This window comes from Cherax quadricarinatus, chromosome 45 (assembly GCF_038502225.1).
Source record: "Cherax quadricarinatus isolate ZL_2023a chromosome 45, ASM3850222v1, whole genome shotgun sequence".
Taxonomy (NCBI): Eukaryota; Metazoa; Arthropoda; class Malacostraca; order Decapoda; family Parastacidae; genus Cherax; species Cherax quadricarinatus.
Window position 1 is genome coordinate 21,331,185 of NC_091336.1, and position 51,514 is coordinate 21,382,698.

Genomic DNA, 51,514 nt, shown 5'->3' on the forward strand with positions numbered 1-51,514 from the left:
TATGTATTATAGATTATATTAGATTAAATTAGATTTTTTATCTTTACAAATTACATGATTATACAGAGGAATATAACTGTTGGGTGTACATGCAAAAAGACGCTCTGTATGATGAGCATTTCGAGCAAACTTAAAGTTTAACATAAAAATAGTAAGACAATAATACATAGTTCGTATGGTCATTAGATGAGTTAGAGTGAGTAGAGGAGAATTTAATATTATATCAGGTGATGCTACATGGTTCTGATAAGTCTAGTAGAGACTTTTTACACTATTGAATTAGTTAATAAAGATTACAGTATTACAATGTAACAATTTAAAGCAAATTGCAGTGTGGTGTATTGCAGTTTAGTACTATTTAAAACAATGAAATTTGGTATTGCAATGGAACAGTTTACATTATGATGTACTGTATTACAATCTACTACTATTTGAAACAGTGAAAAGAACAGACATCCTAATTTCAAAGTAGTAAGTGGTTGAGCATTCATCAGCACAATATGAGTAGCTTTTGTGAAACTGGTTGTGGTTAGGTATGGTTTGTCTGGTTAATTTTGGGTGATGAGGTGATTTCTTATTTGGGCCTTAAACTGAGTTGCAGACAGGGGTCCTTTAGTTTGTTCTGGCAATGAATTCCAGATCTTCGGGTCTTTTACGTTCAAGTAACCGAATTCACAAACACAATGAGTAACTGCCTATTGCTACCAACAATATCTAAACCTACAAGAATCACCGAGACAAGCATCTCCTTAATAGACCACATCTGGACAAACACCATATCCCCTTTGAAATCAGGCATAATCACAGACAACACTACAGACCACTACCCAACCTTTCTCATAACTAATCTGGGCAAACTGGACATTACTAAAAACCTTGACTACATAACGAGACAAACAATTGAACCCGCGGTCATAGAGTCTCAAAACTCCAGCCCGACTCTATGACCGCGGGTTCAATCCCGGCCGGGGGTATGGTTTATTTGCAATCGTGTCATTACGATTTCTTGAGTCATAACGAGACAGCAGTTAACAACTTTATAGCAGCTATGAATAACATCGATTGGCAAAATGAGCTCGAAACATATACAGACATGAATGAATGTATAAATAATTTTCTAAAAAAAAAAGCCCAAAACCTCTATAACAAACATTGCCCCCCAAAAAACTAAACAGATCACAGCAAAGAGACTTAATAATCCCTGGCTAACACCAAGCATCCTCAAATCCATTAACACAAAGCACAAATATGAAAAACAGTATAGAATGGGTCAAATAACTAGAGAACAGTCTAAACGTCACTCGTCAGTACTTACCAGCCTGATAAGAAGATCTAAAAAATTGTAAGTTCCGGACACACATACAACAAATCACCAAGAAAATCTCCAAGACTACAGGCATACTATCAAAGATAAGGTACTACGTTCCATCAGCTCTCCTGGCACTGTACCATACACTCATGTACCCTTATCTTACATATGGAATTTGTGCATAGGGATCAACAACATCCAATCACCTAAAACCTCTCATAACCCAACAAAAGGCAGCAATAAGAATGATAACGAATTCCCACTCCCGCCAGCATACTCCACCAATTTTCAAAAGTCTGAATCTGCTCACCATTAAGAACATCCATACTTATTCATGTGCCTACTACATACACAGAAGTTACAGAACAATACTCGCAAATATAAACCCTCCACTCAAACTTCTTCTCACCAACTTAAACAGGACACATGACCACAACACAAGACACAGCTCTCTTTTTGATATATCTCGTGTCCATATCACACTGTGTAAAAACTCTATGCACATAAAGGGCCCTAAAATGTAGAATTCATTACCAGAAGATATTAAAGTAACCCAGTCTGAAAATCAGTTTAAGACTCTTCTCAGAAGCCACTTAATCACCCTAGACTAAACGCTAAATACTCAGTACACATATACTCACCTATGTACTCCCACATCATAACTTCAAAAATTACTTTGAACCTTTTATCCATTGTTGACTGGAATATAAATGAACCATTGTTTTCACAAAAAGCATTTTAGACTATATGAATATATCCTTTGTCTTATACAAATTTAATTTACTTATAATTAATAATCTATTGTTCAACTATGAAATAATTACTGTTCTACTGTACAACTATGATATAATCCTTAGTGTTAAGTAGGCTGTAAGCCAATAATGTTAAGTTGGCCCATAATGCCTAGGCATAATAGAGGCTCTCTTTGCATGCAACCCACTATTGTAAAAATAAAATCTCAATGTAGTGTTTGCAAAGACATAAAATAAATAAATAAATAAATAGCATTTTTGCATAGAGAGAGATGAACATGGAGGATATCAAAGAGTGATCTGTGTCTCGTATTATGGTTGTGTGTTCTGTTATAGTTATCAAGGAGGAGTTTGAGAGGAGGGTTTACATTAGAGTATAGTGTTCTGTGTATGTAGCAGGCACAATAATAAGTGTGGATGTTTGTATATTTAGTAAGTTAAGACTCTTGAAAAGTGGTGGAGTGTGTTGTCTGTTGCAGGAGTTAGTAATCAATCTCACTGCAGGTTTTTGCTGGATTATTAAAGGCTTAAGGTGATATGCTGTGGCTGAGCCCCATGCACAAATACCATAGGTGAGGTAAGGGTAAATGAGAGAGTGGTACAAAGCTAGAAGAGCTGATTGGGGTACATAGTACCGTATCTTTGAAAGGATGCTTACTGTTTTGGAGACTTTCTTGGAAATTTGCTGTAAGTGTGCCTGTAATTTGAGACTGCAGTCAAGGTGGAGACCTAGGAATTTGCCCTCTGCCTGTCTCGAGATAGGTGAATTATTTATCAATATATTTAGCTGTACATTTGAAGTTCTGTTTCCGAAAAGCTTGAAGTAGGTTTCGTCAATATTGAGAGTAAGTTTGTTGGTAATCATCCAAGTAGATATTTTTTAGCAGTTCACCATTTACCGTGTCTGTTGGTATGGTTGGGTTTGGGTGAGAAAAGACATAAGTTATGTCATCGGCAAATAAAATGGGTTTAAGGAGCTTAGGTGCGTTTGGTAGGTCATTGATGTAAATGAGAAAGAGAAGTGGGCCAAGAACGCTCCCCTGTGGGACGCCAACAAGAACAGGTTGTGTAGTGGAACAGGTTCCGTTTGTGTATACATACTGGGTTCTACTGTTAAGATATGTAATTATGTGTACTTGTACTTAAATGAACGTACTTATTGTTTCTCTTTCCACCTTGTTGGTATTTTATGTCATTGCAAGGGCTCCAGTGGAAATAAGTCACGTTGACTTATCTTAGGTAAGTTACACTATTGTAGCCAGTAAGCCTACATGCCTAGTTCCCATAGCTTCCCCCAGAGGGCAAACCTGGTGGGCATGCCACTTGAAGCGGCATCACCCTGCCACTCTCTCACTTCGCGCCCAGGCATCCTTAGGGTCAACACATGACCTACTCTCTCCCTCGCTGGCATAGCCCCTTGGGGCCATGGGCACAAACACTGCCTCTGTACCCAGATTTCGCAAGTAAAGTAAGAAGCCTCTGAATCCTTATCATTACTCCCTTCTACCAAGAATGACACAATAACCGTTCGTAAACATTGGTGGAAGCGGTGGTCGCAGCAGGTGTTTGCCGGAGAGAGGGAAAGGAGGAATAAAGTCGTCTTCACTTCATCGTCCCATACAAGAAGCATCAATCTCTCAACGAGTTAACCTGATGCTGTGTCTGCAAGTCTCAGCATCCAGATACATGTACAAGCAGGATCCAGACCGAAATTTGCCGAATTTCTTCGAGATATATAAGTGGCATCATCTGACACTTCACAGCGTCCCTCGCTGTTTCTCAAGTCACTGTTCAGCGTCACTTGTAATAATAATATCTTTATTTACTACAAGTACATGGTATACAGGCCTAGGTGACATCAATGACATACTACTATATTATAGAAAGCCCCTTGTTATGCTGAGCATTTCGGGCAAATTAGGTCAGTGTCCCAGGATGCGACCCACACCAGTCGACTAACACCCAGGTACCCATTTTACAGATGGGGAACATAGGCAACAGGTGGAAAGAAACACGCCCAGTGTTTCTACTCTGGCTGGGAATCGAACCCAGACCCTCACCGTGTGAAGCGAGAGCTTTAACCACCAGGCCACCAGAGCCCTATGTATGTTGATGCTGTTGTTTTTCAGCTCAGCATGGCTATTTCAGCAAGTCAGAGGTGAGTTTGTGGTGATTTCTGCATCCAGTGTGAGTGTTTCTCCCCGTGTTTGTGGGTGGGAGAGGAGGAAGTGGCCGATCCTTGCCTCACCCACACTCGCCCTACTGTACCTGGAGTTTACCTGGAGAGAGTTCCGGGGGTCAACGCCCCCGCGGCCCGGTCTGTGACCAGGCCTCATGGTGGATCAGTGCCTGATTAACCAGGCTGTTACTGCTGGCTGCACGCAATCCAACGTACGGACCACAGCCCGGCTGGTCAGGTACACCACCACACCATACACCACTCACCGCTACTCACTCCCTCTGCTGTTTCTGTGAATTCATTGTGAATTCTTTGCCAGAACTGTGTATCCGAGCGCCCGAGGTCACTTGAAGCCACGTGGATCACGAAGCCATGTGTGGACGAAGCCACGTGGGGTGTGGACGATGCCACGTGGATCTACAAGCTAAGTGGGTTAAGCCAGAGCCCAAGCTACATGCTGTTGTCTTCTGTCAGCATCATTCCACTGATGTCACGATGCTGCCCAACTCCACTGGCGTCATCCATGATGCTGCCTAACTTCACAATGTCACCTCGCGATGTCACCCTATGACATCCCTCACGATGTCACTCCAGGACGTCCCCTCGAGACATCTGCTGATGTCACCTCATGATGTCATCCCATGACATCACATGATGTCACAACAAGACAGATGTCACAACAAGAAGATTGAAAGAAGATATATATCATGTGTTAATTCCTCTCAGTCAGTGTTCTTACATGTTCGTGTATAGCTTAGTGTTGAGTTTTGCACAGAAAATCGTCATTTGCTTGTTAAGCCATGTTGTACTACATGTGCAGGAGGTGTGTGCAAATTTTCCGTGTGTCCTGATGTGAGGTCAGTGCCCAGATCAGTGTAGCACCTCATGTTACTTGTCACCTGGTGTGACCCGTTCATTGACAGCTGACATTAGTCAGTTCAGGCATCAGTTACGAGCGTCTGAACCCCTTGTACAGAAAGCTCTAATTGTTCACCGCTCATTATGCCCTGCAGAATTGTAGCCACTATGATTCCTATCGAAATTTGTTTCGCTTCACCTCCTGACCTTCAGAGCAGTTATATGTAGAGAATCAGTCTGGGGACGCTTAGACAAACCTCTGCTATAACTCCAACTGTCGAGAGAATAGCTTCAGTGAGCAGCCTGCACAAAGATGATGTCACTGACTGCTAGCCAGCTCACTGCAGTATGTTGTATGCAGTTACGACTTCAAGATGATTCGCCGAGTCGTCCTTGCCATGACTCACTCCACCCTCGCTGGCAGCGACAGCACCAGTGACAGTACAGTCGAGAAATGTCCTCCTGAGTCGCTTGCCAGAAGAAGTCCTGCCCAGTTGCCAGTACTGACGACACCTCACTTGAGAGTACAAGCAGGTTGTGCCCCAGGTTGAGTGAGCCCTGCAGCGACTACTACGACGACTGCTTCACCACTCCAGAGACCATACTCTGTTACATCACAGCTCAGTCGCATTGATGTCTCCCGTGCTGCAGTATCTGTCCAGACACAGGAAGGTGTGCAGTGATGCTCATCAAGGCTCACTGCATTAGACCACTATGTTTAGCACACCACTTTTTTTTCCCCGTGTCCATATGTATATACAGTAAATATGTTTTTATTCTGTGTTCTGTGCCCTGTTCCTGCGAGAGAGACTGAATTTTTTTACCGCCAGTCATGGTCGAGGACGACCATGTGGTAGGTGGCTGAGCAAAATGCAACCAGTAAGCCTACATGCCTAGTTCCCATAGCTTCCCCCAGAGGGCAAGCCTGGTGGGCATGCCACTTGAAACGGCATCACCCTGCCACTCTCTCACTTTGTGCCCAAGCATCCTAGGGTCAACACAAGGCCTACTCCCTCTCTCCCTCGCTGGCATGGCCCCTTGGGGCCATGAGCACAAACACACTGCCTGTGTACCCAGATTTTGCAAATAAGTAAGAAGCCTTCAAAGCCTTATCATTACTCAGCACTACCAAGAACGATGGAATTAACCTTCATAAACATTATGTATAATAATTGTACCTATATGTCCTTGTGCCTAAATGATCTTTACTTAGTTTACATACTTTATTTGGAATATTTTGGGTTTTCCTAAATTCAGCATGTGTAAATTTGAATAATACAATAATTGTGTAATAAAATATGATGCTGATTTGACCCTTCAAGAAATTTTCAGTGAAGGGGGGTGTGGAAGAGCCGGAGACTGACACCGGGGAGGGGACGCCATATTGAATTTAATGTGTGAACACTAGACTGAGGTGTGCAATGTGATCAGGCATTCTCGGAGGCCCCAACTTTGCTTTTTCAACCTGATTTTGTAATAGAAACCTGTGTTAATGTCCCTTTCTGAAGAATTGGGACAGGAAATTTGCAGGACCTCAAGAATTGTGTGTGAATGGCAGAACACTCACGGGAAAGTTCACCATTAATCTTTGCATTTAGATCACTAGCTTACCAATGTCGGGTCTAGGTGTTCGGCAGGTGTTGTGGGGCGATTCATCTACAGTAATTAAATGGTAAGTGTTAATACCAATTATATTTTGTAGCCAGCAAGCCTATTCCTATACAGTCCACACAACTTTAATTACTAAAGTAGCGAAGTAGCTGGTTTTAATATTATAATTATTAATCTAATATCAGGTCTAGCTTTTTGTGAGAGTGGTGAAGAAATTGGCAGTCGAGGGAGTGACAGTTCAGTGACCTACTGTGACTAAGTCCCACTTACCTCACCCAAATTACTTGCAGGTAATAATTCAGGTAATATCCTGTAAATCTCACGCAGGTAATTTATTCAATGAATAATGATAATATTCACACTTTACTTACTACTTACTTACTATTACTTCCTCTCCATTCCTATTCCCTGGTAGGTTTGTGCGCTACAAGTGTTCGCTGTGGCTCGCTGCACAACGTTCAGACTCCCTTGTATGTAAACATCTCGCGCGGGAGAGTGACGCCTTTGCGAACTTCTTGATGGGATTTTCTGCCTCAAACATCTGCAATTAATGCCTGTAATATGTCAACGTACCAAGTAAGGTCACTAGAGGAGGCAGACCAGATAATTCGGGAGCATGAGAGGAAGACCAAGACCACATACGCCCTCCTGAGGTCTACCAAGAATTTCGGCTGCATTGATGTTCCAGGTATATAAGAAAATATAAAGTATATTACCTCCTCAAGGGAGGTGCCTTTATGACTGTGAGGGACCTTTGATCCCTTGGACTAGATTTAATCGCCGTTTCCTTTCGTCTAACCTGAATGCCTCCCATTCCCGAGCCCTACAGGCTTAGCGCATCCCTTTGGATAAAATTAAAGCAAAATTATAAGACCAAAGGAACATTGCAGCAGGTCTTTTGGCCCGTACATGGCAGTTCCTTCTTAAATCCAACCCATCTCACTCGAATATTAGTCCAGCCTATTATTAAAGCTTCCCAGTGATTAGCTTCAGTCTTATTAATACATATTTGACAGATTTCACCAATTTCAAATCCTTCTCACTCATGTATTTGTCTAATCTAGTTTTTAAAGCTACCTAATAGTTTAGCCTCAATGACTTTACTTGGCAAGATTGTTCCACTCATCACCAACTCTTATTTCCTAACCAGTACTTTCCATCATCCTTTATAAATCTAAATATGTCCAGTTTCAATCCATTATTTCCTTTATAAATCTAAACTTGTCCAATTTCAATCTGTAATTTCGAGATCTTTCTTACTTGGATATCCCTGACACCCTAGTTATATCTCCCTTATTTATGCCTGTCTTTCTCTTGTGTACTTTGATCTTGTCACCCCTCAAGAGTTAGATTTCTGTAAACATTGTACTGTATCTTTTAAATTATTTACTACAGTGTACTGAAATTTTAAAGATTTTAATCAGATTTTCAGTCCAGAGGATTAGTAGCCCAGGATTGCTTAAGAAAGCCAGTCATTGTGGCTTATTTCCATTGAGGTCCTTTGATCCAGTTTGCCAGTATGGGAGCCACAACAGTTTACTAATACCCAGGTACCTACTTACTGCTAGGTGAACAGGGGCAACAGGTGTTGCAATTGAACCCTTCTCCTTCAGATGTGAGCCTAATCCACACATTGGGAAAGTGAGTAGTAAACCAAACTATACCACGAGCGGGATTTGAACCCGCGGTCAGAGAGTCTCAAAACTCCAGACCATCGCATTAGCCACTAGTAATCGGGTGTAACCACAAATATGGTAGGGTAGCTTCATTTCCTTGACTTGAGAGCCTTTTACTAGTTTTGTAATAGTACTAAATAAGATGTGTAGTACAAGTCAGCCATCACTAATCCAACATATAAACGTTCATTATTTCTTGTTCACTTATAAAACTAAGTTTAACTAGACCTTTTAGCAGTTCACCTGTCAACTGAATTAACCTATTAATATAGACGCTAACCGAAATTAATGCTGGATTAGTGATTGCTGAATAAGTGATGGCCAGCCTCTACTAGGCTATGTCTTGGTCATGGGACATTTCTCAATTGATGAACTGGGAAAAGGTCCCATGATTGAAACATCTCAATAAATATCCTAGTAGCTATTACATGTCTTATCAGCATCATTGTTGGTACTCAACAGCATCTTTCACGAAGTCCTTTACCAAGTTGAAATGTTATGACATATTTATTTCCATTTATTTTTCCTTTCACTAATGCATTTTAATTATTGCAGCATGTGCTAATGACGAAAATGAGGTCCGATTTGAAACTGTGGGTGTCCCATATTGCGGTGTGCCTTTTTTTGTGGCAGGACTTAAAATTCTTCAGTGCCAGTCATATAGAGGAAGAGGAGGCAGAAAGAAAAAGGAGATAAAAATTGAGGTAAGACAATGAAATGATTGGACAAAGTCATTAAGAAACACCAGGGGCAGCTCCAGAAGTTTTATATAGGAGGGACTTAGGGGTGGCATTCTTGTTGGAAGGACGGGTTAGGAACTTTTCTTGAAGTAGTGTTATTATTATCATTATTTAGGTGGCTTTGGGGGCTGGCAGATCATAAATTCTATTTTTAATAATACCATAGGGTTCTGTACTTTTTTTTCATATACAGTAGACCCTCGATTATCGGCCGTAATTCGTTCCAGAAGGTCGGCCTAAAACCGAAATGGCCTAAAACGGAAATAATATTTCCCATAAGAATTAATGTAGATACAATTAATCTGTTCCAGACACCCAATAATATTAACAAAAAATACATTTTTTAAAGATTAATTATAGTTTTACATTCACAAAACAATGAGAACTAAATAAAATAAATAAATGAACATTTAAATCACTATGACATACCTTTATTGAAGATTCTTGTTGGCTTATGGAATACAGGGAGGAGGAGAGAGGGAGGGCTGATTATTGTTTGGAAGGGAAATCCCCCTCCATAAGGACTTGAGGTATCAAAGCCCTCTCTGGAGTTACTTCCCTCCCTGCCTGCTATGCTCCTTGCATGCCTGCTACACTACCTGCCTTCCTCCTACACTCCCTTCTACACTTTGCCTCCCTACTACACTCCCTGCTACACTCCCTCCCTCCATGCTACCCTCCCTACATGCCTGCTACACTCCATGCCTTCCTCCTACACTCCATGCCTTCCTCCTGCACTCCATGCCTTCCTCCTACACTCCCTGTTACACCCTGCCTGCCTGCTACACTGTCTGTCTCCCTGCTACACTCCCTCCATGCTATGCTCCCTGCCTGCCTGCTACACTCCCTGCCTCCCTTCCACACTCCCTGCCTCCCTTCCACACTCCCTGTTTCCCTGCTAAACTCCCTTTTGCAACATTAGCTTCCTTGATGTTTGGATGAATGAGCAGAAGTGTCCTCACTCGCCCAGAGACACAGCCAGACTGACTCACGAATGCGCGAGTGGCTGGCAGGCAGGTGGGCTGACACGTCCCATATGGCTGATAAGCGAAATAATGGCTGATAACCGGAAGCCAAAAAAACGGCTGATAACCGAGTTGGCCGACAAGCGGAACGGCCGATAACCACGGGTCCACTTTATTGGCATAATACTGTCTTTTTAAAGATTGGCCTCAGGTTATTATCAGTGAAGCTCCAGATGTTGCCTACTTTATTTTGCTCATTCAGCTGACTGGCTCAGGAGCAGGTGTGATTGGCGAGGCTGGTGTGGGAGATGCTGGAGGAGATGAGGAAGACCCCTTGGAAACAAAGCCGATGGTTAAGAAAAAGAAGAAAGCTGGCCGAGCCCATAAGGTTGGGTGTACTGCCACCATCATCATGAAGGAAGTCATATATTACCCTGAGTTCCAGGTTAGTTTGAGTAATACACAACTTTATATTATAAAGCTCTGTAATAGGTTAGTTATGCATTATTACACATGAAACATGTATAATGATTTTTATTTTCTAATAATATACTGCACCAGTAACTTATCTCTTTTTGTTTGTTATGAATGTGGTCCTTTGCCCACTCCCATATATGTTCTATTGAACTTTTTCACAGTTCTTGTTTTCACATACTGTACCCAACTTCACATTTCTTTTAATTTTCTCACAGTCTGCACAGTCAGCTATCACTATTTCCCTGCCCCAATACAGGGGGGGGGGGCCACTTTACAGCATTTTGCTAATGCTGCAGTTTTCACTTGCACCCATTCTTCATTTATTCAGACTTCCTACAATAAATATATTCACCACTATAAGCTGAGGACAAAAATATTTTAAGGTAAGTAATGTGTGTACTGTATATGCATTTTTAAGCCTAGCTCTATTCCTTTTTAATATATGATAGTGTAAACATGTTATCAGGTTGTGATATGCATTTGAAAGTGAAAAAAGGCTGTTTCACTTTACAGCGATTTTCGCTTTACAATAGTAGCCCAGAACCTAATTGGCTGTATAAGCAGGGCGCTCCTGTATATCTTTCCCTTTAATTTTGAGTGCTTTATTTCCCATTCATTTAATACTTAATTGGTTCTTATTGTTTCCATTTTTGTTTTTATCTTTCATTTGATGTTGACCACGCCTTTAATTATAATTTGTATCTTTAAATTTTTATTTCTGTACCTAAGAAACAATTGATTATACAGTGCAGTTTTTTTTTTTTGTAGTTGTTTGTCATTTTACCATATTTTGTACTTCTTTTCCTTGCTTTATAATCATCTGGGAATGTGTTGAGGTTATCATTGCTGTGTTTGGATTGATCACTATCATTTGCAAAATAAATGAAAGCCCCTTCTTCTTTCAACAAACCAGCTGTGTTTCACCAAGGCAGGGTGGCTCAAAAGGAAAAATGAAAGTTTCTCCATTTAAATTTAGTAATAAATATATACAGGAGAAGGGGTTATTAGCCCCTTGCTCCCTGAAAGCTCCATCTGTTTGAATAATATTAGCTGTAAATGGCATTTTCTCTGTTCATTGAGACATTGATCATTATTTTTCTTAGTTGTAACTCTCAAAGCTGCAAATTCACAACTCAGTGTGCTGAACTTATGAAAAGATATATCAGCCAGCAGGATTAACAAATAACCAATCTCCATATCTGCAAGGTGATAAAACAAATAAGTGTGTGTGAGCATGTTATATAGGAATGAGTGGAGACGAGTGGTTTTTATGACTTGACATGCTGCTGGAGTGTGAGCAAGGTAACATTTATGAAGGGATTCAGGGAAATTGGCAGACCAGACTTTAGTCCTGGAGGTGGGAAGTACAGTGCCTGCACTCTGAAGGAGGGGTGTTAATGTTGCAGTTTTATACAACTAAGTGTAAGCAAACCTCTGGCAAAACAGCGAAAGAGTGAGTGATGACGAAAGTGTTTCTTCTCTTTCGGGCCTTCCTGCCTTGGTGGGAAACGGCCAGTGTGTTAAAAAAAAAAAAATTAACGTAAACATGTGGAATGTTCTAATCTCATAAAATTTGTTTAAGAACATGAGCGCAACAAACCCTTCATTAACGGACGTGGGGAGTAGGGATGGCCAGTAATAGCAGTATTGTGGTATAGAGAAAACATTTTTTTGCTGTGATTGTAACATTAATGAACAATTCTATGACCAAAAGACTTAGTCCATTTTATTGAAATCTAGTGACCAACAGGAGTGTACTGCACTGGGAGTTGATCTTCCTTAGTTAAAAAAATTAAATGCAGTAAACCCTTTTTATAATGGACTTTGACATGATTAACTTTTGAAATAATGAGCAAAATTTGCTAGGTAAATTGTAATTTTAACTCCTTTATTTTTAATATTTTTGTAGCTTATCTGTAAATTCTATGTACAGTAGAACCTCGGTTTTCATTTGCCCTGGTTTTTGTCGAATTCAGTGTTCGATGACTTTTTTCGTTAAAATTTTGTCCCAGTTTTTGTTCATCACCTCGGTTTTCGTCTGCCTTACCGAACGTGTCCACCTGTCCGCGCCCACACAAAGCATTCCACGCATGCGTTCCGAGTCAGTCTGGCTTTGTTTCTCATTGAGTGAACATTACCCTGCGCTTTCATATGAAACATTTTGTAATAATCCATTGTTATTTGTGCTTGTTTATTGAGTTCGACTGCTAAATAAGCCACCATGGGGCCAAAGAAAGTTCTGAGTGCCAGTCCTTTGATAAAGAAAGCGAGAAATTGTGGCCATAATGTGTCCAGGAGAAGGATTTTGAAGAGTTTGAGGCAGACCCTGACAACCCTACACCTGTTATGGAATCTATTGTGGCTTTGGGGAAGTCCATGGAGTTGGGTATGAGTGGTCAGGATGTGGAAGAGTTGGTGGATGACCACAGGGAAGAGCTAACCACTGAAGAGCTACAACACCTACAACTGGAACAGCAACAGATCGCAGCTTAGGAAATTGCTTCAGAGGAGGACGAAGAGAGAGGGGAGAATGTGCCTTCTTCAGTGATTTAGGGCATGTGTGCAAAGTGGAGTAAGTTGCAAAGTTTAGAAATATCACCCTAACAAAGCTGTTGCAAGGCATGTCTGCAACATGCTCAATGACAATGCCTTGTCCCATTTTAGGCAAATCTTAAAGAGATGCCAGAAACAGACCTCTCTGGACAGATTTTTTATGCGACAAGGGTCCAGTGACTCTTAAGCTGGTCCTATTGCCAGTAAAAGACAAAGAAGGGACGTAACCCCAGATAGGGACTTGATACCTGAAGTCCTTATGGAAAAGGATTCCCCTTCCAATCAGTAACCTCTCCTCCCTCTTCCCTCCTCGTCGTCTTCCATACGCCAACAAGAGTCTTCAATAAAGGTAAAAGTTATGTTAAATGTTTGTTTATCCATTTCATTGGTCCTTTGTATTTCTCATTGTTTTCTGTATGTACAACTATAGTTATTTTCTATAAAATGTATTTTTTGTTAATACTTTTGGGCGTCTGGAACGGATTAATTGGATTTACATTATTTCTTATGAGAAATATTGCTTCAGTTTTCATCAGACTTTCTGGAACAAATTAAAGACGAAAACCGAGGTTCCACAGTATAGCACTATATTAAGTACAGCCTCTCCTCACTTAACAACGGAGTTCCATTCCTAAGACCACATTGGTAAACGAATTCGTTGCTAAGCAAGGAGCATACTATAATGGTAGTGGGTTTGTGTCAACCATCTTTGATATTCTTTTAATGTCATCTTTGCACCATTTATAATATTTTTGTGTATTTTTAAATGTTTATACAGTAGTGTACTGTATATTGTAATAAACAGAATAGAGGAAATCAGCTCTAGTATACATTATTTAGGTATGCATGCTGGTCAGAGAGCCCGTATAAGTCTGAATCGTCAGTAAACGAATGCGTCGCTAAGTGAGGAGAGTTAACAGACACTTGAACAGTCCCTTCCATTACTCCATATTGTGAGTTTACCATTAAACTTACTATCTTAGAAAGCTGTTCAGTACAAATTTAATTTTATATAGGAAGGCCTTGTTATGGACCGGGAGCATTGATCCCTGGATTACCCTCATGTAGACTCCTGGTAGTTCAGGCCTGTAAACTGTTAAACTGGAAGAAAGCATATTTATTGATTACATCCTTTTTATTGATATAGCTTTATAAACCTTGCCTATGAGTTTGATGCTGTTTGATGTATGTATGCATCTCTTCAGTGTCATGGCTAATCAATTTCATTCTTCAACAGCTTTTTGAACATTCAAAAAATAATCGCATAGCTGTTGCACGGCAGCTCAAAGATGCATTGAAGTCAAAGGCTCCTGTGCAGAAGGATCGCATAATTTATGTGACAGTACCAGCAATGTCTGACCATTTTGGTCACTCTGTTGGACTGGTAAGTTGAAGTATTTTAATTTTCTTTGTAATTACTTCTATAATATTTGATAATAAATTTTTTTTAATTGTTTACGAATTCCTATAGCTTGAAATGTATATAAAATGAATTTTATCTGTACTTTATTACCATTTAAAATGAAATATATTTCAAATTTATAGAATTTTAGAGCTAAAATAATTTCTTTTGTTCTGTTATTTGGCAACAGGGCACCACTAAGGTTAGTATTTTCTGTTTACTTGTTACTATAGTAAGTCAAAATGATTAAATTATTGTGGAATAATTTTTTGTGAATGATTTTTAAAGTAAAGCCAATATGATGTATTGTATCCTTTAACTTATGTACAGTACTGTATTATTATTCATACTAAATTTACTTGCTTATAAAGAAAAATTTTTATGAGATACAGAACAGTATCTCATAATGTACAGTACATTGCACAGTGCTTTTTTCTTGTATTTTACCAGTACTCACTCGTATGTGTTCACCTGTGTGTGGCTGCACGGGTTGAATCTCAGCTCTAGCCCTGCATCTCAACTTTCTGCTTGCAAAATTCACTTCTTCCTAGCTTCATGGGCCCTATCATACCTGCTTCCACTACTTCACCAAAATCATTCCACTTTCCGACCACCCTAAGACTTTTAAGAAATACTTCCTGACATCCCAGTGACTCATCTGTTCCAGAGTTCCTATTTATCACCTCTCAAACAACCTGTCCCCTCTACCCTATCATTTCCCTGAGTAATTTGTATGTTGTTATATCTTCCCTGATTCTTCTGTCCTTGAATGTTTTTAGAATTAATTCCATTATCCTCTCCTTATAGCTCATACCTCTTAACTGAGGAACAAGCCTTGTGTACTTCTCCACTTTCTCCAGCTTTTTAATGTGCTTCCTGTGATGTACATAAAGTGCCCAGGAAGACTCTGTTGAGATTCATGAAGGCCACTCTTAGATTTGCTTGGTGAGCATTGGCTGCAGAGGTTATTCAGTTCATGTGATTCTCCAATGAAATGCTAGGCACTCTGTTGCTTCGTATCCTTTGATTATAATACATAATAATAATAATAATAATAATAATAATAATAATAATAAGCACTCTGTACACCCCAGAGGTCTAAAACCTCTATCCCTTGAGACTATACACCGTATCCAGTCTTCTTTCTCTTTTTCCTAAACCTTCATGACTTTGCATTTACTGACCAATCATTCATTTTGTCCAGATTCATTTGCATCCTTTCCCTGTCCTCTTTCTTTCTTCTTTCAACACACCGGCCGTATCCCACCAAGGCAGGGTGACCCAAAAAGAAAAACGAAAGTTTCTCTTTTAAAGTTAGTAATTTATATGGGAGAAGGGGTTACTAGCCCCTTGCTCCTGGCATTTTAGTCGCCTCTTACAACACGCATGGCTTACGGAGGAAGAATTCTGTTCCACTTCCACATGGAGATAAGAGGAAATAAACAAGAACAAGAACTAGAAAGAAAATAGAAGAATACCCAGAGGGGTGTGTATATATATGCTTGTACATGTATGTGTAGTGTGATCTAAGTGCAAGTAGAAGTAGCAAGACATACCTGAAATCTTACATGTTTATGAGACAGACAAAAGACACCAGCAATCCTGCCATCATGTAAAACAATTACTTTCCCTGTCCTCATCTGTTTATATTCTCATCAGTTTTTACGTCATCAGCAAACAGGAATATATGTGACCCAGTCTCAGATGGAATATCATTCACATAAACCAGAAATAGTACTGGTCATAATATCAGTCCTTGGGGCACCCTGCTTGTTACACTTTCCCTTTCTGTTATCTGTGTATGTTCATAACCATGGAAGTTAGTGAACCCCTACTCCAGGCAAACATCCCATATTAACTAGAAGTTGCTACTCACTACTTTATAATATTAACCGACATTTGGTCCATTCTCCTATAACCAAAATCTGAAGGAACGTAATAATGTCCCAAGAAAATATATCATAGATAGTTTAAATGGTATGCACATTGGTGGAAGGGCCCTAGCTCCAAATCAAGACATTGAATATCATTTATGATATACCCAGAGAAGAGGCCTTACATTTTTTCATCCATGGATTTAATGTAGTTAATCACATTGTGCTTCTAAACTGTTGTGTTCTAGGCACCTCTGCAAAAACAGTGATTATGTATAAGTGAGGTGAAAGTGTTGAATGATGATGAAAGTATTTTCTTTTTGGGGATTTTCTTTCTTTTTGGGTCACCCTGCCTCGGTGGGAGACGGCCGACTTGTTGAAAAAAAAAAATCACATTGTGCTGGAATGTATTACATAGTAGTCTGCCTCATGATGACTCCCACCTCAGTTCTCTTCTAACCACACACTGAACCTGACTTAGATTTTTTTTTTTTTTTTTTTTTTGCAACTGGAAACTTCAGCAGGTTCTCTTTCCATATTTATGAAGTTTTAATTTGTTTCAAAATGTGTAGCCAGTTTTACAAATACAGTGGACCCCCGCTTAACGATCACCTCCAAATGCGACCAATTATGTAAGTGTATTTATGTAAGTGCATTTGTACGTGTATGTTTGGGGGTCTGAAATGGACTAATCTACTTCACAATATTCCTTATGGGAAAAAATTCGGTCAGTACTGGCACCTGAACATACTACTGGAATGAAAAAAGTTCGTTAACCGGGGGTCCACTGTACAGTGGACCCCCGCATAGCGATCACCTCCGAATGCGACCAATTATGTAAGTGTATTTATGTAAGTGCGTTTGTACGTGTATGTTTTTGGGGTCTGAAATGGACTAATCTACTTCACAATATTCCTTATGGGAACAAATTCGGTCAGTACTGGCACCTGAACATACTTCTGGAGTGATAAAATATCGTTAACCGGGGGTCCATTCATCACTCTTACATTGAGCTTCAAAAGTTTATGACCTCCTTCTGTTCCATTTTCCTGAATTTAGTCTGAATGCTTTTCATCCCCCTAACCCACAAGCGCTGTATAATACCAATTGGTTTAGCTCTCCCCATGTTGATAATAATATGGTGTACTTCAGGACTGAAGTGTATGTGCCACTTTAATAATAATTAGACAGGGATATGTGATATCACAATTATTTAATATTCATAGATAAGGGTTGCAAAAGAAGTGAATGCTAGGGTGTTGGGGAGAGGTGTTGGATTAAATGATGAGGAATTAATTATATTTAGGTAGTAGGTTGGTAGACAGCAACCGCCCAGGGAGGTACTACCGTCCTGCCAAGTGAGTGTAAAACGAAAGCCTGTAATTGTTTTACATGATGGTAGGATTGCTGGCGTCCTTTTTTCTGTCTCATGAACATGCAAGATTTCAGGTACGTCTTGCTACTTCTACTTACACTTAGGTCACACTACACATACATGTACAAGTCTTGGTATGGGGGAGTGTGAGGGAAAAGTTCAACAGATAGGAGTAGCTAGCGAGTATATGGTAATGATAGTTTGATTGCCAGCTGCTTGTTAAGGTAGGGTCAGTCTAGCTCCCACTATCCCCTCCCCCCCTTTCTCCCCACCCTGAAAGGTGATGTGTGGGGCTCCGGCCAAACAGTAATCACTTAACTCACAGCTCCCAGCACAACTGTAAGTAAAAGCCTCTGCTCCTATTCTAATGGATATTGGTTGAAAGCTTCACTTTTGACCAATAATAAACTTGGTCCTTTCAGTTTTAAGCTCCACATGAGACTTTTCGATAATCACCACCTTTTTTAAGTATCTTGCACTTATCATGGAGAGTGATTTCTTAAGCAGTGGGTAACCTGTCTCTCTTTCCAGCTTGGAATGACAGATCGGGTCACCTGCCAACCAACGAGAAGTGTTGAAGGAGACGGACTGAAACCGGTCGTGGGACGTCACCTTATAATCTACCTACCTGATTAATTGTACAGGACACTACCCCTCATCTTTGTAGTGGTAAAGAACCTGCTTTCCTGTCATCTGGACTGACTATTCAAGGCTATAGACTCTGTGAAGAACTAGTCGTTGGGTTGTCACTCAACACCTGTGACCCCCCCCCCATATCGTCATCAATGGCTACAATTTCTACAAGACGGTGTCAACATCAGCCAGACACCCCAGTTTACTTGTACATATTAGCGTTGAATTCAAATGTCATTTTTCCATTTCATTTTTCATTTTTCTTTCAAGTAGGATACACTTTCATTTTTAATGTTTTATCTTTGCATTACTAAATAATAAAGTGTTTATCTTTGTGAATTATTATTTCTTTTTCTATTCATTAATTTTCCTGAGGAGTAGCCAGCCTTGGTAATACTGTCTGAAGTTGTTACAGGGCTGAGTAAGACTTCACAAGTGGCGACCTTGCCAGGATCAACTCGACTGAATCAAGATTCGACTCCATCTCGAATCTACCATTGGAACTTCAACGCCGCATACCACAGACGGTTACCACCAGCCATGAGTAATCATTCTCTATAGTAGGACTACATTACAGGTATTTAAAAGATTTGGTGATTGTTATAGTCTCAATTTATTGTAAGTCAAGTCAGGCAGGATATACTAGTTAATTCTGTCACCTTTATTTTTGAGCTTGAAACGATTTGGAGGAATAGACTCTAGGGACCCAAGATTTTCCAGTGACAAGTTATTTCATTGAGCTTTATTTATTATATCAAGGGAACTGTCGTAGGACACTCTTGATTTGTTGGTGAGAAGATTGGATGGTCATGGGACCCCGTTCTACTTACTGTTTGCTCGGAGCCGGCATAGAACCCTCCGTTTTCATTCACACATACTGTTTAATTGAAGCAGGGATCGAACCCTCCGATTTATTTACAGTTTGAGCGGAGCAGGAATTGAACCCTCTGCTTTCTTTGATATATCTGTTTCATTTTTCCCCTAGTAGTTTAAGTTATTCTTGCAAGTATGGAGGAATACCAGTTTTGGATGAGCGTTGGGAGTAAGTTAGGAATAACGGGAAAAAATTTAGAAGCTTTCATTAGTGCTAAGATCCAGGAAAGAATGGAGAAGGAAAGAATTGAGAGAGAAGAAAGACAATTAGAAAGAGAAAGAGAGGAGAAAAAGGAGAGAGAGAGAGAATCGAAAGAGAGGAGAAAAGGAGAGAGAGGGAATCGAAAGAGAGGAGAAAAAGGAAAGAGATCGAATTGAAAGAGAAAATCAAGAAAGAGAAAGAGAGGAGAAAAAGGAGCGTGATAGACTTGATCTTGAGGAGAGAGCTAAAGTACATGAGGAACAAGTTAAATTAAGAGAACTTGAGGAAAGAGCAAAGGATAGAGAAGTTGAGGAAAGAGCTAGAGAACGTGAGGAAAGAGCTAGAGAACATGAGTTAAGAGAGAGAAAAAGATCGCTAGCTCGAAAAATCTCGCCTTGAATTAGAGAATAAAAAGTTAACTTTTACACAACAACAATTAGAGGAAGGAGTAATGGAACAACGTGCAGTCAGTGCACATATTTCAACACCTAATTTACCTCCCTTCACAGAGGGTGAAGACATTACTTCATACATTATCAGGTTTGAAAATACCGCTACCCTCTGTGAATGGCCTGCTGACACCTGGGCTACCAGGTTAAGTATGTTATTTTCTGGTACAGCTTTGAATATCTATGCAACTTTGTCGCAAGATATCATATATAATTATAACCTACTGAAGAAGCATATCAAAAAAACACAAATTCTTATAGGAAAGATTTCAGGTATGCCACCTTACAGCCTGGCCAAAACTTTCAGCAGTTACAGGTAACACTCTTTCGTTTGTTCGACTTTTGGATAGAGAGTTCAGGAATTGATCACAGTTATGAATCTCTTAGAGACTTCATGGTTGCTGACCAGTTCCTGACAGCTCTTCCCCACCAGATAAGAACATTCATTAGAGAACGTAACCTGATTAAAGCTGATGAAGTTGCTGAGGCCGCTGATTGTATGCTGAGGCTCACAATTCCTATAAAGACCTAAAGGGATCGAACCTTAAGGGCAATGGTTCACCTGAACCAAAGATTAAGAAGCCTACAGTAGAAACAAAGTCACCAGCTATTATACCAACATGTCATTGGTGTGGTGGTATCGGACTTAAACGTCCAGATTGTCCTTCCAAGAAAATAGAGAAAGTTGGTAGATGTTTTGTTGACGGTAATGACCAAGCACCCTTCTGTTCAGGAGAAGTTAATGGTATAAAAGTCTCAGACATATTACGTGACACTGGGTGTACGTGCATCGTAATTTCGGACAAACTGTTCCCTTACTTTAAAACCTCTTGTGTGTCCTCTATTCTTTCAGCTTACTTGGGTCGTGAAAATACTTTCCCTACAATACGTTGTTACTTGAAAACTAAATGGTTCACCGGTTGGACTAATGCGGTACTAGCCCCAATTACTTGTTCTATATAAGTGGGTAACATTAAAGGTGCTGTTCTTCCTTCAGAGGCGGATCTTTCGTCACCACCCGTGAATCTAAGTTTTCCAGCTCCTCTTCCTTGCAAATTAAATAAGCCCCTTAACAATTCCGCACCGGAAGCTGCATTGTCTCGTACTGTTCATTTGGGGGTGGAAACAGATGATACTGCTCTCGATAGTGAGGTAGCAGGATCACCTGTCCACTCGTCAGGTGAAAGTAAGGGTATTGACTCTGGCACTCTCAATGTCTTGACTAGGGCTCAGACCATAACCCTGGCTTCTCCTGCCTCCTCTTCTCCCACCGTAAGTCCTTTTATTTTCCCAGATTTTATGTCCAAGGATGACTGTCAATATACAGCGCGATTGCCCTTCAATTCGGGATTGTCATAATCAAGCTTTTAACAACAAAGATATCCACGGGAGATACATATCTCATAAGTTTGAATATATAAATGGTATCTTATATGAATCTGTATTTAAATCTCATTCTTCAGCGATAGATTTTTCCCTCCTTGTTGTTCCTAAACCATGTCAAGAGACTGTTCTTCAAATGGCTCATGATTTGCCAGTGACCAAACACTTGGCCCATCGTGAGACATGGCATAAACTCAAGCACACTTATTTTTGGCCAAGCATGTACTCTCAGGTTACAAAGAAGTATAGTTCTTGCAATAGGTGTCAGGTGCTTACTGCACAAAATACACACTCCTAGTTCCTGTCTATTTATTAAATTTAAAACTTCCCTCCTGCAGAAACGAGATTCTCCACCATAGAAAAGGAATGTTTGGCCCTTGTGTGGGGTATCTCCAAACTTAAATTTTATTTACTGGGAAGAGAATTTATTTTAGAAACGGATCACAAACCTTTGATATACCTAGAAACTTTTAAGGGAACCAACAGTCGCCTCTTAAGGTGGACATTGGCACTCCAAGCTTTTAAGTTTCATATTGTGTATATCATTGGTTCATCCAATTATTTTTCTAACTGGTTAAGTCGTGACAGTCAGTAGAAGATTTGTTGCCTTACGCGACTTCTACGTGTTAGAACTTTTTCCTCCCCTATTCTTCTTATACTCCTTGACTATAAGTCTTGGTATGGGGGAGTGTGAGGGAAAAGTTCAACAGATAGGAGTAGTGAGCGAGTATATGATGACGATAGTTTGATTGCCGGCTGCTTGTTAAGGTAGGGTCAGTCTAGCTCCCGCTATCCCCTCCCCCCCCTTTCTCCTCACCCCGAAAGGTGACGTGTGGGGCTCCGGCCAAACAGTAATCACTCGACTCACAGCTCCCAGCACAACTGTAAGTAAAAGCCTCTGCTCCTATTCTAGTGGATATTATTTGAAAGCTTCACTTTTGACCAATAATAAACTTGGTCCTTTCAGTTTTAAGCTCCACATGAGACTTTTCGATAATCACCACCTTTTTTAAGTATCTTGCACTTATCATGGAGAGTGATTTCTTAAGCAGTGGGTAACCTGTCTCTCTTTCCAGCTTGGAATGACAGATCGGGGTCACCTGCCAACCAACGAGAAGAGTTGAAGGAGACGGACTGAAACGGTCTTGGGACGTCACCTTATAATCTACCTACCTGATTAATTGTACAGGACACTACCCCTCATCTTTGTAGTGGTAAAGAACCTGCGTTCCTGTCATCTGGACTGACTATTCAAGACTATAGACTCTGTGAAGAACTAGTCGTTGGGTTGTCACCAACACCTGTGACCCCTCCCCACATAATCATCAACGGCTACAATTCCTACAAGACTGTGTCAACATCAACCAGACACCCCAGTTTACTTGTACATATTAGTGTTGAATTCAAATGTCATTTTTCCATTTCATTTTTCATTTTTCTTTCAAGTAGGATGCACTTTCATTTTTATTGTTTTATCTTTGCATTACTAAATAATAAAGTGTTTATCTTTGTGAATTATTTCTTTTTCTATTCATTAATTTTCCTGGGGAGGAGCCAGCCTTGGTAATACTGTCTGAAGTTGTTACAGGGCTGAGTAAGTCTTCACACCTCCACTACAGAAGTCACTGTTTCGTTCCATTCTCTCTACATGTCCGAACCACCTCAACAACCCCTCCTCAGCTCTCTGGATAATAGTTTTGGTAATCCTGCACCTCCTCCTAATTTCCAGACTATGAATTCTCTACATTACATTCACACCACTCATTGCCCTCAGACATGACATCTCCACTGCCTCCAGCCTTCTCCTTGTTGGAACATTTGTCGCCCATGCTTCACACCTATGTATGAGTGTTTGTATAACTGTACTCTCATACATTCCCCTCTTTGCTTCCAGGGACAAAGTTCTTTGTCTCCACAGACTCCTAAGTGCACCACTCACCCTTTTCCCTTCATCAGTTCTGTGATTCACCTCATCCTTCATAGTCCCATCTGCTGACACGTCCACTCCTAAATATCTGAATACATTCACTTAAATAATAATAATAATAATATATTAAAAATATGCTCACAACAGGCAATATTGAATTTACTGTTAAAATATTTTCTACTTTTTCTTTGATTTTTATAACTTGTTTTAGCAAGCAGTGAAATGACCATACAGTACATATACAACTTTTGAAACATTATTTTCATCCCAGTGAAACCCTTCTGAATTTTCAAGCCATTTTAATTATGTTTTTGCAGCCGGGAACAAAGAGGCTGTTTGTGAAAAATGATTTCTATGGTCATAATGAACCAGGTTCAAGCAAGCGAGTCTATTATCCTGTCAAGCAAGAGAAACTAAATGTGCCACAGTTGACTAAACGTATGAAAGTAGACGAAGATGACACTGAGGCTAGAGCCAAGGAAGTGCGCGAGATGTTGCAAAGTATCATGGGACTTACTTACAAGGTGAGTTTTATACATAGTAATTTGTAACATTTTGTAACCACAGGCTGATTTTCAAGCCAAAACAAAGGAAATCACTTGCTCAAAACACACTAAATAACAGGTAATTAACTTTTATTTATTTTTTTTTTTTTTTTTTTTTTTTTTTTTTTTTTTTTTCAAATTTAAAAGTTAAGATTCTACTGTATTTGAAGGAAACTTATTAATTTAGATGATAGGACTTTAGTCCTGGTGGTGTAAAGTCCAGTGCCTTCACTCTGAGCGAGAGGTGAGGATGTTGAGGTTCACAGGGTCATCTGAACTGTGGGATTAACATTCTTCTGTTAAGACAGGAATTGAATGAATGACAGGGAAGGGGGTTTCCTCTTTTTTATTTCTGGGTCACCCTGCCTTGGTGGGAAATGACTGGTGCATTTATGAAGCAATTAGAAATGTTAGGCTTCTTACAACTTTAGAAAATGGTAGTCTACTTAAAAAACTCATAGATATTAGATTACTAACTTGGATGATTGATACAAAAAACTCGCCTATTTTCCTAGGGATTAAGATAATTGAGGCCAAATAATTTACAGTGATACCCTTTCTCCCTGTCTGTAGCCCTGCCTCTTATCTCAGGTGGGAGAAATACTAGCTCCTGGTCTTTTCAAAGAGAGTGCCATGATGTTAGAGAATGGCTCTTGATCCAAGGAGTTAAAGCTACCCTTCACTTGGATCAAATCTGATTATCTCCCATTCCCTAATTGCTTTATAAACCCAAGAGGGTTTGTTATTACTGTTCTTACTGTTGAACAGCGGTTTAGTGCTGAAGGGGTAGTGTAGGTAGCAAAGATACGGCCGTAGACTAGATTGCTTTTAATTGGAGAGAAGTGAGTACACAACGGGCAAAGTGAGGGAATGACCAATAGCCAGTCCATGGAGGGGAGCTTGTTGAACCCGTGTGGGTAGGCTGTGAAGTGAGGACGAGTGGGCCTAGCGTTCTACTGACCTGGGCAGGCCTAGAGAGGGCAGCACTGGAGTGCCGTGGGATATGAAACTAGCAGACAGAATTGGCTGTCTACAGGTTTAGCAGTTCCAAGTGAATTTAATAATAGATGCCTGATTGAATGGATACCTGTAGGAAATAAAGTTATTAGTAATTTAGCTTATTATTATTATTAAAGTACTAAGATTATAGTCAGTGTATGTACTAGGTAAGTGATAAAGTGATTAGCTTTCTTTAGACTTTTTTTATATTATTATGTACATGAATTACAGAAAGGTGCAATTTCATGACTGGAACAGTACACAAATAGCTCACACATAGTAGTAAGGAGATGATGATGATGATGTTTAAGTTGTCATAAGCTCCTCTCTCCTATGTGCGAGTTATTTGTGTATTATGTATTTGACTCCTTCCTCTGTAAGCCATGCATGTCATAAGAGGTGACTACAATGCCAGGAGCAAGGTGCTAGTAACCCTTCTGTGTAAATCTTTATACTAAATATAAAAAGAAAAAACTTTTGTTTCTTCCTCCCATTTCCCTTGTGCTGTATAACCCTTAGAGTTTTAGTGATTCTCAGTGAATATAATAATAAAAATATTAAAAAATATCCTTTAACTATAGACAGTTTAAAGTCTGATATATAACCTTCAAGGAAATCCACATAGGTACTGCTCAGTTCTAATGGATTAAAAAAGCCACTTTTGGCTAAACTTTTCCTTTAATAAATTTCTTGTATGGTACATAAGCATCTTTTTCCTATCTTGTCAGTGTCACCATATCATTCACTTTTATAACTTTGAAGGTTCATTGTTTCTCAAGTTGATATAGTAATTGTTTTGTACAGCAACCTGGAACAACTGAAGCATACTGTCAACTTTATAAAGACTTGATGCAAGCCAAGCTTAAGTATCAGCAGACAATGGACACATTACTTGGAGGTGCCCATGTTACACAAATCCATGTAGTAGATGGATTAGTAGGACAGAATGGAGATAACCAAGGTAACGTAAAAATTTTCCAAATCCTGATATCTAGAAAATATTTTTCTCTATTCTTTCTTTTAAAGATGGTGTCCTAACAACAAAACACAGTTTACCCAATTATTTATTATATTGCAGGGTAGGGGCTTGGACATTAAGTAGGTATGTGAGTGTGATAGATTGGAGCGAGTAGAGGCAAGAGGCTTTTTTGATATTTGAGATATACAGTGTTGGTACTCTGAAAGTAGGGTGGTGGTCATTGTAGTGCTTGCATTGCTTTTCACTTTATGACCAGGAGAGAAGGAGATTACTTCCCAATAAAAGTAAGTATTAGACAGGGATGTGTAATATCACCATGGTTGTTTAGCATATTTATAGATGGGGTTGTAAAAGAAGTAAATGCTAGGGTGTTGGGGAGAGGGGTGGGATTAAATTATGGGGAATCAAATACAAAATTGGAGTTGACAGTTACTTTTTGCTTTTGGGGCATTCTAAAGAAAAGTTACAAAGGTTAGTGGATGAGTTTAGGAGGGTGCATAAAGGTAGAAAGTTGAAAGTAAACATAGATAACAGTAAGGTGATGAGGGTATCAAACGATTTAGATAAAAATTAAATATCACATTGGAGGGAGGGAGGAAGTATGGAAGTGAATTATTTTTATTATTTATTATTTTTTATTATCACACTGGCCGATTCCCACCAAGGCAGGGTGGCCCGAAAAAGAAAAACTTTCACCATCATTCACTCCATCACTGTCTTGCCAGAAGGGTGCTTTACACTACAGTTTTTAAACTGCAACATTAACACCCCTCCTTCAGAGTGCAGGCACTGTACTTCCCATCTCCAGGACTCAAGTCCGGCCTGCCGGTTTCCCTGAACCCCTTCATAAATGTTACTTTGCTCACACTCCAACAGCACGTCCAGTATTAAAAACCATTTGTCTCCATTCACTCCTATCAAACATGCTTACGCATGCCTGCTGGAAGTCCAAGCCCCTCGCACACAAAACCTCCTTTACCCCCTCCCTCCAACCTTTCCTAGGCCGACCCCTACCCCGCCTTCCTTCCACTACAGACTGATACACTCTTGAAGTTATTCTGTTTAGCTCCATTCTCTCCACATGTCCGAACCACCTCAACAACCCTTCCTCAGCCCTCTGGACAACAGTTTTGGTAATCCCGCATCTCCTCTTAACTTCCAAACTACGAATTCTCTGCATTATATTCACACCACACATTGCTCTCAGACATGACATCTCCACTGCCTCCAGCCTTCTCCTCGCTGCAACATTCATCACCCATGCTTCACACCCATATAAGAGCGTTGGTAAAACTATACTCTCATACATTCCCCTCATTGCCTCCAAAGACAAAGTTCTTTGTCTCCACAGACTCCTAAGTGCACCACTCACCCTTTTCCCCTCATCAATTCTATGATTCACCTCATCTTTCATAGACCCATCCGCTGACACGTCCACTCCCAAATATCTGAATACATTCACCTCCTCCATACTCTCTCCCTCCAATCTGATATCCAATCTTTCATCACCTAATCTTTTTGTTATCCTCATAACCTTACTCTTTCCTGTATTCACTTTCAATTTTCTTCTTTTGCACACCCTACCAAATTCATCCACCAATCTCTGCAACTTCTCTTCAGAATCTCCCAAGAGCACAGTGTCATCAGCAAAGAGCAACTGTGACAACTCCCACTTTATGTGTGATTCTTTATCCTTTAACTCCACACCTCTTGCCAAGACCCTCGCATTTACTTCTCTTACAACCCCATCTATAAATATATTAAACAACCACGGTGACATCACACATCCTTGTCTAAGGCCTACTTTTACTGGGAAATAATTTCCCTCTTTCCTACATACTCTAACTTGAGCCTCACTGTCCTCGTAAAAACTCTTCACTGCTTTCAGTAACCTACCTCCTACACCATACACCTGCAACATCTGCCACATTGCCCCCCTATCCACCCTGTCATACGCCTTTTCCAAATCCATAAATGCCACAAAGACCTCTTTAGCCTTATCTAAATACTGTTCACTTATATGTTTCACTGTAAACACCTGGTCCACACACCCCCTACCTTTCCTAAAGCCTCCTTGTTCATCTGCTATCCTATTCTCCGTCTTACTCTTAATTCTTTCAATAATAACTCTACCATACACTTTGCCAGGTATACTCAACAGACTTATCCCCCTATAATTTTTGCACTCTCTTTTATCCCCTTTGCCTTTATACAAAGGAACTATGCATGCTCTCTGCCAATCCCTAGGTACCTTACGCTCTTCCATACATTTATTAAATAATTGCAGCAACCACTCCAAAACTATATCCCCACCTGCTTTTAACATTTCTATCTTTATCCCATCAATCCCGGCTGCCTTACCCCCTTTCATTTTACCTACTGCCTCACGAACTTCCCCCACACTCACAACTGGCTCTTCCTCACTCCTACAAGATGTTGTTCCTCCTTGCCCTATACATGAAATCACAGCTTCCCTATCTTCATCAACATTTAACAATTCCTCAAAATATTCCCTCCATCTTCCCAATACCTCTAACTCTCCATTTAATAGCTCTCCTCTCCTATTTTTAACTGACAAATCCATTTGTTCTCTAGGCTTTCTTAACTTGTTAATCTCACTCCAAAACTTTTTGTTATTTTCAACAAAATTTGTTGATAACATCTCACCCACTCTCATTTGCTCTCTTTTTACATTGCTTCACCACTCTCTTAACCTCTCTCTTTTTCTCCATATACTCTTCCCTCCTTGCATCACTTCTACTTTGTAAAAACTTCTCATATGCTAACTTTTTCTCCCTTACTACTCTCTTCACATCATCATTCCACCAAGTGAATGTGAATGTTTTCAGATATTTGGGAGTTGACTTGTCAGCAGATGGGCTTATGAAGGATGAGGTTAACCATAGAATTGATGAAAGAAAAAAGGTGAGTGATGTGTTGAGGTATCTGTGGAGACAAAAAACATTATCTATGGAGGCAAAGAAGGGAATGTACGGGAGTATAGTGGTACCAACACTCTTATATGGGTGTGAAGCATAGCTTGTAAATGCTGCAGCGAGGAGGTGGCTGGAGGCAGTGGAGATGTCCTGTCTAAGGGAATTAGGAGGAGGTGTGGTTACTAAAATTATTAGTCAGAGGTGGTTTGGTCATTTAGAGAGATTGGAGAGCATATAAATATGCAGGGGAAGGAAGGTAGGGTAGGGGTCGTCCCCAAAAAGGTTGGAGGGAGGGGTTAAAGGAGGTTTTGTGAGCAAGGGGCTTGGACTTCCAGCAAGTGTGTGTGAGTGTGTTAGATAGGAGTGAATGGAGGCAAATGGTTTTTGGGACCTGACAAGCTGTTGGAGTGTATGCAGGGTAATATTTTGTGAAGGGATTCAAGAGAACTGGTTAGCCGGACTTGAGTCTTGGAAATTGGTAGTACAGTGCCTGCACTTTAAAGGAGGGGTTTGGGATATTGGCAGTTTGGAGGGATATCTAAACTATTGTATCTGAGTGCCTCTGCAAAGACAGTGATTATGTATGAAGGATGGTGAAAGAGTTGAATGACGATGAAGGTATTTTTCTTTCTTTTTGGGTCACCCTGCTTCAGTGGGAAATGGCCGATGTGTTAAAAAGAAAAATAAGTAATAACATATAAATAAGCAAAAAAAATACATATTTTTTAAAAAGTTTCATGTTATATTTTTAAATTTAATTTTCATCTATTGCATAATTTTTCGTTTTATTGCAAAAATAATTTCTGAAAAGTGATTGTCTGACAGAGCCCAATCCATAGAAGTGTTGCTGCTATAATAGATGGGGTGTACAGTAATGCATCAGTACTGTACTTTCGTACCAGATGCATATATAAATAAGTATGAAATCCTATACCCTGGTTAAAATTTCTGATATTTCCAACATAATTTAAAATACATGCATTTGGTGCTACAAATTCTTTTCAGCACTTCACCAGACTGTCCAGATTTTTCTTTACAGTTAACAGTCATTCATTAGGTAATCAAGGGTTAGAACACTGTCAAAATAATTTCAGTATAGTATGCATCTTTCCTCATGTCGTTTTTTTTTCTAACTACGTGTATTAGTCTTGAAATTTGTTTTTCTGTTTTCTTTTTTATTCATTAAGCTTTTCACTTATGTATCTAACTCTCCCTGTAATTAATCTTGAAATTTGTTTTTCTATTTTATTTTTATTTAAGATGTTCTTATTCAGGAAGCTTTTCATTTGTTGCCTCTGGCAAGACATTGATGGAGTGAATGATGATGAAAGTGTTTTCTTTTTTGGATCACCCTGTCTCGGTGGTACACAGCCATTGTGTTAATAAAAACATTTCTGTCCACGTAATTAATCCTGTTTTTTCTATTTCCCCTTTTTTTTATCCAAGAAGTAGGTCATGGTGAACGAAATGAAGATTCATGGTCAGTAGCCAGAACAGATGTAGTAGTGACTACTACTGCAGGACCTTCAGCCACTCTGCCTCCTGTCTCGTCCGTCACCACTACCACAACCATCGCAGCTGCAGCTCAGGTTCAGCAGAACCCCACTGTGGCTACAACAGCCACCACAACTGCTGATGGCAATAATCAGGAAACTAGTATCTTCATTGAGGCTATGGAAGCTATTCTTAATTCACAGATGTAAAATTTGACTTGACAGAATGTTTATAACTAGATTTTACACATATTCATGAATTATGGGCAAAATCACTATAGGCTTTTGTCATTTATTACAGAATTGGTGTTAATTTAGCATTGTCATCATCATCATTAACTAGATTTCTTACTTTCATAAGGTTGGAAGGCACTTGTCCAGAAAGGATGAAAACTGTGTTTGGTAAAGAAGATAAAGATATTCATATTAACCAGTCTTAAATGTTCCTCACATATTTTCTTCATTAACTGTCTTTCTGTAAATATGTATCTAATCTACACATTTTATTATTATTATCACACTGGCCGATTCCCACCAAGGCAGGGTGGCCCGAAAAAGAAAAACTTTCACCATCATTCACTCCATCACTGTCTTGCCAGAAGGGTGCTTTACACTACAGTTTTTAAACTGCAACATTAACACCCCTCCTTCAGAGTGCAGGCACTGTACTTCCCATCTCCAGGACTCAAGTCCGGCCTGCCGGTTTCCCTGAACCCCTTCATAAATGTTACTTTGCTCACACTCCAACAGCACGTCAAGTATTAAAAACCATTTGTCTCCATTCACTCCTATCAAACATGCTCACGCACGCCTGCTGGAAGTCCAAGCCCCTCGCACACAAAACCTCCTTTACCCCCTCCCTCCAACCTTTCCTAGGCCGACCCCTACCCCGCCTTCCTTCCACCACAGACTGATACACTCTTGAAGTCATTCTGTTTCGCTCCATTCTCTCTACATGTCCGAACCACCTCAACAACCCTTCCTCAGCCCTCTGGACAACAGTTTTGGTAATCCCGCACCTCCTCCTAACTTCCAAACTACGAATTCTCTGCATTATATTCACACCACACATTGCCCTCAGACATGACATCTCCACTGCCTCCAGCCTTCTCCTCGCTGCAACATTCATCACCCATGCTTCACACCCATATAAGAGTGTTGGTAAAACTATACTCTCATACATTCCCCTCTTTGCCTCCAAGGACAAAGTTCTTTGTCTCCACAGACTCCTAAGTGCACCACTCACCCTTTTCCCCTCATCAATTCTATGATTCACCTCATCCTTCATAGACCCATCCGCTGACACGTCCACTCCCAAATATCTGAATACATTCACCTCCTCCATACTCTCTCCCTCCAATCTGATATCCAATCTTTCATCACCTAATATTTTTGTTATCCTCATAACCTTACTCTTTCCTGTATTCACTTTTAATTTTCTTCTTTTGCACACCCTACCAAATTCATCCACCAATCTCTGCAACTTCTCTTCAGAATCTCCCAAGAGCACAGTGTCATCAGCAAAGAGCAACTGTGACAACTCCCAATTTATGTGTGATTCTTTATCTTTTAACTCCACGCCTCTTGTCAAGACCCTCGCATTTACTTCTCTTACAACCCCATCTATAAATATATTAAACAACCATGGCCACATCACACATCCCTGTCTAAGGCCTACTTCCACCGGGAAACAATCTCCCTCCTTCCTATGTACTCTAACTTGAGCCTCACTATCCTCGTAAAAACTCTTCACTGCTTTCAGTAACCTACCTCCTACACCATACACCTGCAACATCTGCCACATTGCGTCCCTATCCACCCTGTCATACGCCTTTTCCAAATCCATAAATGCCACAAAGACCTCTTTAGCCTTATCTAAATACTGTTCACTTATATGTTTCACTGTAAACACCTGGTCCACACACCCCCTACCTTTCCTAAAGCCTCCTTGTTCATCTGCTATCCTATTCTCCGTCTTACTTTTAATTCTTTCAATAATGACTCTACCATACACTTTACCAGGTATACTCAACAGACTTATCCCCCTATAATTTTTGCACTCTCTTTTGTCCCCTTTGCCTTTATACAAAGGAACTATGCATGCTCTCTGCCAATCCCTAGGTACCTTACCCTCTTCCATACATTTATTAAATAATTGCACCAACCACTCCAAAACAATATCCCCACCTGCTTTTAACATTTCTATCTTTATCCCATCAATCCCGGCTGCCTTACCCCCTTTCATTTTACCTACTGCCTCACGAACTTCCCCCACACTCACAACTGGCTCTTCCTCACTCCTACAAGATGTTATTCCTCCTTGCCCTATACACGAAATCACAGCTTCCCTATCTTCATCAACATTTAACAATTACTCAAAATATTCCCTCCATCTTCCCAAGACCTCTAACTCTCCATTTAATAACTCTCCTCTCCTATTTTTAACTGACAAATCCATTTGTTCTCTAGGCTTTCTTAACTTGTTAATCTCACTCCAAAACTTTTTCTTATTTTCAACAAAATTTGTTGATAACATCTCACCCACTCTCTCATTTGCTCTCTTTTTACATTGCTTCACCACTCTCTTAACCTCTCTCTTTTTCTCCATATACTCTTCCCTCTTTGCATCACTTCTACTTTGTAAAAACTTCTCATATGCTAACTTTTTCTCCCTTACTACTCTCTTTACATCATCATTCCACCAATCGCTCCTCTTCCCTCCCGCACCCACTTTCCTGTAACCACAAACTTCTGCTGAACACTCTAACACTACATTTTTAAACCTACCCCATACCTCTTCGACCCCATTGCCTATGCTCTCATTAGCCCATCTATCCTCCAATAGCTGTTTATATCCTTCCCTAACTACCTCCTCTTTTAGTTTATAAACCTTCACCTCTCTCTTCCCTGATGCTTCTATTCTCCTTGTATCACATCTACCTTTTACTCTCAGTGTAGCTACAACTAGAAAGTGATCTGATATATCTGTGGCCCCTCTATAAACATGTACATCCTGAAGTCTACTCAACAGTCTTTTATCTACCAATACATAATCCAACAAACTACTGTCATTTCGCCCTACATCATATCTCGTATACTTATTTATCCTCTTTTTCTTAAAATATGTATTACCTATAACTAAACCCCTTTCTATACAAAGTTCAATCAAAGGGCTCCCATTATCATTTACACCTGGCACCCCAAACTTACCTACCACACCCTCTCTAAAAGTTTCTCCTACTTTAGCATTCAGGTCCCCTACCACAATTACTCTGTCACTTGGTTCAAAGGCTCCTATACATTCACTTAACATCTCCCAAAATCTCTCTCTCTCCTCTGCATTCCTCTCTTCTCCAGGTGCATACACGCTTATTATGACCCACTTCTCGCATCCAACCTTTACTTTAATCCACATAATTCTTGCATTTACACATTCATATTCTCTTTTCTCCTTCCATAACTGATCATTCAACATTACTGCTACCCCTTCCTTTGCTCTAACTCTCTCAGATACTCCAGATTTAATCCTATTTATTTCCCCCCACCGAAACTCCCCTACCCCCTTCAGCTTTGTTTCGCTTAGGGCCAGGACATCCAACTTCTTTTCATTCATAACATCAGCAATCATCTGTTTCTTGTCATCTGCACTACATCCACGCACATTCAAGCATCCCAGTTTTATAAAGTTTTTCTTCTTCTCTTTTTTAGTAAATGTCTACAGGAGAAGGGGTTACTAGCCCATTGCTCCCGGCATTTTAGTCGCCTCATACGACACGCATGGCTTACGGAGGAAAGATTCTTTTCCATTTCCCCATGGACAATAGAAGAAATAAAGAAGAACAAGAGCTATTTAGAAAAAGGAGAAAAACCTAGATGTATGTATATATATATATATGCATGTGCGTGTCTGTGAAGTGTGACCAAAGTGTAAGTTGGAGTAGCAAGATATCCCTGTTATCTAGCGTGTTTATGAGACAGAAAAAGACACCAGGAATCCTACCATCATGCAAAACAGTTACAGGTTTCTGTTTCACAGTCATCTGGCAGGACGGTAGTACTTCCCTGGGTGGTTGCTGTCTACCAACCTACTACCTATCTACACATGTTCCTCCATAAAAAAAATCTGCCTTTTTCATAACTTACCTTTTTTATCATGTTATTTATTCACACTTGAATAAGTTTGTTAGTCAGCAATGGTTTTTCATTTTAAGAATTGGTGGGATATTTGGAATATTAATTTTTGCAGCTTGATTGCTGTACAGCATATATTCCTTCTACCTTACATTAGGCTGAGGTTTTTATTTATGTTTCTATTATGCCATTGACACTTCATTTTTACTTTTAATCAGTTGTTTAACCCTTTCAGGATCCAGACCCCCAATCTGAAACTTGTCCACAGGGTCCAAGAATTATAAAAAAAAAAATTCTTATTTTCTTCTCATGAAATGGTAGAGAATCTTTGTCTGAAGATAAAACAAAAAGCATGAAATTTGATGGAAAATTGACAAAATTATGCTTTCGTGAATTATGTTGTGTCAGTGATATTTACACCAGTGATTTTGCCCATTTTGACGCCTATTTTAGGCCAATTACATTGTTCCAGTCGACCAACTTCTTAGTTATTTTGCTAGTATGCCTTCTCTTTTATTGATTGAGAACAAGAACCCTCCCATTCAATTGTTTCGACTATCCGGTATAGTGACCAGAAATTGGTCTCTTGGCCAATTTCGCACAAATTTCAAAATATTTGAATTTCAAAATACGGTCCATAATAAACAATGCAGGCATTCCTGGCACTAAAATAACATTTCTTCTGTTCATTAGTTACATTTCCAGGCTTTACACATGATTTCCATTTTGATTTTTTATTCACACCAAACATTAGTATTGTTATAATTATATAAATAATATCAGTGCATTGTGAATGTATATTAGACCCACCAGTTGACGTGTATTGGATGCGTGATGTGATCTGTTTACTCTTGAACATCGGCAGAAATCGAACATTTCTGCTGCTTTGAACTCAATTTCATGGTATTTCCCATCCTAAAAGCAATGAAAATCATCTCTGTTTCAGTAATATCTTCAGTTCTATTAAATAATACCAAGAAACCATGAATTCACCCATGAAAACCATACAAAAATACACTGCAAACTTGCTGTTTTAAACCAAAAATACTGTCACAGTTTTTCTCGTTATGTACTGTGCGCTGCATGATATTTTTATATGGTGCACACTTACCAAATAGAGCCATTCTCTCGTATCTCAGCCCAAATTTACCGCTTACAGAATATTTGAGTGAGCTGAGCTCATCACATACGTGTGTAGTGTTACGGCACAGACCCTGGCTTTAAACTCGTAGAACAACGTCACGGACCCTCAAAGGGTTAATTCTTATCACTGTACTGTGTAGTCATTGTAAAACATAATGATCCAAGTGGGTTTAGCGCTTTTTGTTATTTTTTTTTTTTAACATCGGACATTTCCCACCAAGGCAGGGTGACCCAAAAAAGAAAAAAAAAAAGTTTCATCTCTCAATACTTTTACCATCACTCATACAATGCTTGCAGAGGCACTGCAGGCATTGTATTTCCCATTTCCAGGACTCAAGTCTGGCTAACCGGTTTCCCTGAATCCCCTTCACAAAATATTACCCTCCTCACACTCCAACAGCTCGTCGGGTCCCAAGAACTATTCGTCTCCATTCACTCCTATCTTATCTCCTTCACCCACCTCCCTCCAACCTTTTCGAGGATGACCCCTACCCCACCTTCCTTTACCTACAGATATATATGCTCTCCAAGTCATTCTACTTTGTTCCGTTCTTTCTAAATGACTATACACAAATAACCTGCACATAAACCTCAACACCTCAACCACCTCAACAACCCCTCTTCAGCCCTCTGACAAATACTTTTGATAACTCCACACCTCCTCCTAATTTCCACACTACGAATTCTTTGCATCAAATTTTCACCATACACTGCCCTAAGACAGGACATCTCCACTGCCTCCAGCCGTCTCCTCACTGCAGCATTGACAGTCCATGCTTCACATCCATATAAGAGTGTTGATACCACTAGACTCATGTACATTCCCTTCTTTGCATCCATGGATAATGTTTTTTCTCTTCACAGATATCTCAACGCACCACTCACCATTTTTCCTTCAATTTTGTGGTTAACCTCATTCTTCATAAACCCATCTGCTGACAAGTCAACTCCTAAATATCTGGAAACATTCACTCCATACTTCCTCCCTCCCTCCAATGTGATATCCAATTTTTCTTTTTCTAAATCATTTGATACCCTCATCACCTTACTCTTATCTATGTTCACTTTCAACTTTCTACCTTTACACACCCTCCCAAACTTGTCCACTAACCTTTGCAGTTTTTCTTTAGAATCTTCCAAAAGCACAGTATCATCAGCAAAAAGTAACTGTGTCAACTCCCATTTTGTATTTGATTCCCCATAATTTAATCCCACTCGTTATGCAGAGAATTTGTAGTGTGGAAATTAGGAGGTGTGGAGTTAATAAAAGTATTATTCAGTGGGCCAAAGAGGGGTTGTTGAGATGATTTGGTTATTTAGAGAGGATGGAGCAAAATACGATGACTTTGAGAGTGTATAATCCTGTAATGGAGGGGAGGAGGGGTAGGGGTAATCCTAGGAAAGGATGGAGGGTGGGGGTAAAAGATGTTTTGTGTGCAAGGGGCTTGGACATGCAACAGGCATGTGTGAGCATGTTAGATAGGAGTGAATGGAGACAAATGGCTTTTGGGACCTGATGAGCTGTTTGAAGTGCAAGCAAGATAATATTTTATGAAGGGATTCAGGGAAACCAATTAGCTGGACTTGAAGTACAATGTCTGCACTTTAAAGGAGGGGTTTAGGATATGGGCTATTTAGAGGGACATCTAAACTGTCGTATCTGAGTTTCTTTGCAAAGACAGATCATGTGTGAATGATGGCAAAAGTGTTTTACTTTTGTGTCACCCTGCCTCAGTGGGAAACAGCCGATGTATTAAAAAAATAATAATGTATAGTCCCTATTTTCATGCTTTTCATGCCATTCATAACCAAAAATGTGATAAAAGGAAGCATGATAATAAATTTAAAGCTTCTAATATGTGGCAGTTTTCTGTTATTTATATGGAATAAACAATTGCCACATAGTAGCTGCTTAGCTACAGGAAGGTCCTTAAAATCAAAACTCAAATTGCAGTTAAGTTTTTGGTTGTCCTCTCTTAACTGCTGCCAGTTTTGAGAAACTACTCATGCATTTGTGTATTGGTCACACGAGACCACACTAGGTCATCTGATGGAGGGGCATCCAGCACCTCTGAAAATTGTCAGTTTTATTGAAAGTCCAATATTATTTTACTGTATATTCCATTCATCACAGCATGCCAACTTTACTGCCCTGATAGGCCTAATTTGTCCCCTTATCTTTGATGGTCCTACCTTTAACCCATAAACCGTGGCAGACCTAGGAAAATAATGGGTGCCTAGCAGTAGTTTTAAAAATAAATTTTTTTCTTAATTTAAAGTACAGTAAATTTGTTTTTTATTACTAAGTTACAGAGTACAATGTTCTGGGTACACTATAACAAAAATAAATCAAAATTGGATGAAAATTCACCAATTTATGCATTGTTGAAGTGGGTAGAAATTGATCCTCTGTCTTCAGCATCAATTTACAGAAAGACTACTACCAAGCAGTATTTCTGCAAGTTGATGCTACTGCCAATCAGTGTTTCTGTTTTCAAATATTTCTAACCCAAATTGGTAATGGTTTTCCAATTTTCTTTATGTTTTCAGTGTCTAACACTGTAAACATTTTGTGAAGGTTACACATATTTTTCAAATTGTTTTTTTACTTGAGACAGCAGAGCAGCACATCACTGTTTACACAATTTTAATATTCACTATGAATTTCTTTCAATAATTTTTTAACACCCCAGTCACTTCCCACCAAGGCAGGGTGACCCAAAAAAGAAGAAACTAAAGTTTTTCTTCTTTTCATATTTAGTAATGTATACAGTAATGTTATTTATTATTATTTTATTATCACACTGGCCGATTCCCACCAAGGCAGGGTGGCCCGAAAAAGAAAAACTTTCACCATCATTCACTCCATCACTGTCTTGCCAGAAGGGTGCTTTACACTACAGTTTTTAAACTGCAACATTAACACCCCTCCTTCAGAGTGCAGGCACTGTACTTCCCATCTCCAGGGCTCAAGTCCGGCCTGCCGGTTTCCCTGAACCCCTTCATAAATGTTACTTTGCTCACACTCCAACAGCACGTCAAGTATTAAAAACCATTTGTCTCCATTCACTCCTATCAAACACGCTCATGCATGCCTGCTGGAAGTCCAAGCCCCTCGCACACAAAACCTCCTTTACCCCCTCTCTCCAACCTTTCCTAGGCCGACCCCTACCCCGCCTTCCTTCCACTACAGACTGATACACTCTTGAAGTCATTCTGTTTCGCTCCATTCTCTCTACATGTCCGAACCAGTAATGTATACAGGATTTTTTTTCACTTCTCTATGGAGCTCTTCCAGTAAATATTATGACATTTCTAATGATTGATTTTGTCTTTCATCACTATGTATACATAGGTAGCCATTATGATGCAGTATTACAATTGTTTTAAGGTGGGATATTCTTCAGAACATGGAGATAGACACAATAATATATCATGCAATTTACATTAATATTGTGTATCTTTATTGGCAGGGCAACAGATAGTGTCAAGGTGGTAGATAAGACACATAGGCAACATTTAGGCAACTTTATTCTGAAACATTTCGCCTACACAGTAGGCTTCTACAGTCGAGTACAGAAAGTAGGCAGGAGCAGTAGAGATGTGAAGACGATGTAATCAGTCCATCACCCTTGAAGTTGTAGATTTGAGGTTGTCAGTCCCTCAGCCTGGAGAAGTTCTGTTCCAAAATCTGGAACTAACTGAAGATCAAGAGACAGTGTTGAGACTTAAATACTGTCGGAAGGAGAGGTGCAGAGTAGTAGTAGTGAGAAAGTAGCCACTGAGAGGTCATGTCCTTCTCAGATCAAACAATTCTCACTTGAAAAAGTTGTCCAAGGTGTTTTCTCTTCTGTACCAAGATGCCATTGTGTTGCAGTGTCTGACAGAGTGATTATCAAATGGTATACAATACCGACAGGTTGGTAGATAAGACACATAGGCAACATGACCTCTCAGTGGCTACTTTCTCACTACTACTACTCTGCACCTCTCCTTCCGACAGTATTTAAGTCTCAACACTGTCTCTTGATCTTCAGTTAGTTCCAGACTTTGGAACAGAACTTCCCCAGGCTGAGGGACTGACAACCTCAAATCTACAACTTCAAGGGTGATGGACTGATTACATCGTCTTCACATCTCTACTGCTCCTGCCTACTTTCTGTACTCGACTGAAGAAGCCTACTGTGTAAGCGAAACATTTCGGAATAAAGTTGCGTAAATGTTGCCTATGTGTCTTATCTACCAACCTGTCGGTATTGTATACCATTTGATAATCACGGTGTCAGGGTGGTTGGTGGTGCCATTTGTAGTGTTGCTAGGGGTAGTGGTGGTGTCAGGACTGATGATAGCACCACATATGGTGTGGGCAGTGAAGCTGGTGGTGTCCGGTACTGGTCCCCTTACATTTGGTCTATGTTATACACAGTTTAAGGGTAAATGCAGCTTCTCTATGCTGTCTTAACTGGTACCCTTTGGTATGCCATCTGTGACCTCTCTCTTTTGCTATTGTTCTTCAATAATCATCTCTGCCATTTAGGGCTGAATGACCCTTATGAGTTTAGTGCTTTCCATGAATCTCTCTCATTTTGGGAACTCATTTAGAAAATTTCAGGGAAATACTTTACATTTAAAGTTTAGCAGACCATTTTTGAGGCTCTGAGAAGAAAAGCAACTCATTTGCCAAATGTCACTTTGGTGAAGATTGCCTACAAACATTTGCAACAGTTTCTTTGTAACCAGCTATGTAATTTTTGTCAAATTGGTCTCATTTTAACCCTTTGACTGTTTCAGGCCCCTTTCTGAAACTGTCATTCTATGTCGCTAAATTTTTGAAAAAAAAGAAAAAATTTCTTATGAAATGATAGAGAATCTTTTCCCGATGGTAATGACACCAAAAGTTCGAAATTTGGTCGAAAACTCATGGAATTACGCTCCCGCAAAGTTAGCGTCTCGGTGACATATGCGTATCGGCGATTTTGCCGACTTTGAGCCCTATTTTCAGCCAATTCCGTTGTTCCAGCTGACCAAACTCATAGCTATTTCTTTAGAACTCCATTTTATCTATCAGCTGAGTACAAGAAACCTCCCATTTACCAATTTGGACTACCCAATATTGTGGTCAGAAATTGGCAATTTGGCCAATTTCACGCAAACTAAAAAAGATGCCAATTTCAAAATAGGATCCAGAATAAACAAGGTAGACATTCTTGGCACTAAAATAACATATCCTCTGTTCATTAGTCACATCTCTAGGCCCCTCTTATTATTGCTTTCTATTTTGATTTTTTATTCATACAAATAAATACAAAATTTACTGTTATGCAGACTACTGCATTATTGTAAAAATGGTATAAATAATATCAGTGCACTAGTGAAAGAATACTAGACTCCCCAGTTGATGTGTATTGGACGTGCGGTGTGATTTGTTTACTCCTGAACATTGGTAAAAATCGAACATTTCCGCTACTTTGAGCTCAGTTTTAAGGTCGTTTTCATCGTCAAAGTAATGAAAATCATCTCTATTTCTGTAATATGTTTTCCATTTTATCACCTAAGATCATGAAAATGCAAATACATCGATAAATACTATACGAAAATACACCTCAAAGTCGGCGTTTTAATCCAAAAAAACGATCAGAGTTTTTTTTTTCTCATTACGCACTGTGTGCTGCAGGATTTGTTTTATGTGGTGCACACTGACCACACAGACCCATTCTCTCACATGTGGGCCTACCAGCTTTCTTCCGCTTGATTTGAAGCTGCTAGAATTATTGAGTATATATACGTCTGAAACACTGGCTCGTAAGACGTATATATACGACCAAAACAGTCAAAGGGTTAAAGACTGATGAAGTTTTTTCTATAGAAAAGCACAATCAGTTTTCTTCTCAGTACTTCATATTTTAAATGAAAAAAAATGCTGGAGTATTTGAAAACAATTAAAAACAATACATATTCATCTCAGGTAATCAGATGTACGAGGTTTAATAGAAAGAAACCGTTTTGTAACGCTTTGATAAAATGATGTAAGAAGTACATTATAACATGGATGGAAAGACGCCTAATAGTGATCTTGCACATGCTCATAATGTATATATTTCTGTAATAGTTTTAATCTATATTGTTTACACATGAATGATAGTATTCCTATACCTGTACCCCAGTGGGTTTATGGAGGTAACTAGCACTGAATGACCCCATACAGATTAAACGCTTTTTGTAAATCAAATATGCTAATAATAAGTAAACTTTCAAGGAATTTCGTAGAGGAGAAAATTGGTTAGTGTACTCTCATGAGAGTAAAGCAGATTGCTTCTCTTGATAAAGACCTAGATAATTTTGACTATATTTAAGAAGCTTTTACATTGTTTTTTATTTTTATTTAATCTGTAATTATGATTCTGAGCTAATCAACTGGCATTCCATTTTACATTTGGCAAAGGAAATGTTTCTTGTAATATTTTCTTATCAACTTAATCATTATGCCTTTAAAAGAGGGAAAGGGACTTTATGATGTAGGCTTTTGATCCAAGGAATTGAAGATAACCCCTCTTTCCTTTGATAAAACCTGATCATTTTCCATTCCTCAGGCACTCTGACATATTGGTTTAATTGTTACTTGTGAATATAACAAAGTCAATTAAGACCAAGAAATACAAAATCTTTGTTCAGCTTTGCAGTGCAGTAACTGGCTGAATTATGTGAATCTGGTTTTGTATGCTGTACGTGGGCTCTGTTTTGCTGCAGTGCTCTGATTTCTTGACTGTTGTTAGGGGACCCCCTCAAGGGAGGTTCCTTGATGCTGGTGAGAGGCTTTCGATTTAGAGAATTGGATCAGTACTCCAATTCCCTGAATTATGCCATAATACCTTCCATCCCATCCCCCCACAAGAGCTGTAAATCCATACAGGTTTTTTAGCATTACCCCCCCCCTAATAATCTAGGGGAATACCTTGATGCTGTGGATAGTCTCTTGATCCAAGGAACTACAGTTTTCTTCCCTTTTATCAATCAAGATTATCTCACATTCCCAAGGTGCTATATAACACCTTTGGGTTTAAAACTTCATGAAAATAATAATTAACTACCTCTGATTTGTTTATCCCATGTTTGTTAACTGGGCTTAAAGCCTATCAATGTATGAGGGTCATTAATACTCCACCTAACCTGTTAACCAGTCAAAAATACTTTAATCCCAAATATGGGATATTGGCAGTTTGGAAGGATATGTAGTGTATCTTTATACGTATATGCTTCTAAACTGTTGTATTCTGAGCACCTCTGCAAAAACAGTGATTATGTGTGAGTGAGGTGAAAGTGTTGAATGATGATGAAAAGTATTTAATTTTTGGGAATTTTCTTTCTTTTTTTGGGTCACCCTGCCTCGGTGGGTGACGGCCAACTTGTTGAAAAAAAATATATATATTCTTTCTTCTTTCAACACACCGGCTGTATCCTACTGAGGCAGGATGGCCCAAAAGGAAAAACGAAAGTTTCTCCTTTTACATTTAGTAATATATATACAGGAGAAGAGGTTACTAGCCCCTTGCTCCCGGCATTTTAGTCGCCATTACAACACGCATGGCTTAGGGAGGAAGAATTCTGTTCCACTTCCCCATGGAGATAAGAAGAAATAAACAAGAACAAGAACTATAAAGAAAATAGCAGAAAACCCAGAGGGATGTGTATATATATGCTTGTACATGTATGTGTAGTGTGACCTAAGTGTAAGTAGAAGTAGCAAGACGTACCTGAAATCTTGCATGTTTATGAGACAAAAAAGGACACCAGCAATCCTACCATCATGTAAAACAATTACAGGCTTTCGTTTTACAATCACTTGGCAGGACAGTAGTTCCTCCCTGGACGGTTGCTGTCTACCAACTTACTACCTCGGAAAAAAAAAAATCTACATGTGTGTGTGTGTATATATATATATATATATATATGTCGTGCCGAATAGGCAGAATTTGCGATCTTGGCTTAAATAGCAACGCTCATCTTGCCATATAGGACAAGTGAAAATTTGTGTATGCAATAATTTCGCCAAAATCATTCTGAACCTAACGAAAAAAATATATTTCACTGTGTTTGTTTAGTATTAAATTACTGTAAACAAATCTAAAATATATTTAGTTGGGTTATATATGTTATAATAAGGTTAGGTAAGTTTTCTAAGATTCTTTTGGTGCAAAATTATAAATATATATTTATATTTTAAATGATAATTGACCAGTTTTACATATTATACATATATATATATATCTATATATATATATATATATACATGTATATATATATATATATATATATATATATATATATATATATATGTATATATATATATATATATATGTATATATATATATATATATATATATATATATCTATATAATATATATATATATATATATATATATATATATCTAGATTATATATATATATATATATAATCTAGATATATATCTAGATATATATATATATATATATCTAGATATATATATATGTATATAATCTAGATATATATATATATATATATATATATATATATCTATATATATATATATATATATATATATATATATATATATATATATATATATATATATATATATACACCTACCATCCGAATTATGACCTGCTCGACTTACGACCACTCGACTTACGACCGTGTTTTTTATGCCAGATTTCTGCGAAATAAGCAACTATTTGTGTTGTACACTGTGTATATCCTGAACCTTACAGTATAAAATACAGTACTAACAACATAAAAAGTAAAGTAAAACATGAAATACCAAAATAAAACAATAAAATAAAGTCATTACAAAAATCTTTTGTTGATATTCAGTAGTAAAGTTCAACTTACGATCATTTCAACTTACGACCGGTTTCTCGGAACCGAACTCGGTCATAAGTCGGATGGTAGGTGTATATATATACAGTGATCCCTCGCTTTTCGTAGTTCTCGGCAATCTTAAATTTCGCCAATCATAGGGGTATTTTCGTATAAACATGGACTCGCTTTTCATAGGTTGACTCGCGAATACAGTTCGTCCGGGACGCGTATGCACGGTGTGAGCCGGGGAGGCCTCCCTACCCAACCAGTCTGGCATTGTTTACCAGTGAGTGAAGGTACCCTCAAGTGCTCCTATGAAATATTTCATAATATTCCACTCATTTTAGTGCTTGCAAGTACTAAATAAGCTACCATGGCTCCAAAGAAAGCTCCTAGTGCCAAGCCTGTGGTAAAGAAGGTGAGAAATATGTACAGTGACAAAGTCTTTGGCCATTTTAGGGAAGTGTTAAAGAGACGCCAGAAACAGAGCTCTCTCTCCACAGTTACTTTGCAAGACAGGACTAGAGTGACTCTCAAGGTGGTCCAAGTGGCATTAAGAAACAGAGAAGAGAAGCAACCCCAGAGAAGCAATTGGTACCTGAGGTGTTGCTGGAAGGGGATTCCCCTTCCAAACTGTAAACAATTCAATCTCTCTCCTCCAGTCTCCCATACACTAAGAAGAATCTCTAGTAAAGGTAAGTGTTACGCTGTTAATGTTTCATTCATCATTTCCCATTGTATTGTTTATGTACTACATGTATATTTCATGTAAAAAATATTTTTGTTTTAATACTTCTGGGTGTCAGGAACGGATTAATTGTATTTACATTATTTCTTATGGGGAAAATTGATTCACAAATCGTAAATTTCTTTTATAGTAACGGCTCCAGGAACGGATTAATTACGAAAACGAGGGACCACTGTATATGTATATATTGAGATATATATTCCTTTTCATGCCATGCCCAGTTGCTCTCAGTATGTACGCATCAAGAAGGATATAAAAGTACAAGTGATGTGACCCTCTCATTTCTGCTACTGTGCTTTCCTCAGCACCTCTGTTTCCTCTACTACCTCCAACCTTTGCCTTGTAAAACTGCACCTAAAAGGCTTAGCACTTTTAATAAATAAAATAATATGGTAATCTGCCATAGTGCTGTATGTTGGAAAGTCACCTAGTAAGCCCATTGGAGTTCTGCAGTGGACACTTCTCCTATATAGTAAGGAAAGCTATATTAGGTATTTCAATATATGTAAATTATATTAATTTAAAGGTATAGTTTTGATGTGAACTACTTTATACTAGTGTTTTCTATGTATTTACTGTACCAAAAGATAATCTAATTTTTGTGCAACATAGAGGTTTCACTTATGGGATGGGGGGGATGTGGTCAGTCAGGCATTTTATAAATGTAATTCTCCTATGCTTCATAAGAGGATTACTAAATATAAATTTACTTAGTAATCAGTCTGGGTAAACAGTTACATAATATAGACGACAGTATAATACTGTGTTAATTTTGGTACATGTAAGTATATTTTAACAGCTATGGATAAATTTCAGTTCTTGTTGCTTTGAGGTGAGAGAGCAGTTTGTACTGAAGACCAAATGTATGGTGAAGGGAAACAGAGAAACTATATAAAGTACAGCTGTGATTGCAGCCACAGTGTAGAGTGGAGAAATTACTATTATAGTTTATTTTATATCCTTTGTGACTATACATACTATGTACAGATGCCCCCACCAACTTACAAACAAGTTACGTTCCAGAAAGCTGTTCGTATCTTGAATTGTTCATAGGTTGTTATTTTGCCATTTTTCTATCGTTACAATTATTATTACAGTCTCTCTTCACTTAGCGACGTACTTGTTTACCGACATCTCGGGCTTACGACAGGCTCTCTGACCATTATTCATACCTAAATCATGTATATTAGAGCGATTTCCTCTATTCTGTTATTTCAATATACAGTTCACTACTGTATAAACATTGAAAAATATACCAGAAATGTTATAAATGGTGCAAAGGTGACATTAAAACAATATAAAAAATGGTTGACACAAACTCACTATCATTATACATAGTATGCTCCTCACTTAGCGACGAATTCGTTTAATGACATGGTCTTAGGAATGGAACTCCGTCATTAAGTGAGGAGAGGCTGTATTTTTTTAATATTATTATCATTATTATTATTTGTTTCTCTGCGCCATTGTTCATTGAAAACTTAAATCAATACTGTACAGTATCAGTAATGTACAGTTCTTAATACTAGAGCATAGTTTAATAAATACTGTAATAAAACGCTTGTTTGACCAACTTTAACGAACTCCAATGTTCGTAAGTAGGGTAGCATCTGTATTACTAAACATCTCTACACTTTCACCTACGTTAACTAGTTTCTTGCACTCACTTATTCCGTCTTTGTGGTTGCTCCCTTCACCTACAGCCTATGAGTTTTTTATTTTTATTTGTAAATTAGTAGCAGAAACATTTGTTACCATTTATACAATGTATTAATATTTGTAGGAGTATACAAATCTCTTATGTTTTGATTTGCTTATGTTGTTCTCCATGTTATGTTATATTTAATCCATAAGTAATTTTTCTTCCATGACGCAATGCCATATGAGGGAAGGTTAAACAACCCAACTTGGCCATACATCATTGTATATAAATTATTACTCATTTTATAAGAAAATGTTAATTTTAATTTGTAGAGATATGAGTGTAAATTCAAAATCATTGTCCGAAGTCTAGTTTGTTTCCATTAGGTGAGAGGATAAAGTGAAAAAGAACTTGATGCAGGAGAAAAACAAAGGAGCAGATCCAGTTTTTATCGTGAAAACCTTTCGCTCTATGTAGAGCTTTATTGGGTTAAAAACAAATTTAGGCCCAGATTTTATAGAAGAAAGTTCAAATCTTTAAACTGCATTTCACTGTGGGCAATGATTATGAAACATTGTCTTGACAGCTATCTTGTAAATCTGTGTATTCATAGAGTAGGGAAGATTTAATTTATTGTATATTTTATGTTCTTCAGTTGTGAGAATAAAAAATATATAAACCTCTAATTATTAATCTGGAGTTTTATTTCTCGTATGTAGAACATTTTATATTATTATTGTAATCAAAACCAAGCACTAAACCGACAAAGGTCTGAGAACTTTTTATAAAAGGGCCCTGTACCTTCATTGCTGTTCACTTGCTGTACAAAATATTTTTGCTTTATTTTGTTACTCATTTGCTTTTGGAGAAGGCAATATTACCCATAAAAGAGACATGCTGTTCAGCTTTGGATTTTCCATAGCATTTTATGCCCCAGGGCTCCTTCCCTCCTAGGAGATTCCTTGATGCTGATGAGAGACTCTTGACTCAAGGCATTGGATCTGACCTTGGATTTAACCTGATTTCATTCCATTCTTTCCTGCTGCTGTAATAATCCCACTGAGTTAAACCCTGCCTTGGTGGATGACAGCAAATGTTTAAAATTAATGATAATACATAATAAAATGTGCTTAACAATTTGCAAACAGGTGAAATTATTTACAAACATTATCTCTACGCTAAACAGCAGGACTCGAACCTTCAAACTCTGTAACAGAGTACACAGTACTCTGGGGTCTGGCTTCATGGTAAAGTACTGTGTACTCTGATACAGAGTTTGCAGGTTCGAGTCCTGCTGTGGGCGTAGACATGTTTGATAAAAAAATGATGTAGTGAAGCTGTGATAAATGAGTTATATTATAATGGCTGTATGGACAGAAATAGTTTTACTGGAAACATTTTGCTGGCATCTTCCTCAGGATATCTACAGGTTTGGTCACTGATTCTTTGATTGCAACATTTATTATGTCAAATCTGGCTTGCATTGTTGACTACTAAGGTCATCTCTTGCATTACTTTCCCTAGCCTATTGTTTCTTTCAGCCTTTCAGTTCTTTTGTAGCCCATATGGGTTGAGGGCATTTTGTGAATATAATAATCTGCCTCTTCTCTACCAACTTTTTTTTTCTACCACGTAGTGATGAATGACCCGTCTGAATTTAGTTCTTTTTTTATAAATAAAATAATTAGAAAAAAAAAATATTTTGGGCTGATTTCAAGTAATAGTATCAATACAGACTTGAAATCTGATGAGAAGTGTGTTTAATGCTTCTTTTTTATGATAATAGCTGTATAGCCCTTGTGGCTTAGCGCTTCTTTTTGATTATAATAATAATTTGATGATAATTATGAGACGTGTATTCATATGCAAAAAAAAAGAAAAAAGAAAAAAAAGTCTTAAGTATAAAAGTGGATTTGTGTTAAAAGATTCATTCTAATTTAGTGATTGCGAATTCAAAATTTTGTGCATAGTTCTGGATGCTCTCCTCCTAGTATTATTATTATTATTATTATCTCCTCTTAGTATACCCTGTTTATTTTATTGAATTTAACATCAAGAAGTTTTGGTAACAACAAAATACTATTCTTTATATTAGTTTCCTGTTTTTATACCCCTCAAGGGTGTAAAATCAAGGGCTCTTGAAACAAGGCCCTTCAAGGGAAGTTCTTTGATGCTTGTGGTGGGCTCCTGATCTAGGGAATTGGATATGTGCTTCAATTGCCTGAGTGCCTTCCCTTCCCCCTCCTCCCCCCCCATAGGCACTATAATCCCTATGGGTTTAGCGCTCCTGCATAATAACACTAATCTTGAAACAGAGAACTGAACTTAACCTCAACTTCCTTGGATCAAACCTGAATGACTTTTATTCCTCAGGCACTGTGACCTATATGGGTTTTGCCGTTTCCCTAAATATACAATTAATAATAAAAGTCTCCCAAGCAAAGCCCACAATGAAAGTCAAATATTTTTGTCTCGAGGGCATGTTCCTAATACCATATTACAAATTGCTGTATAGCCCTTGTGGCTTAGCACTTCTTTTTGATTATAATAATAATATATTACAAATTGTGATGCTGCGTGACGGAACTTGAGTCGTTGACACATTAAAAGGTATCAGAAAATTCTTACCATATATACTGAAGAAGACATTAGAGATATAAATAAAATAAGTAAATTCTTTATTTCCATGTGACATATTATTAGTCAAAACTAAGCACTAAACACACAAGGGTCATACAGCATCATGTTACACAGCTTTACAAAATTGGGTGAGAGTAGCACATTAGGAGAGCCCCTGGTTATGCAGAGCATTTTATCAAGCTTAACCCTATGACTAACAGAACAGAATACAAAAAAAAATCATTGCACATAGATCTATACGAAGATATTAAGTAAAGATTAAAAGTAACATTATGGTTTAGTGCCCGTCAGGGAAGGTTCCTTGATGTTGGTGAGGGGCTCTTGATTTAGGGAATTGGATCTGTGCTCCAGTTCCCCGAATTAAGCCTGAATGCCTTCCACATCCCCCCCCCGGCGCTGTATAATCCTACGGGTTTAGCGCTTCCCCTTGATTATAATAATAATAATAATATGGTTTAGCGATTGATTCTGATAATATAATAGTGATAAATATACATAAGATCCTGCAGACCAGGATTTACCACATATTTGAGACATGAGAGCTGTCAGAATTAGTTTATTTAGGCATAGGTACACATAAGTTCAACTATCATAATTTATAACGTGTGTAAATAATGTACGATAATCCAAAAAAGGCAGATACAGAAAGCTGGAAAATTACACACGATGTGCCGATCGTCAACAGAAAAGGCACTAAATAAGTGATTGGTACTGCATACATGAATACCGTGTAATGAACTGGACAAGCCTGACACAGTCACGAGGGTGAAGGGGGAGGCTAAATCCCCTCCCCTAGATGCACATATTCTTGCTTTATTTTCAGTTAATGGCTACGAAAAGCATGACTGTTTAGGAAATTTCACATATATACTGGAATTTATGTTTTTAAAAACATTTATTCTAATTTTTCAGCATCTTATGATTTTAAACCTTCATATTCACCCTGTTGAAATCCTGACTATGCTGTGGATAAGATAATAGTAAATATGTAATTAAACCCCAGTTAGTAAATCACAGATTTGATATGAAAAAAAAACATCTATTCGGAAGGCAGAAATCCTGCCTAACTAACCTAACTTTCATGACGGAGTGACAAAGATCAGACAGGAAAGAGTAAGTAAGTAAGTTTATTCAAGTATACACAAATACAGTTACATAGAATTATCATACATAGCAACATATGTGTAGAGAACCTAGGATAACCAAAAAAAGTCAGACAGAGTGACTTATTTCCAAGAGAAGGATAGAGAAGTTGTGCAACACTACTGTTGAAAGCCATTTAACACTGTCCCTCACCGTAGATAATACACAGACTAGATAGTCTAGATATAGTGACTGGGAATACTTTAATGAATAAGAAAATATCTAACAAGCAGACGGTAGTTACAGTGTGAGGTATGTCAGGACAGAGAGAAGTCATAGGATAGACTGAAAAAAAATGCATATCCATATTTGTGGAATGATGCAAAGCAATTTAGGATAAAGACGGCAACAATCTACGTAAAGGCCTGTACAAGCTACAGGAATAACTGAACAAGTGGTTACTCGAATTTCAACCTCAGTAGGGTTATAGTTATTATGACGTTCAGATTAGCTATATCAAATGAAAATTTGAGATCAAGAAAGATAGTGTGGGAAGTGTCAAGAGTGGAGAGAGAGAGAGGTAGGTTTGCAATGAAACCAGGTCCAGGAGCTAGGGATCAACCGTGCCAAACACAATTAGGAAGACGTGAACAAACCATTTTTTTAAATATCGATAACAAGAAATAATCTTCTTAGGTCATAATTAGCATTAGGATACACGTGACTGTGACTAAGTGTTGAATTAATATTAAATCCATAGAAAAACGCTAAGCCCGTAAGGTGTCATACAGCATCTAGGGAATGGGGAACAATCAGATTCAACCTAAGGAGAAACCAGCTTCCGTTCCTTGGACCAAATGCCCTTCACCATCAAAGACTCCCCGCCCCACCTCCCTTCAGATCAAAAAGGCTTAAATCCCATTAACTACACGACGGGCATTAAGGCTACATACTAACCTATTCACCCCAAGTTAATACTCGTACGTATCTCTAAAATGGAGACAAAAGAGGTGCGTTACAGCATATATCGTATAAGCTGAGAGTTCACTTTAATTCCCATTTTAATCATTAAGATTTACTTGCCTGTTAGTGAAGAAGGTT

General features: G+C 38.6%; 1 protein-coding gene across 3 annotated transcripts; it reads left to right on the plus strand.

The window, feature by feature from the left end:
• The first annotated feature begins 7,142 nt into the window (after positions 1-7,142).
• LOC128694899 (uncharacterized) lies at positions 7,143-31,922 on the plus strand. Of its 3 annotated transcripts, none has more exons than XM_053785259.2 (7): positions 7,143-7,397; positions 8,941-9,089; positions 10,353-10,535; positions 14,358-14,504; positions 23,556-23,762; positions 25,587-25,743; positions 30,150-31,922. In XM_053785259.2, the coding sequence occupies exons 1-7, from the start codon at positions 7,271-7,273 to the stop codon at positions 30,398-30,400; spliced, it is 1,221 nt and encodes a 406-aa protein (XP_053641234.1). In that variant the 5' UTR covers positions 7,143-7,270; the 3' UTR covers positions 30,401-31,922. The 3 variants fall into 3 exon arrangements, with proteins under 3 accessions (XP_053641234.1, XP_053641232.1, XP_053641233.1); XM_053785257.2 differs by having other exon boundaries at positions 30,144-31,256; XM_053785258.2 differs by having other exon boundaries at positions 30,147-31,255.
• The last annotated feature ends 19,592 nt before the right edge of the window (positions 31,923-51,514 follow it).

Coding starts and splice junctions, on each gene's coding strand:
- LOC128694899 (XM_053785257.2), top strand. CDS start 7,271: ATGTCAACGTACCAAGTAAGGTCACTAGAGGAGGCAGACCAGATAATT. Junction 10,536..14,357: donor TATATTACCCTGAGTTCCAG/GTTAGTTTGAGT, acceptor ATTCTTCAACAG/CTTTTTGAACATTCAAAAAA. Junction 23,763..25,586: donor TCATGGGACTTACTTACAAG/GTGAGTTTTATA, acceptor TGTTTTGTACAG/CAACCTGGAACAACTGAAGC.